The 69,753-nt window shown below is 46.5% G+C and overlaps 8 protein-coding genes across 9 annotated transcripts; 7 read left to right on the forward strand and 1 right to left on the reverse strand.

Annotated features, from left to right (window-relative positions):
* Window positions 1-6,590: 6,590 nt before the first annotated feature.
* Window positions 6,591-8,305, forward strand: LOC101761684 (alpha-amylase isozyme 3C). Its single transcript, XM_004956960.1, has 3 exons — window positions 6,591-6,721; window positions 6,840-7,778; window positions 7,868-8,305. The coding sequence occupies exons 1-3, from the start codon at window positions 6,629-6,631 to the stop codon at window positions 8,147-8,149; spliced, it is 1,314 nt and encodes a 437-aa protein (XP_004957017.1). The 5' UTR covers window positions 6,591-6,628; the 3' UTR covers window positions 8,150-8,305.
* Window positions 8,306-17,831: 9,526 nt separating this feature from the next.
* LOC101762100 (ethylene-responsive transcription factor ERF109) lies at window positions 17,832-18,917 on the forward strand. The gene has a single exon (XM_004956961.2). It carries the CDS (start codon window positions 17,901-17,903, stop codon window positions 18,681-18,683), a length of 783 nt encoding a protein of 260 aa, XP_004957018.1. The 5' UTR covers window positions 17,832-17,900; the 3' UTR covers window positions 18,684-18,917.
* Window positions 18,918-24,075: 5,158 nt separating this feature from the next.
* LOC101762513 (protein WEAK CHLOROPLAST MOVEMENT UNDER BLUE LIGHT 1) lies at window positions 24,076-26,472 on the forward strand. The gene is made up of 2 exons (XM_004956962.1): window positions 24,076-24,567; window positions 24,673-26,472. Exons 1-2 carry the CDS (start codon window positions 24,076-24,078, stop codon window positions 26,470-26,472), a joined length of 2,292 nt encoding a protein of 763 aa, XP_004957019.1.
* Window positions 26,473-26,896: 424 nt separating this feature from the next.
* On the reverse strand, window positions 26,897-28,781 carry LOC101768349 (galactoside 2-alpha-L-fucosyltransferase). Its single transcript, XM_004959450.2, has 2 exons — window positions 28,537-28,781; window positions 26,897-28,444 (listed from the first exon to the last, which is right to left on the reverse strand). Exons 1-2 carry the CDS (start codon window positions 28,709-28,711, stop codon window positions 26,964-26,966), a joined length of 1,656 nt encoding a protein of 551 aa, XP_004959507.1. The 5' UTR covers window positions 28,712-28,781; the 3' UTR covers window positions 26,897-26,963.
* A 955-nt stretch (window positions 28,782-29,736) lies between these two features.
* On the forward strand, window positions 29,737-32,674 carry LOC101762916 (putative leucine-rich repeat receptor-like serine/threonine-protein kinase At2g14440). 2 transcript variants are annotated; one of them, XR_214692.4, is made up of 10 exons: window positions 29,737-30,120; window positions 30,232-30,784; window positions 30,871-31,337; window positions 31,434-31,569; window positions 31,689-31,760; window positions 31,845-31,913; window positions 32,042-32,113; window positions 32,232-32,315; window positions 32,396-32,498; window positions 32,614-32,674. XR_214692.4 is itself a non-coding variant. In XM_004956963.2 (9 exons), the coding sequence occupies exons 1-9, from the start codon at window positions 30,051-30,053 to the stop codon at window positions 32,421-32,423; spliced, it is 1,551 nt and encodes a 516-aa protein (XP_004957020.1). In that variant the 5' UTR covers window positions 29,737-30,050; the 3' UTR covers window positions 32,424-32,674. The 2 variants fall into 2 exon arrangements, 1 of the variants encoding a protein (XP_004957020.1); XM_004956963.2 differs by having other exon boundaries at window positions 32,396-32,674.
* A 331-nt stretch (window positions 32,675-33,005) lies between these two features.
* On the forward strand, window positions 33,006-36,391 carry LOC101763455 (protein disulfide-isomerase SCO2). The gene is made up of 3 exons (XM_004956964.2): window positions 33,006-33,554; window positions 33,651-33,777; window positions 36,056-36,391. Exons 1-3 carry the CDS (start codon window positions 33,147-33,149, stop codon window positions 36,127-36,129), a joined length of 609 nt encoding a protein of 202 aa, XP_004957021.1. The 5' UTR covers window positions 33,006-33,146; the 3' UTR covers window positions 36,130-36,391.
* An 11-nt stretch (window positions 36,392-36,402) lies between these two features.
* LOC101763862 (calmodulin-like protein 1) lies at window positions 36,403-37,422 on the forward strand. The gene has a single exon (XM_004956965.3). It carries the CDS (start codon window positions 36,413-36,415, stop codon window positions 37,223-37,225), a length of 813 nt encoding a protein of 270 aa, XP_004957022.2. The 5' UTR covers window positions 36,403-36,412; the 3' UTR covers window positions 37,226-37,422.
* A 6,797-nt stretch (window positions 37,423-44,219) lies between these two features.
* Window positions 44,220-44,979, forward strand: LOC101764260 (polcalcin Phl p 7). The gene has a single exon (XM_004956966.3). It carries the CDS (start codon window positions 44,354-44,356, stop codon window positions 44,642-44,644), a length of 291 nt encoding a protein of 96 aa, XP_004957023.1. The 5' UTR covers window positions 44,220-44,353; the 3' UTR covers window positions 44,645-44,979.
* Window positions 44,980-69,753: the final 24,774 nt, after the last annotated feature.

Consider the following 69,753-nt stretch of genomic DNA (forward strand, 5'->3'; position numbering starts at 1 on the left):
AACCTCTCCAATCCAGAGGGTAGCAGTAGTGACCGCACGACGGGCGGCTACCGCAACAGCTCAATTCACCCACAAGAAACTACAATCGGAGCAGCAACACAGGAAATCAAGTCCACGACAACGGCATGGACGGAAGATCAAAGGATTAACCCGCTCTTGATACCATATTGAAGATTAAAGGGTGGATGTAGTAGAGATTTGGGATTGTGGAAGAAGAGGAGACTCAGCCATGAACAGGAAGATGGGGAAAAGTTCTGGATCAATCTGTCTCTCGATCTTTCTCTGTCTCTATTTATTTACTCTTGGTATTTTACACCTTAGTCCTTGTATTACATCTATTTTTCAAATACACACACCAACAACTATTCGTAATGTTTGAGGCCTCTTTATTGGGCTACGCAAAGTTTGTTCCTTCTTCATTGTAATGAACCTTTCCAGCCCTGATGACTTGGCACAAGTTGTCAGTGTAATGCAAAGTTTGTTCCTTCTTCATTGTAATGATGGAAAAATGGCCCATGGAGAGGCCCATTTAATGCAATCCCAATGTAAGAGTGCAGTGGCATTCAATAGTCCCATACTGCTAGTTTGAATTGGTGGAAGCCAACTTAAATAGGACAACACTCTCACTTCTCTGAATACGTAATTGAATGAGAGAATGGGGATTAGGTTATATAACGCGCGCGCGTATTCGCGTTCCTTTTCACGCAACCAACCGCGTGACTTGTGACCTGCGACGCAGCGAGCGTCCAAGCCAAGTTGGTGTAACCTTTTTACCGTTTGTGTGTAATCTTTTGACAACAGTCATTAGAGGTGATAAAAACATAGTCAAGTTAACTGGGCAATTACTACTACCAATTAGTGGGGCAATTTTATAATAGAAACGGTTAGCAGTGGGCGGTCGTATTCTCTATAAAAGAGTCCTGGAGATGTCCACGAAGATACAAGCAAGACACCCACGAACTCCCTCTCTTCTCTCCTTTTCCATCTAGTGATTCGTGCTGTGACACTGAGCTGCTGAATCTTGTAGGCTCTTCTCCTTGGTGTGTACCGAGGAGGAGGGTGAGCGGTATCTCCGAGCCGTTGCCATCGGGAAGCCTGCACGAGGTGCGGCAATAAGGTTTCTAGGTAGCGCAACTGCGCGATCGCTCAAGTCGATCAACTACATTATGCGTTGCCTCATCTTCGATCTGCATTGCATCATGTAACCCTGCAGTGAGTCTACACGAGGACGGAGCGCTGATATGTAAGTCCCCAGATTGGTTTCTTATAGAGTTGTAGATTACACAAGATTTAGAGTGGTTATACACCTTTCATGGGTTACATGATGTTTTGTATTGTTACGTCTACTTTGCATATGCTTTTTTTACATACCAATTACATGCATATGTTAATGATTACGAATCTAGAATTGGGTTACATAGTAGTAGCAATGAGTTACGTATTATGCCTAATGTTTATATCTGGTAGAATTAAATGCATATTTCCAACAATCCAGAAACCTTACCTATGTGTTTACTCTAATTCAGCAATGGCTGGTGCTTCGGATGCAATGAAACCTGAGAGGTTTGCTGGTGGTAACTTCCGTAGATGGTAGACTAGAGTCAAATTTTGGCTCATGTCTATGGGACTGTGGTGGGTGATCCATCCAGTGATGCCATTCACGGTTGAACATACCATAGCTTTCCCAGGTGCAAGTGACACTGCACTCGTATGTTAATGGCAACGATTGTCTGTTTGAAACTAGAATTGGGTTACATAGCAGTAGCAATGAGTTACGTAATATGCCTCATGTTTATATCTGGTAGAATTAAACGCATATTTCTAGCACCTCTCACCTTGACAACCACCTCATGGTGAGCAAATAAATCCAAGCAATGGTGTTGTTGGCATCATCAACATAAAGTGAGTAGGCACATTGACTAGCCCGGATTGCTGGTGTTTTTGTTCTTGATTGGATCGAGAGGAAAGCCTAGGCATAATTGAGGAGCTGGACGATGCCGACCCATTGGTTCGAGTTGGCTTGCATCAAGCCAGCTAGAGTCGCATAGCTGATCTGGACAATAAACTCGATGGGTGCGTCATCGTGAGTGAGGCACTTGAAGAACAAGATGTGGAGTTGGGCCAGCGGCCAATTGATGCGGTGGGGCAATATATGCTCGAGACTGGAGACTCCAGGTCCACGCACAATTAGGAGAGCAGTAGGCTTCAACCGAACAAGGCGAGCATGCTATAGACGACGACCAGCTGTCCACGAATGGAGGGGTAACGTGGAGGCGCCGGTGATCGGGAATGGTGACGCTAGCCTTTTGGGTTCGGCAGCACTAAAGAATCTTGGTGGCCCGTGGTGTTACTTTCGTGGTGGCAGAGTCCACTGAATTTTGGCCATGTATATTTTCCAACAAACGTGTTAGGAATTTTTTTCGCTCATCGCAAGCCAGAACTCATGGCCTTTCCCCTCCGACAAGGTCATGCAAGGCTACGCCTACATCCTCACACACCCTGAACTCCGTGCATCGCAAGTCCTCAGCTGCATCACCGGTTCACCACAATAAGCTCGATCCGGTAAACTACCACTGTGTCACTCACTCTTCTGTATGTATTCAGTTCTACGACCATGTTTTCGATTGGAACCTCAAGCAGGAGATCAGCACCCTGTCTACGGTGAGGTCAAGAAACGGGATCCATGTCGGAAGCAAGCTGGACATCCTTGCCGCTGATGGGGATCTCTACGTTGCCAAGATCGACGACAAGGTTATCGTGAAGATCGGATCAGGGTACGATATTGGGAACCTGATCCCTCGGACTTCCACCCCGTTGCCCATGGCAACAACTATTGGGAGAAGAGTGGTCTGAGAGTTCCAACGGGGCGACACCACAAGACCCATCGGAATCCCTGAATATATTCATTTTTTCAGATCCATTTCAGCCTGGAAAAAGAATTTAATTGAGATTAAATAACCTGAATATGATTGTACTATGCTTCTTTCAACTATTTATTTATTAAATGAAGATTATAATGTTTGGATGTATTACGATGATTGGGGAATTTTTGTAACCTCTTTAAACACGGAAACAGAGATGATTATGACGAAGCAACTATTGAATATTTAAGGCTGGATCTAGTAGAGATTTGGGATCGGGAAGAAGAGGAGACTCAGCCATGAACAGGAAGACGGGAAGAAGTTCTGAATCGATCTGTCTCTCGATCCTTCTCTGCCTCTATTTACTCTTGGTATTTTACACCTTAGTCCTTGTATTACATCTATTTTTCAAATACACACACCAACACTCCCACTCAAGATGGGGTGAATATATCATATAGACCCATCTTGCTACAAAACGCAGAAAATATCTTTTGAGGTAATTCTTTGATCAAAATGTCTGCCACTTGACTAGCTGATTTTACATAAGGCAAGCAAATTATTCCTGCATCCAACTTCTGCTTAATAAAGTGGCGATTGATCTTGATATGCATAGTTCTATCATGATGAACCAGATTGTTGGCAATATCAATAGCTACTTTGTTGTCACAGTATAGCATCAAGGGCTTGCACTTAAATAATTTCAACAGTGTAAAGTTGGCAGCGTTTCTTTTCGTGCAACCAACCGTGTGACTTGTGACCTGTGACGCAGTGAGCGGCCAAGCCAAGTTGGCATAACCATTTTGCCGTTTGCGTGTAATCCTTTGACAACAGTCATTAGAGGTGATAAACACACAGTCAATGCCTTGATCCCGAGTTAACTGGGCAATTACTACTTCCAATTAATGGGGAAATTTTATAACAAAAATGGTCAGTAGTGGGCGGCCGTATTCTCCATAAAAGAGTCTTGGAGATGTCCACGAAGATACAAGCGAGACACCCACGAACTCCCTCTCTTCTCTCCTTTTCCATCTAGTGATTCGTGTTGTGACACTGAGCTGCTGAATCTTGCCGGCTCTTCTCCTTGGCGTGTACCAAGGAGGAGGAGGGTGAGTGGTATCTCCGAGCCGTTGCCATCGGGAAGCCTGCACGAGGTGCGGCAGTAAGGTTTCTAGGCAACGCAACTGCGCGATCGCTCGAGTCGATCAACTACGTTATGCGTTGCCTCATCTTCGATCTGCATTGCATCATGTAACCCTGCAGTGAGTCTACACGAGGACGGAGCGCTGATATGTAAGTCCCCAGATTGGTTTCTTATAGAGTTGTAGGTTACACAAGATTTAGAGTGGTTATACACCTTTCATGGGTTACATGATGTTTTGTCTTGTTACGTCTGCTTTGCATATGCTTTTTTTACATACCAATTACATGCATATGTTAATGGTTACGAATCTAGAATTGGGTTACATAGTAGTAGCAATGAGTTACGTATTATGCCTAATGTTTATATCTGGTAGAATTAAATGCATATTTCCAACAATCCGGAAACCTTACCTATGTGTTTACTCTAATTCAGCAATGGCTGGTGCTTCGGATGCAATGAAACCTGAGAGGTTTGCTGGTGGTAACTTCCGTAGATGGTAGACTAGAGTCAAATTTTGGCTCATGTCTATGGGACTGTGGTGGGTGATCCATCCAGTGATGCCATTCACGGTTGAACATACCATAGCTTTCCCAGGTGCAAGTGACACTGCACTCGTATGTTAATGGCTACGATTATCTGTTTGAATTTAGAATTGGGTTACCTAGCAGTAGCAATGAGTTACGTAATATGCCTCATCTTTATATCTGGTAGAATTAAACGCATATTTTCCAGCATCTCTCACCTTTACAGCCACCTCATGGTGAGCAAATAAATCCAAGCAATGGTGTTGTTGGCATCATCAACATAAAGTGAGTAGGCACACTGACTAGCTCGGATTGCTGGTGTTTTGGTTCTTGATTGGATCGAGAGGAAAGCCTAGGCATAATTGAGGAGCTGGACGATGCCGAGCCATTGGTTCGAGTTGGCTTGCATCAAGCCAGCTAGAGTCGCATAGTTGATCTGGACCAAAAACTCGATGGGTGCGTCATCGTGAGTGAGGCACTTGAAGAACAAGATGTGGAGTTGGGCCAGCGGCCAATTGATGCGGTGGGGCAATATATGCCCGAGACTGGAGACTCAGGGCCACGCACAATTAGGAGAGCAGTAGGCTTCAATCGAACAAGGCGAGCATGCTATAGACGACGACCAGCTGTCCACGAGTGGAGGGGTAACGGGGAGGCGCCGGTGATCGGGAATGGTGATGCTAGCCTTTTGGGTTCGGCAGCACTAAAGAATCTTGGTGGCCCGTGGTGTTACTTTCATGGTGGCAGAGTCAACTGAATTTTGGCCATGTATATTTTCCAACAAACGTGTCAGGAATTTTTTTCCCTCATCGCAAGGCACATGCACATTTGATAGTAAAATATGAAATGTGGTGTCCCATGGGCATTCCTATTATTTTTTCCAAACAATTTTAGAAGTAAAAGATTTTGTAAAAGTATAAAAATAATAGATGAATTAAATTATGAATTAAGAAAAAATCAAAGATCCTAGTGAGCTAAGCAAACAACAGAATTAAATTACCAGTTTAGCTCATTTGGCTTCAACATTGAATTAACTGAATAAGAGTATGTGCCAAATGGATATAAACAAATATGTATACTTTTAGTAGAAACAAGCTAAGCATATATGCAGTTGATTTCAAGGTATTGTACCGAAAATGACCTAAATAAATTACGCATGTAAAATCTAAATCATAATAGCCAAATTTATATTTAGAAAAATAAGAGTCTATATGGAATGCAATATGGAAACAAACCTAAGTGACGCCAGCAATGAAAGGAGGGATCTGTAGTAGTACAAATTGAAGTAAAATATAACCTTCACTTTCCCTTTTTTTTGCTATTATTTCCTTCCCCTTTTTGCTATTATTTCCAGTATTTGCACAAACTGAGGGACACTAAAAATAATTAATTTGCAGATAGTACGTGGAAGCCTAATCATGGAAAGAAGATATATGCAGCCGTGTTCGATCAATTTGTTAACGAAAAATATAAATTATGTATTGACCAATTTTAATCTGTAGTATCTTGGATAGGGAATTCTAAAAAGGTTAAAACAACACTAGCCGTGCTATTTGCACGAGCAATGCTTGTTAACATCATTGGAATGAAAGTGGTTTCAAATGAAGAACCAACGACACTAAAGTTCTGTTCCACAACATACAAATTCTTAGGTTAAAACCTGATCAAAGGTACGAAGTTTGAGAAACAAAACCTGTGCTCGCCTTATAAAAAAGATGGACCAATCATTTATAGAATTTAAAAATCAAGCAAGCAATTGCTGTTGGCAGAAAGAATTTCTACTCGTTCGCCGCGTCCCTGCACTAAACGCGACCCAAGCATGTGTGTGTGTATACGACTCATAACTCACGGCTCACGCAGTCACGAACCTTTTTATCCCGTTTTTAATGTGCCACGGCAGCATTTGCACTTTTCCCATCAACGATATGCAGTTGCTCTCGTTTGAAGCAACAGAGCTTATCCGTTACACAATTTGACGATCCACTGGGCCAAACGGCCGCCGGATCCATCCTATAAATTCCCATGCACGGCCATGGTGCTCCACACACAGCCAGGTAAGTATACAAGTCTCAGTCTCACAGGCACTCGAGCGAGCAGAGATGGCGAAGCACTCGGCTGCCATGTGCAGCCTCCTCATGCTCGTGTTGCTCGGCTTGGGCTCCCAGCTAGCCCAATCCCAGGTCCTCTTCCAGGTGTGCGTCCTCCCTTTCTCCCAGCTACTCTTCTGCGTACTGGCACTACGCGCCATCTTGAGCTTCGAGCAGAGCTCTGAACTTGAATAATGATGTTGCTGGCTTGGTGCATATGCAGGGGTTCAACTGGGAGTCGTGGAAGAAGCAAGGCGGATGGTACAACTTCCTCCGGGGCCGGGTGGACGACATCGCCGCGACGGGGGCCACGCACGTCTGGCTCCCGCCGCCGTCGCACTCGGTGGCGCCGCAGGGGTACATGCCGGGCCGGCTCTACGACCTGGACGCGTCCAAGTACGGCACCCACGCCGAGCTCAAGTCGCTCATCGCGGCGTTCCACGCCAAGGGCATCCAGTGCGTCGCCGACATCGTCATCAATCACCGCTGCGCCGACTACAAGGACAGCCGCGGCATCTACTGCGTCTTCGAGGGCGGCACGCCGGACAGCCGCCTTGACTGGGGCCCTGACATGATCTGCAGCGACGACACTCAGTACTCCAACGGCCGCGGCCACCGCGACACCGGGGCTGACTTCGGCGCTGCACCCGACATCGACCACCTCAACCCGCGCGTCCAACAGGAGCTCTCCGACTGGCTCAACTGGCTCAAGACCGATCTGGGCTTCGACGGCTGGCGCCTCGACTTCGCCAAGGGCTACTCCGCCGCCGTCGCCAAGGTGTACGTCGACAACACCGCCCCAACCTTCGTCGTCGCCGAGATATGGAGCTCCCTGCAGTACGACGGCAACGGCGAGCCGTCCAGCATCCAGGACAAAGACCGGCAGGAGCTGGTGAACTGGGCGCAGGCTGTGGGCGGCCCTGCCGCGGCGTTCGATTTCACCACCAAGGGCGTGCTGCAGGCGGCCGTCCAGGGCGAGCTGTGGCGGATGAAGGACGGCAATGGCAAGGCCCCCGGGATGATCGGTTGGTTGCCGGAGAAGGCGGTCACCTTCGTCGACAATCACGACACAGGCTCCACCCAGAACTCATGGCCTTTCCCCTCCGACAAGGTCATGCAAGGCTACGCCTACATCCTCACACACCCTGGAACTCCCTGCATCGTAAGTCCTCAGCTGCATCACCGGTTCACCACAATAAGCTCGATCCGGCAAACTACCACTGTGTCACTCACTTTTCTGTATGTATTCAGTTCTACGACCATGTTTTCGATTGGAACCTCAAGCAGGAGATCAGCACCCTGTCTACGGTGAGGTCAAGAAACGGGATCCATGCCGGAAGCAAGCTGGACATCCTTGCCGCTGATGGGGATCTCTACGTTGCCAAGATCGACGACAAGGTTATCGTGAAGATCGGATCACGGTACGATGTTGGGAACCTGATCCCCTCGGACTTCCACCCCATTGCCCATGGCAACAACTACTGCGTTTGGGAGAAGACTGGTCTGAGAGTTCCAACAGGGCGGCACCACTAGACCCATCGGAATCGGAATCCCTGAATGTATTCATTTTTTCAGGTCCATTTGAGCCCGAAAAAGGAATTTAATTGACATTAAATAACCTGAATACGATTGTACTATGCTTCTTGCAACTATTTATTTATTAAAAGAAGATTATAATGTTTGGATTCATTACGTGAACCTGGGAATTTCTGTAACCTCTTTAAGCACGGCAACAAAGATGATTATGATGAAGCAACTATTGAAGATTAAAGTGTGGATCTAGTAGTCCGACTACCCGCGACTACTCCGACTACATCGCGACGCTCACCGACGACTACTTCGACTACTCGTCTTGGCTACCTGCTAGTCAAGGACGACTACCTCGACAGGTGACTCGCCGACGACTGCTCCGACTACGTCGCAACGCTCACCGACTACTTCGACTCCTCGTGTCGACTAGAAAATTAGTTAGGACGAACTTCATACGGCTGACACCTAGTCGGAATCGACTACGACCAGTCGGCTTCATCCACAATTGTTGCGGCTTCATCGACGATCGCCACGGCTTCATCAACAATCGTTCACAAATCAAGCTAAGTTGCTTTTCTAATTATTTTCCAACTTATTTTTCACATGCGCGCAACACGCGCTCTACTCGCTGGAGGGTAGCAAACTCTCACGCACAACACGCGCTCTACTCGCCGGAGGGTAGCAAACTCTCGCGCACAACACGCGCTCTACTCGCCGGAGGACAGCAAACTCCTTAGTGCAATCACGCTCTCTTTTTGTTGCAATGACAACTGCTCACTTTTGTTTTCTCTTAAGGTTACTACTCTTCTCGAGTAGAACACGCCTTAACTCGTGAAAGCCTCAGGCGCATCTGTCACATCTAAGCCCATATGCGTATACGAGATAACGATCTCACACACGCAGTAGCAATGGCTACCCGAAGACTGAGAGCCTAAACATAACAGGCTAACTACTCGGGAAGAGTATGACTGAAACAAGAGCATGACACACAATATTTATATTGATCACTGAATAAATTTCAGTAGTTTCAATATTCTACAAAAATACTACATAATGTATGCATCTTTTCTTTCAGATCAAACTTTGATGACAACACTCTAGTACGCTCAGTGTACGTCCAAAGGCACAAACTAGTTCCCAAACTCGGGGGCTAAGGGCCAATCAGTATTCGAAAATACTTCCAGTGGCTCAGCTGGCTTCCAAGCACAGGGGCTAAGTGCCAAACACTACTCGACATGGCTCCTACGGCTCACCTAGCACATAAGCTCGGGGGCTGGATGCCGCAAGACTACTCGGATGATGACTGGAGTGAAGACTTAAGATCCTTGAGTTGATTATTCAATCAATTCAAGGCTCGAGGGCTGATAAGCTACACCCAATAATTTTTCAAGCTGAAAGAAGAAGATTCAAGATTTTTTGACCCTCAGCCTAATTCTACGATTCAACCTAAGGCTCGGGGGCTCCTGCATATGGAGTGTGACTTTCGCCGCCCTCCATACATGAAGACTACAATATCAAGTTGATCGAGGCTTTGAGCACACTATAGCCTCATGGAAGCTTTGAGAAGCTTTAAAGATTCCGCTAGATAAAGTACTCGAGGAGCACCAAGACTACTCAGCAAAAATCTTAAGATTACTCGAAGACTGCTGCATTCAACTATGAAGCGCTCGGGGGCTTGTCGGGGATAGATCCCCAGTACCCACAAGGAAGGAAGAGGTCGAACTCCTACTAGGATTCCCCTATACTCCTACTAGGACTAGTCCCGTGTACTCCTACTAGGACTCCTCCTTATAATCCGACTAGTACTCTTGCCCCCTGAAGTATATAAAGGAGGGCAAGGGTATCTAGATCGGCAGGCACAACATGAGGGCAAATCCTCATACCTCAACACCCAAGCACAGGGCGCAATATACAACACCCAAACAGGATATAGGGACACTACTCTAGCGGCCTGAACTTGTATAAATCCGTGTCTTGTGTCCTCGCTTTTACCTTCGAGTTTCAGATCTGGCGATCCCCCATCGACAAATAGACTACCTCGGGTACCCCCTTGGTAGGCTGCCGGTATAAAACACCGACACTAAGCTTCTTTCAGCTATTTATTTATTGAAACAAGATTAGGCTAATTCCTTTATTTTGAAGGAATTGGAATCTATTTAATGGAATAGGCTATTTGTCTTAGAATGTGGCATTCCACAATTTTCCAAAGTTTAGATACAAACCTATCTTAAATTCATGGGGTGGGAGATGGAAATTTATTCTATAGATCCTCATGCTATATTTCTAATGTGCAACTTATAGCACGCTCTTCAACTCGCTTCCCTATAGCAGAAGTGCAGTGCATAAGTATCTCTCTCGTATGGTGAACAATAATATATAAATATATTCCACATACAACTATATTAACTTAATTAGTTTGTGTCTAAAATGATTATTAGAATGGAATTCAATTCCAAGGATCCAAACGGGGCTTATAGTATTTGGATGTACTATGTTGATCTAGGAATTTTGTAACCTCTTGAAACGAAGAAACAAAGCTGATTCTTGTTAAGCTGAAACTTCCTGTGATGTTAGTGTCTATTTGGTTTTTGTCCAGCCGCCACCAATGGGATGGCCAAAAGTTTGTGAAGTGTATAATGTTTTGCTTCCTACCATGACAAATGATCAGAAAGATGAAAAAAGAACTTTTGTTTGTAAGTTAACATGTGAGTCCTACGTGTTCCTAAAAAATTGAACGATAAAACATGAGCAATTTGGACCTTAATATATTGATTAAATTGCAATGAATGAATAGTTTAAACAAGTCCAAAAAATTCTAACTTAAAAGATATACTACCTAGCTCAAAATAAGAAACTATGCGGGGTCTACGATGTGATATTAAAGTATGGCACTTCAGTTAAAGATAAATAAGTATTATAAAAACTCCATGATGAATATCTTATGTTGCCACTCTACAAGATAATTCTATATTGATGATAAAAACTAAAAAAGGATTTTTTTTATAATGATGTTTAAATACTATATATTTTGAATATATTTAAAGTTTAAAATCAAACAATTAATACTCTCAATAGGAAAATTCTCCTTCTGTCGTCAAAGCGGCATGTGATTTTGTTTAAAGAAAGGAGCTCTGTGGACTCATTTAAGAAGGAACAAGTCGAGGTTACAATGATGTTGTGATTATATAAAATCATTATCCCTCTCATCAGCACAAATATACTTTCAACTAATAATGTCAAAAACTTGATTAGGTTGGAGACACTTGGACTAAAAAACTTGAACACTGTGCTATTTCCAAATGTTCTTGTGGTTGGGGGCATGGAATTTCAATACCAATTGGCTACCAACTATGTGCATAAAATAGCCTCGGTCTTGTGAAGAGAATGGCATGCTTAGACAAATTTAACCTTCAACCAAACAATACTCTGATTTTTGAGAAATGTTCAATTTATGCTTGGCCATTGGAGCATTCAACTAAATATCCGAAGTACTTTCATCCTTTGGGGGTTCTTCTTTTTTTATTATATAAATTCCCCCAACAGAAATTATAGCGATCCTTGAGTGCCATCGATTCCACCATTATTTCAAATTCATGTTTTCATGGATGCCATTTTTGTCAATGTGTCTTACAAAGACATTTTACCCCCCTCAATGCAATGAAATGAATTTTGAACCCTCCCTTACACAAGTCAGATAAAACAAATTAGGATATGTGGTAAAATCTGAATAACCATGAACATGTTTAAACACACAGTGTACAAATGTTCACGACAAATCTAATTATTAGCACATTGATCATCACATATATTAGATACCACTGAGAGGTCATAGAGAGATGACTATCAACTTGTATCATCACAAACGGCTCCTAGAACCGAACCGTTTCTAGCATAATATGTGTGAACTTTCTACACGGCGACGAGTTTCCATTTGCAGGCCGAAGAGTTAGACCTCAACGTTGGCTATGCACACCTCTGTCCAGAACAAAAGCGGACCTCGACGAGGCCCATGTCGTAGTAGCTCTTGCTCTCGGCCAAACCCTTGTGCTGAGCACCAAGATGAACAAGAACTATCATGAGAACATCACCTGCTCGGATACAATCACATTAGCAACTTTTGATTTAAAGGTGAAAAAATTCTTTATCATGATTGTATTTGATACATTTGATGAATTGATGGTGCATCATGATGTGTGTTCATTGTCATTTTCAGAAATACATACGTGGATCAAAAAGAGTGTTAAACACACATGGAAGGCATGGAGGACCAAAGAAGTTGATTAGAGGTCAAGTCCAAGTATTCCCAACATCCTCCACCAGACCACCACATCACTTTTAGTCCAAGGAAAGAAAGAGATCAAATCCAACACGTTTGGGGCTGGATTCGGACTGCAGCACTGTGCCAAATTGCGACGGCTGCCACGACCTCATCCGGACTCCGTTTTGGGCGTTCAAGTACTCCTTGGAATCCTTATGAAGTCTATTTTCATATGGATCTAGACTCATATACATATCTATTCTAAAGCGGCCTCAATGATCAAATTACTCTCGAGAGATTTTTCTATCCAAGGTGCTGCGTCGCCTTATTTTGGCCCAATGGGTCTTGTATCAAGTCGGGTCCAATAAAGGCATGTCCTAGGATTGGAGCATGACACCAGGACCCCTGGCCGTCCTCCAGGTATTAATAAGAATTCGATCCGTCGTAAACAGATCGGATTTTGTTTAGATGTAAGTTTAGCCAATGCTACTTCCTTGTAGACACGTGTGTCGACTAGACCATCCGTTCTACTCAATTCAGAACCCCAACTTTGTGATTTCAAATTAGTTTTCATCTCCATATTTGCAATTGAGTTGCTTGTTCTACTTGTTCTTGCTTATTCCTCGATTGCTTGCAGGAATTACCCTAATGGTTTGGTTGATCGTGCTTCACAAGATCGCGACGACCATTGGAGGTGGTGTATTGGTTGCTAAGGCGTATCCTTGGATGGTTGTAGTCGAGCCATGAACGTCATCTCCATCCCCAAATCGAGTTATCCCCCTCTCTCATTGAAAGATCAGGATTCAACCCTAACGGGTTCATATCAGTTGGTAATCAGAGAAAGGTTTATCAGTGAGAGACTTCCAATCCTTTGCTATTTTAATTTCCTATAGTCCAGAAAAGCCAAAAAAATAGTAGATTAGTTTACACGCAATCCTATAAACCCTTTGAGCCTTTGCTAGCACTGCTTAGATAGGGCATATTGAGTTTTTGGTTGCATCGGTTGTGTCGAGTTGCTGGTCTTAGTGTCTATTCCTTTAGAGTTTTGAGTTCTACCATGTTTTGGTCACCGAGATCCACCATCACCATATACATCTTTGTTGTATTTTTGCCACCACGGATCCATATGATGTCCAATTTGGGAGTTTAAATACAATCTAGAAAGTTGAAATTGTCTTCTTTCCAACGGATCTGACCTTGCAGCAAAATTCATTCCGAGCGCTCCACAATCTTCCTAGAGATTTCCGCATTTGCTGTATTAACAAGAGTTGTTAAATCTGAATTCGAAGGGGTTGTGTGCAATAGCCTTATTGTTTGGGTTGTCATAGTACCAAACAAAAGATTTAGGCTCCTAAAAAATAAAAAGAAAGAAGAAGAAAGGAAAAGAAAAAAAAAGACAAGAGAAGGAGAAGAAAGAAGGGGTTGAATCTGTGAATCTGTTATTTTTCTTCGTGCTGTGCTAGTTGCTATTTATTAGTGACTACCTTTGTGCCTAAGCTCACGTCTCTAGCATGGTTTAGCCTAGGACCAGCACAGCACCACCGTTGAATGATTACTCAGCTTGCTTTTGTGACTAACGTGGTACTAGTATTTTTTCCTTGCTTAAGCCCACCTACAGGTCCACATATTCGACTACAGCTTAATAGGATTTTGTTGTTGCGGCACCGATACATTTCGCTCCACAGTTGCAGACTTGTTGGTTGCCATCACCTCCTATTTGGCTTGGTAAGAACTTGTAAGGGCTTGTTTTAAACAAGTTTGAGAGAATTATAACTGAGTTGACAGGAGGATACATATTATTTTTGGATTTCTTATTTTCTTCTAATCATGGCAGGTGATACGGAAATTTTTGAGCTGTTGAAACTAAACCCTCATATTTAGGATGTCATTCAACACTTGTCATTATATGATGGTAAGTTTGATCCTAAAGCTTACTTTGATTGGGAGCTAAAAGTAGATAATGAATTTGATGAGCATGACCTGCCCGAGAAATAAAAGATTTATATTGTATCTAATGTTTTGACTGAATATGCTTTGCTAGAATAGAACCACATTTGTAGACATAACAAAGTTCCGGAATCTCGGGAAGACTTCAAATTTCTTTTTAGAGATGCATTCATTCCTGCATATTATGCTAATTATTTGCTTGCAAAATTAGACAACTTGAAGCAAGGTAGTAGGACTGTGAAAGAATACTTCCATGATTTTAAAATTTGTATCATGTATGGTGGATTAGATGAATGCATGGAAGATGTTATGAGTAGGTTCATGAGAGGGCTCAATTCTGAAATTCAAACCTTGTTAATTAGCAAATCATATATATATATATATATATATAAAATATATATATTGGTCAATTGTTTTATCTTGTTCTCAATGCTGAAAAGAAGATTCTATTATCTATGAATACTTGTAAGAATGATGTGACCCATAAATGTCCAAAATTTATCCACTCTGCATGCTAATGAAGAGCAACAAATAGTGAAACCCATTGCTGATTTTCTTTTATCACAAAATGAATTACTTGTTGTTCCTTGTGATAAAGATGATTTGTATGCTGATGTTTCTTTTACTCCTATGCCACAAGTAGCGAATAAGTGTAATACTTTTGGTTTGAAACCATACAAATATGCTAAAGATAAACTTTTTCATCCTATTACCTATGCACAAGATGAACTGAATTTGATGTTCTCTTTAAATACTTTGGGTTATATTGAATTTGATATTCTATGTAATCTAAATTGTCTTAAAGAGAAATTTAATTTTAATTCTGGTTTGCCAAGTTTTAATCACTGTTCGTTTCATGCAATTGGCAAATACAACAGCAAAGGAGAATATTTGGTGCATAAAGTTTATATTTGCTCTAATCTAAAATATTCTTTTGGGCTACAATATCATGATCAAATAGGAGGCTGCACTAACACTAATAATGTCTTGCAAAGTTCTTCTAGTTTTTCCCATATGCAACAAGGTAAGCACGAAGAAGGGGAGCATTGCTGGTTATGACCGTGCAGCATAGCTGTCGCTCCGTACTCCAACATCAAAGCAAGCACCTTTGAATACCATTGGAGCAAGTCGAGGACGACTCGCAGCCAAGAATGGGAGAATGATGAGAACATAACCTGCTCAGATACAACCACATTAGCAACTTTTGATTCAAATGTGAAACAATTTTTATCATAATTGTATTTGATACATTTGATGAATTGATGATGCACCATGATGTGTGTTCATTGTCATTTTCAGAAATACATACGTGGATCAAAAAGAGTGTTTGGAGGATCAAAGAAGTTGATTGGGGGCCAAGTCCAAGTATTTCCAACGTCCTCCACCAGGCCACCACGTCACTTTTAGCCTAAGGAAAGAAAGAGATCAAATCCAACACGTTTTGAGGCTGGATTCGGACTGTAGCACTGCGCCAACTTGCGACGGCCGCCACGACCTCATCCAGACTCCGTTTTGAACGTTCAAGTACTCCTTGGAATTCTTATGAAGTCTATTTGCATATGGATCTATACTCATGTCCATATCTATTCTGAAGCGACTGCAATGGTCAAATTACTACCGAGAGATTTTTTTTGTCCAAGGTGCTGCTCGCCTTATTTTGGCTCGATGGGTCTTGTATCAAGTCAGGTCCAATAAAGACATGTTCTAGGGTTGGAGCACAACACCAGAACCCCTGGTCGTCCTTCTAGGTATTAATAAGGATTAGAGCCACCACAAACAAATCGGATTTTGTTTAGATGTAAGTTTAGCCATTGCTACTTCCTTGTAGACGCGTGTGTCGACTAGATCATCCGATCTACTCGATTCAGAACCCAACTTTGTTATTTAAGGTTAGTTTTCATCTCCATATTTGTAATTGAGTTGCTTGTTCTACTTGTTCTTACTTGTTCCTCGATTGCTTGCAGGCATTATCCTAGTGGTTTGGTTGATCGTGCTCCACAAGATCGCGACGATCATTGGAGGTGGTGTATCAGTTGTTAAGGCGCAGCATCCTTGGATGGTCGTAGTCGGGCCGTGAACGTCATCTTCATTCCCAAATCGAGTTATCCTCCTCTCTCATCGAAAGATCGAAATTTAAACCCACATATCCATATCAAACTATCTCCAAGGCATTGAGGTGGTCCTTGTGGATCCCGTCGCCTCGTCGGTTTGAAGTTCAGGGACACCCTTCCCTCCCTGGAGAGAGCCAGAGAGGTACGTATGCGTGTTGTGCTCGTCCAGGTCATTTCCTCCTCCATGCACTTACATGATGTCAATCAAGGGAAAGGTAAATTTGAGATAGAGGGATGTTAAGAATTTCGATGGGGCTATAATTTTTTATCGAGATTGAGAGAATTTACTGCTACTTTTTAAAGTCCAAGTATGTTGGGCCCTCAGGGTTGAACGGTTTTAAGCACAAAGCTTTTTAGCCGTGCCCGTAACGGTTAGATCTTCAACCAAGTTAAGGTCACAAGAGATGATCACAAATGTTCAGAGAAAGAGTGTGTCGTGTTTGTCCATTGTGCAAAGATCAGCTATTCTGTTCTCCACACATATGTAATTGGCCTTTACCTTTTACCTTAATTTTGTCCGTTAGTAAAATATATATGTATCTAAATTGCTGATATAACTGTATTCTAGCGTGACAAAAACCCTATACTATTTGGTTGAAAATAGCAGTGAACCATGTTCTTGGAACCGGAAACAACTTGCTAGTGCCGAGCCACGTCACCAAACTCCTCTGTCTGCTTTGACTTTTTCTCGGTGGACGATTCCACCCTCGAATTGCTGTGCCTGTGCATCACTCAGTCCCGCTCACTGAGGTCAGCATGCTCTCCATACGCCAATTCTCCCTCCATCTCATATCAAGTGCATTTCTAGAATTTTTCGTGAAAACCAAAGCAGCTGTTAAGAATTTCGTTGACTGAAAGGGGCCGCACCCACATGTGCTGCAGCTTCATGCGGAGGTGGAAAGATTTCTGGAAGCATTATCTATATTTTTTTAACACAGGTTGATGACGGACGAGAGGTTGAGAAGCGTCCAAAGTCCGAAGGGATGTTACACAAGTCAATCCGCTGGTCCATTGGTACATTGGATCTCGTACCTATATATGTAAATATTTTAGGATAAATTTTAAATTGCGGAGGTGCAAATATTTAGGGACGAGGGGAGTACGTCAGCAGGAGGGGCACTCGCAGCGCGCGCTAACCGACGGGCCGTGCTCGAACCGGGTGTTTCCCACTTTTGCCCTTCTAGATCTTTTAAGACTGCGGAGCTTCTCACATCCACACGTTTTCCACATCCACAGAGCTTCTAGCCGGAAGTGGAATACACCGGTCCCCTTCCAAGCTCCCACCTGGCGCCGCTCTGTAACTGCGCACCGTGTCGCCGTGTGCCTCTCGACGGCCGCGTACGCTATATAAGCGCCTCCACCGCGCCACTTCCCGCTCCAATTCTAAAGTTCAAACACACTCTCCAAGCTCGACTAACTAAGCAGGAAGCTCGGACACATGACCAAGAAGCTCACCTCCGCCATGGCCGGGAAGCAGGATTTTATTCGCAAGGCGCAATTCGACGATCAGCGTGGAGGCGGCGAGAGCGCGGCGGCGGGGTTCGGGGGCAGGTTGGTCTCCCACGAGCAGGAGGACGCCATCATCGTCGCGGCGCTGCGGCACGTGGTGTCCGGGTACAGCACGCCGCCGCCGGAGGTCGTCACGGTGGCGGGCGGCGAGGCGTGCGGGGTCTGCAGCATCGACGGGTGCCTCGGGTGCGACTTCTTCGCGGCGCCGGAGCTGGCACAGGGAGCGAGCCGTGGCACGGCAGGGCAGATGGCGGCGGAGGCGGGAGGGGAGCGGCAGATGAGGCCACGGCGGCGGCGAAAGAAGAACATGTACCGCGGCGTGCGGCAGCGGCCGTGGGGCAAGTGGGCGGCGGAGATCCGCGACCCGCGTCGCGCGGCGCGCGTGTGGCTGGGCACGTTCGACACCGCCGAGGAGGCCGCCAGGGCCTACGACTGCGCGGCGCTCGAGTTCCGCGGCCCGCGCGCCAGGCTCAACTTCCCGGGCCATGGCGACGCCGCCACCGCGGCGGCGGGGACCGCGACGAGGACGCCGTCGCCGTGCAGCGCGGACGCTGCGGAGACGACGGCGGCGACGCCGGGGGAGTGGCGGATGGGCGGCGCGGACGGAGCGGGAGACGAGCTGGTGTGGGACGGCCTGCAGGACCTGATGAACATGGACGAGGCGGACCTGTGGTTCGCGCCATTTGCTGGCACTGCTGCGTCCAGTTTCTGAGAGCTCATCCTGTACTGTCAGTTGTGTACACAAAAGTAGTGCGGTTGTTACTACTACTGATTAGGTCTCAGGTAGGCTAACTGGGAGTGGCATTCTTTCGTTGTGCATTGAACATAGCTAGCCGGTCCGTCAAAATTGGATTGATTTGTAGATTGACATTCTTGAATTGTGTATATTGATTGGTGGATGGAGAATTCTTTTTCAATGGATTTCTGAGGAAACTGTTTGATAGAATGAGCATTTCTACTGTTGGCTCTGGTTGGTGACTGACGACTCGATGTCGATGAGTACACTGTTGGTCGATCGTACTCGATCAGTGTGCGGCCAAAGAAAACATATTTGAAAAAAAAAATCGTTGACTGAGCCATACATAACTAGTCAGAGAGCCAAACGTCTCAGTTCAAACATGGTAAAGAAAAAAAATACCGCAGTCAATGTCAATTCAAAAAACAGATTTAGTGGTGTTTGGAAGGAGGGGGCTAAATTTTAGTCCCCGTCACATCGAATGTTTGGACACTAATTAGGAGTATTAAACCTAGACTAATTACAAAACTAATTACACAACCTCTAGGCTAAATCACGAGACGAATCTATTAAGCCTAATTAGTTCATGATTTGACAATGCAGTGCTACAGTAACCATTCACTAATGATGGATTAATTAGGCTTAATAGATTCGTCTCGTGATTTAGTCTAGGGGTTCTGCAATTAGTTTTATAATTAGCTTATGTTTAGTCTTCCTAATTAATATCCGAACATTCGATATAACAGGGCTAAAGTTTAGCCCTGGTATCATTTATGGCCCTGTTTGGGACTGCGTTTCTCGCGGCGGCGGTAGCACGGAGAATCCCGCTGAACGCTTCGCGGCAGTCCCAGGTCCCACAAAATCGCAAGCGGCTCGCGGTGGGTTTTGCACTGCAAAACGTGAGAATCGAACGCAGGCCAACGCGGGTTTCTCCGTGAAGCGATTCTGGCGGCCGTGCTGCGGAGAGACTCCGTCCCAAACAGGCTTATAACTCTCCCCTTCATTCATCTGACGTCCTATTACGCTTATATTCGTTACTTCGTCCCAGGAAATATTACTAGTACTAGATGCCACCTGACACTCGTTTAAGCAATCTCTTACGTATACTCTTGCGTTGCGCCCTGGAAATCATCATGTGAGGAATTGGTGTGGATAGGCTCTTGATTCTGGATAGAAGAAGAAAAGGCTGCGGTATAGGGAGAAAACGACGGTCCAACCGCCGAGAGCGACGGGTGCAAGTGCAGTGGCGCGCACAGCCGGGCAGCGGGCAGCGGGCAGCTACCCCCTGCCACTCGTCAAGACGTCAACTCGTTTCCAATGACCGGGAGCACGGAAGGAAGCGAGCGCTTACTCGTCAACCGTCACCGCCAACGCCACTGACGTGCCGGCGCAGGGCACGTGCCCGCCTGCCGGCTGCCGCTGCGCGCCACCACAGACGTCAAACAGGCGGGGGCGGGGTGGAGTCCGCGGCTGCGGCGCGCACGGGGGGGCGCGGCGTTTCGCTTTCGGCCGCGGATTCTGGATAGGCGCCAGCGGCGCTACCCGCGCGCCGCCCGCGGCTCCAGCTGCGCGGTCGCTGGGTTGGGTCCGATTCGTCAGCCGGATGCCCGGATCGGGGAGGGAGAGCCTGCCTGGACGTTGCGCAACGGCCACGAGCCCACGAGGCCACATGCCCGTTAAGTTGTTGACTAGTCTGCAGATTTCAGCCATGCGCTAGCGCTGCACAAACTGCTTCAGCCTTCTGGATAGATACGTTTCTCAGCAGCGCACCTGTGACTGGAGCTGGGACTTGGCCGTGCTATCTGTGGGCCGTCCGAAACCGAGCACGGCATAATAAATTTTAGGTCGGCATGACTACGAGGGTCATGCCTCAGCACGACAGATGGCACGGCATGGCACGTATTTTGAATCGTGCTTGGACTGGCACGGCACAGAAATGGCCCATTAGCACATTTATAAACTACCGTCAATGTATTGGTTCTATGTGTCATATAGCCTAACATAACTATTGCCATGAAGAAAATCACAAAATCTACCTTAATCGTGATAACGATTGTTCATAACATAACAATGTTGCATTCTCATATCACCACAGACAGTCATAACCTTCACCTATAGCATCTATATAATAATGTTTGTTTCCTCTATTAATTTTAAATTTTTTCCTACGTATGAGAGCAAAATATGTGCAAGCAAAATGAGCACCAATAAAAGACAAGTACATGTATTGCGAGGGCTGTGCTTAGGCTGGCACGGCATGAAATCGTGCCGGCGTGCCACGGACCATGCTTGGGTCTAGTAAAAGACTTGTCCACGGCACGCACATGCCTAACGTGCCTAGAAGTTCAGACACTATGCGGCATGAGAGCTCTACCTGTGACTTTTATCCGCTCAATCTTTCAAAAAAAAACTTGTATCCACTCGAATAGTGGGGAGCGATGGTCGTGCAGACTTTATGCCCATGCAAAATCTACCACAGTTCATGACTAATTCGTTCGCGAAAAAAGAAAATTAGTTCCAAAGATTCTGATGCAGTCTTTTGTTAAATAATTTCTCTGAACTTCTATTTAAAAACTCAACCACAAAAAATCGGACCAAACTTTTAGCTAAGACCCTATATTCAAAGTGTTTGCTCGTTTTCTCATGAAATGTTAGGGTACCTAAAACGGAGGCAAATTTTATGAACGATTAACTCTGTTTCTTGGTTCTTCCAAAAGTCAGTTTTGGAACTTCAGACTGGTTTTTGGTCCAATATCTTTCCTTCAAGAAAAAGGAGAGATTTGCATGCGACAAGAAGCCAAGACTAAAAATGAAATAAACTCATACTATGATATCATTCATAAAATAGAAATTATCGGTTGTTGTCATCCAGATCGTACATGAATACTATATGCACGCGTGCTGAACATCACAATCCCTATTTTATGTTAGGTCATATCATGATTCTCTACATAGTTTTTGAGATAGGACTTGGCTAAGCATATTTAGACCAAAGTTACCCTTCCCTTTTTTTCAAAACGCCCTACAGACGGAGACACTAACCAATGTGCATGTATGTTTACCTCTATATAAATACACGCATAATCCCACCGTAGATATAGTGTCATTAAATCTTAAAATAAATTCAGGAAAATGTAAGTGCACATGTTGAACTGAGGACTCAAACCCATAAATAAGTTAAGTTCCACCACAAACAACCTAACAAGATAGATATTTTTAGTTTGCAAAGTTGTTTTTTTACAGTAACGATTCCATTAATGTATTACTTATATAATATAAAGTAAACTACATAAGAAAGTATTTTTAATACAATCCAGCATCGTATCGGTATAATGAATATATATTGATGAAGTAATTATTTGTTAAACATATCTCAACGAAGAACAGAGGATTTCTAAGCTCGAATTTAAATAACACGTGCATAAACAGGAATACATGATGCATCGTAATGCCAGAGAGCACAAAGGTAGTGCATGACTAGCGCTATTTCATATTTAAAAAAGGAAGAGTATCCAATAATAATTTTAAATTGCATTTGTGCACTAATTCCCATAGAAAATAATAAGTTTGATGTTTTATTAGCACTATTAATTTATACCAATTTACTGACCGACAACTGCATTTAATTCTATTTTTTCAACTTAATTTAGCTTTCTGCGATGGCGCTTTATTTCTCATCCGATTTGCAAAATCACACGGCGGCAACCGGCGGCCGACGAGCAAAGGAGGTGGAGAAGCGACTAGGTAGCGATCGGAGGAGGAGGCAGCAGTGGGGCATACAATTCGGGGGAGGGGGATGGTGGATTACGATGGAAGCGGCGACGCTCGAAGAAGCCGCAACTGGCAGCGGCGGTGCTCGGGAGGCGTTTTGGCCAGCAGTGGGGACGGCCGAGGGGGCTTTGGCTAGCGGCAGTGAAGTTCTTGGAAACAGCGGATATACCTTGAGTTCTCCAAGGCAGTACGCGATTTTCTCTCCCTCTAGCTTCGATTTCGGAGTGCATTTTGTTCCTAGCGCTCCATCTTTCTCCCCTAATCTAGGATAAAAAATTGTGGAGCGGAGGCGGCACCGCATCCTGAAATAGCATAGATTTATCAATGGTTTGCTCGGGCTCTCCTCCATGCGGCAATTCATCACCACCACTGCCTTTCATTTTCTCCCCACCTGGAGGTCCAGCCAGAATTTTCCTTCCTCGTTCGGTCCTTCCATTGAGGAAATGCATGCCATGAAGGGAGAGAAATAAAATGTATTGAAATGAGGTATGTCACACTGCATATTTCTTACTCTGTTTCCCTGTTTGTTGGTTTAGTTTCTATAGGAGTATTATGTTGTTGTAGCATGATCTGGATTCAGGTTGGGCAAAAATTGTTTGCATCTATCTACCTGGATGCATCATGGGTGACTAGAAAAAAAAAGAACTTCCATGAGTGTTTTCTCTTCTGGAAAATGCAGAACTGTCTGTATCATGAGAAATTAACTCTTTGCTCACAATGCTAATGCCATGGAGGATTTCAAAGTATTGTGGCACTGCACATTAGTATAGACTCAATGAGCACATTGCAATTAGACAGTCAGATGTGCTATGCGCGGATAACGCAAGTTCGATTAAGACATGTTCCGTTCCTTGGTGAGCATTGGGTTTGGGAGCTTCATATTCAGAATGTCATGGCTTGAATCTGTGGAGATGTATAGGATGATCTAATCAACAATCAGATAAATTACCCTGCCAGCATGCAATTTTGATGAGTTGGTTTGTCAACATCGTATAATGCACAGAGAGTTTCACTATTTGTTTGTTACAGATGGTAAAATGCTCTCATCATACACAAAAGGTTACTTAATCAAGATGTGCAAATTGAACCAGGTATAGGTGTAGCTGGTGGAACTTGGAAGGTCATTCTTTATGATGGTTATCATGTACGAGAGGTTATGCTTCGCATACCCTATTTTAGAGGAATCTTAAAAGCAAATTAACTATCAGGGTGAGGCAAATCCGTACTAAACATAAATAAGTCAAAATATTTGCCTCTGCTTAATATGATATCTGCATATAATCTTTACTTCTTTAGTATGATTTAGTCTCACTTATGCTGTACAAATTTGTTATGCCTTGCTAGTTACTAGCTACCTAAGATTTGTATATTTCAATCCCGCCCCCCAAACAAAAAAAAAACCCCACCTTTTTCTGATTCTTGAGGTGATACTATGGACTATCTCATATAACATTGATAATTTCACAAAGTATGGATGTGAATTTATAAAAGCACTTTCTCCAGCTAACATGGTTATTACTTGCCAGGTACGGAGTGGCAACTCTATCTATGATAATTTTCTGAACTTATCATTCAGTAAGCTTCTGCATGCTGCGGAATGGATGAAGTGAGTGTGGAAAGGGTGCCACCGGTATCTGTTGTTCCTAAATCTGTCAACGTAGAAGGAGGTTTGACTGATTCAGAACCTCCTCCTTCCTTAGATTTTCCTGAAAGTGCTCCGGTTTTTCATATTAGACATTTAAGTGAAGATTTAAGTGCCCTTACAATTAATGATTTGCGCTTGAACAATGGAGAGCAGAATTGCAATGAGCAGATTGAAGGAAAGGGCATAAGTAGTCATGGTCACATTAGACATTTTGGTGCAGATTTAAGTTCCTTTGCAATTAATGAGGAGAATGACCATAAGCTGCTTGAAGGGAAGGCAGAAAGTCGCCCTAACTCATCTGAAAGAAACATTTACAAGGCAGCAGAGATTGCTGAACGCTTCATTCAATCTATAGATAACAGAGTGCTTGTTGACACTGGAGCACCAATAGAATCCGTTAAAGAGGCCGTAAGCAAATTTGGAGGCATTCTTGACTGGAAGGAGGTAATGCCTATTTTCTGAAATGTTCTTCATATGTCTCATCGCCTTTGTTTTCCATTTGGGTGTTAACAAATTGTCATGCATTCCCATTATGTTTATTTTGTGCAGAGGCGTAAAAATGTCCAAAATGCGCTTGACAAGGCACTGGAAGATACTCCTGATTACCAAAGAAAAGCGGAAGCTGCAGAAGTTGAGAAAAGCCAAGTTCTAATGGAATTGTGTGACACTAGGCGAACCGTAGAAGGGCTCAAGATTAACTTGGAGAAGGCACAAACTGAGGCAATACAAGCACAACAAGACTCAGAGCTTGCTAATATACGGTTCAAGGAGATACAACAGGGAATTGCTTGCAGAGAGAGTGCTGCAGCAAAGGCAGAGATTGAGCTCGCAAAATACCGCCATGCTAATGCCTTAGCAGAATTACAGTCAGTGAAAGATGAGCTAGAACAACTTCAGAAGGAGCACACATCTTTAAAAACTAAAAGGGACAATGCTGAGACAAAAGCATGTGAATCCAGTGTTGCATCACAAAAGGTTGAGAAGACCGTTGATGACCTCACCCTTGAGCTCATCGCGCTGAAACAATCGCTGACATCTTCTCAAGCTACTCATATCATAGCAGAGGAACAAAAATTAAATGTCGCTTTGTCATATCAACAAGAAAGGGCAAAATGGCAGGATGAGCTGAAGCAAGTTGATGAGGAGATTCGAAAGATACGTGATGCCGCATCAGTCAACAAAGATCTCAAGTCCAAGCTAGAAGATGACTCTGCACTGTTGTTGAAGTTGCAAGATGAGTTTTCTACTTATTTGAAATGGGATGAGTGGCCCCAAGAGGTTAGTCTAGATGGAGAGGCATGGAAGTCAATGGTTAGTACTCGGATGAAGCTGGCAAAGACTAGAAAGGAGCTGGAGGACATGAGGACAGACATTAAAAAAGCCAAGGATAAGGTCAGAATACTTTGGAATGCTGCTGCTACATTGCGAGCTGATATAGAGAGGAAGGAGGCAGATCTGGGGGCATTGAGACACAAAGAGCACCTCGCTTCTGTTTCTGTCTCATCACTCCAGGAAGAATTGAGCAACAAGACATCTGAGCTCAACATTGTCCATGAAAGAACAAAAGCAGCTGAAATGCCTGCAGAGCTACATCAGGCAACTAAAGTGATGGAACAAGCAAATTCAAAAGCTCAGATGGCCCGTCATGAGGTGGCAAAGGCTAGGGAAGAGGCAGACAAAGCCAAGGCACAAGCCAATGTTGTCAAGTTGAGGCTCGAAGCAGTGTCGAGGGAGATAGTTGCAGTGAACACATCTGAAGAAATTGCAACCGCCTCAGCAAATGCACTGCAAGATTACAAACATGAAACACAAATAGACCCTCAAGTTGACCGAATAAGCGACAACTATATGACGTTATCACTTGAAAAGTATGATGCGTTAAGCAAGAAAGCACAAGATGCTGAGGACCTTGCCAAGAAGCGAGTCATTAAGGCTGTTGAGAAGATCAAGCAAGCTAAGGATGCAGAGGTGAGGAGCTTGAATAAGCTAGAGCAGCTCTCCAAGCAAATCAATGGGAGGAAGTTGGAGCTGAGGGCCGCACAGGAGAAAGCCAATTCGGCACAATATGGCAAGCTGACCATGGAGAACGAGCTGAGGAAGCGTAGGGCCAATCATGAGCAGCAGAGGAATGCGGGTGAGTCGGACCATGCCATTGCTGATATCCCAAATTTGAAAAATACGTCATCGTCTTTTGATGCAGCATCATCAACCTCCAATCCTCAAATGGTTGGATCATTGTCTAGAGCTGACACTACGGCGGTAACTAGGGTGAAAGAACCGAAGCCACGGAAGTCGTTGTTTCCACGGTCCATAGTAGCTATATTCGTGTCTAGGAAGAAGACACATTGAGAGTAACATTCCTTTCCACTGATAATAGTATGCTAAGTTCTTTAGTATGATTCATTTGTACATGTACTCGTGTAGAATGTAGGTTACAGATTCGAAAACAGAATTGTAGAAGCGTTTCAGAAATTTAATTTGATTTGGGTTGTAGATTGTATCGAGCACTACTCTGCTAATATTGTTAGAAGCATACAGCTTGCCTTTTTGGCTGCTGTTGACATGAGAATTTGATGTTGTTTACTGAAGAACCAATTCAAGAAATTGCATAAGCTGTCTGTGAAGCACCCAGTTTGGAAATGATGGAGGTCAGATCGCTTATACGCTATTTCCTCCCAAAGAAAAAAAAATTCAGGCATGCAATTTGCTGTGGGTATGTACCTTTTTCTTATAATACATTTTATCAGACGAAATAAGTGTTTTGATTTTTCTTTTGAATCTCTACTTCTGGCAAAATTGATAATATTATTTGATCTGGTCTGATCAAACTGTATCAAAAATCAATCAAACAATTTAAGGCCACCGTCCACATCCTCGCAGTGTCTGAGATACCGGAGAACGGCACCGAGGTCCCCGTTCTTCTTCGCCCTGCAGTCATAGCTCGGCGGCGCGTGGAAGCACGGCTCCATCGACGTCGCCCGGACACAGGGCGGCCTGGCCACCGTCTTGTTCCCCGGCAGCGACAGCACCAGCCACGGCTTCACCCCGGCGAGGCCGTGGCCGACGTACCCCACCGTTGACCACCCGCTCGCCACCGACACGTTGCAGTAGCTCTGCAGGAACATCTCCACCAGCACCTCCTGGTTTCGCGGCTGCTTTCCGGCGGCGCCCGGCTGCTGTAGCACGCTGACGGACTCGCCGGTCACGGTGGCGTGCTCGTAGTACATGGACCTCAGCCTCTCGCCGCACTCCGGCGCCACCGAACCGACGAGCACCACCTTCGACGTCGCGGCCGCGTCGTAGTCGGTCGACGCGGCGTCGGGGTCCACCTCGGGCAGGATCTTCTCCTGGCTCGTGCACGCTGTGACCTGCTCGATGTACGCCTCGGCCGGCACGGGGTTCTTCCCGGCGAGGGTAGCGATCTGGATCCCGATCCTCTCGTCGAACCTGGCCATGTACGACGCGTAGTACCCCGCGATCACCTTCCAGACCTTGTTGGACGGGTGGAGGAGGTACCTCCCGACGTGGTGGAACACGGTGTCCGCCGCTGGGAACATCCACCGGAGCTCGTCCTCGAACTGCGGCACGAGGAACAGCCCCGGCGCGAAGTAGAGGTCGGATTGGAGCACCAGCCAGTTCACCTTCCCCAGCACGGTCTGGTCGGCGTCGCAGAAGAAGAGCTGGTCCGGCAGCTGGTAGTCGTGCGCCAGGTGAAGGTACGCGTACGACGGCAGCGACTCCGACCGCACGCCGGAGGGGTCCTGGTCGCTGACCTTCTTCGCGGCGATCAGGTTCCCGTAGCTGCGCTCGCTGCCACGGCGGAGCTGCCGCGTGAGGTTCCGCGCGGGGAAGCCGGCGGGAGGCAGCTCCCACGACGCGCCCGGGAAGGGTTCGCAGAAGAGGCCCACCATGTCCCTGCCCATGTCGACGAGGAAGACGCGGCGGGTGAGGAGCGCGTAGAGGAACGTCGACGCCATGGAGAGCACGCGGTCGCCGAGGTGGTCGCCGGCGGGCGCCCAAACGAGGTAGCTGCACTCGGCGAGGCCCATGCTGTGGTGGGCGGAGGCGAGCTGCCGCACGGACTTGTCGTACAGGGGCGTGCCGGGGCCGCACCTGCGGTGGAGCGCCTCGTACTTGCGCAGCCGCGAGACGAGGTACGGCGACGGCGAGTGCGGCGACGGAGAGCGGTACAGCGACGAGAGGTACCGGCTCCGGCAGGTGGCCTCGTCGATGTCCGGCGAGAGCAGCCCGCCCAGGAGGATGTCCCGCCGCGGGCTCTCCGGCGGGGAGTCTGAAGGCTCCGACGGCTTCGTCTCGTCGTCTGCGTGGATCGGGCAAAAGTGGGTAAACGAACACGAATTGCTGTGTGCAATGCATTGCGAATGCTGTGGAACACGAAGCACGAGCGCGTACCGTAGTGCACGGTCACTTTGATGCCCATCTGCTGCCACACGTCGAACAGGGTTGGCCGCCCGGGGGAGAGCGCGAGGAAGAGCGGCAGCGTGGTGAAGCAGAGCGCGACGAGCAGGCCAACGGGCCACGCGGCGCTTCTCGCCGCCGGCTGCGGTGGAACGCGAGGCGGCCGCATCGGCTTCCCGTCCGTTCCTTCGTCGATCGCCCCACCTTGTCTGCGCCACAAAGGGAAACGGGAAGCCGGCCTTGGCGCAGGACGGGAGCAGAGGACCTCTGATCTCCGATGCAGCCAGATGATACAGTCTGCAGAGACTTGGGGATACGAGGCGAGCGCGCACTTTTTCGCTGCTCGAAGTAAACGGCGCGGTGTGGTGTGAGATGCAAGCTTCCGTTTGTTTATGCATGAATCCAGTGGCGTGCCTCGTGCCAACTGCCAAGTGACCGGAACCGTGTCAAGTCTGAAGTCTGAACCCAACAACAATCATCTCAGCAGAAAATACAGGCCCGCACTTTTCCACCAACAGGCAGGCTGCCGAACAGCCTTATTGGGCCCATATCGCTCATGCGTGTGGTCAGCCATATAGCCCACCCCAACGGATTCGTCGTGGACCCGGCCAGGTTGACGACCTGGCCCGCGCTATGTTGAGGCCTACTACTTTCGGCCTCTGACCCACCCCAACTCATTTTTGGGATGGAACGTTCGTTTCAGAAAATAAATAATAACAAATAAAATAAAATCCCATGTTGAAGTTGAACCAATCACGTCGACCGTCGACAGCCTGAGTCACGTTGATACCGGCTTCGTGGCTCCGCAGCGAGGCAGCCGGCGACGACCACGCTCCGTTAAATGAAGTCCTATCCGCGTGGCGTGGAATGGGACAGCGACAGCGGCCGAGTCACTTCAGATTAGTTGTGCAGTTGATCCGAGCACGACGTCCTGCACGAAAGGATCAAACGCCAATCAGTTGAAGCCCCTGCAGGGGTCGGGGGGAGGAATACAGAGATGCAGTAGACCGGCGCAAGCAAGGAACCAAACGCCCACCACGTCCGCCGGAGAACGCGAGACGCAACGAATCATGGCATCCAGTATCATCGTGCTCGAGCGCCCGCAGTGCCAAATGCTTTCCATCCAAGCAAACCCCAAATGGCATTTCATCCCCCCGTTCCGCCAAATATCCTAGGAGCGCTGAGACGGTGGCCGAGATTAATCAATTAACCATTTTCCCTAACGAATCGCAGCTACGAGAATTAATTAACTATCCCGGCGTATGTGAGGAACATGTGGGCGCACCAACCGCTGCCAGAGTTTGAAGGACTCTCTCCTGAACAAGCTGCCGGCCGAGCAAACCAAAACAAAAGTCGCGAGCCGGCGGCAACCGCAGCTGCTGTCTGGTCGTTGCTTCCATCTCGTTGCCGTTGCGCACCCTCTCCTTCCAATCCAAATCCGCGTCTTTGTCGGGGGCTGCAGCGGCCATCATTGGATCGGAGGACCCACTTCCAGTCCAGCACCACCAATGATCCCCTTCTCCCTCCTCGCCGGCGCTCTCGTCCTCCTCGTCGGCGCCGCCGATGCTGCCCTGCCCGGTGAAGCTCTATCTTCGACGCTGCAACAAAGTGTCGTGCCCCCGTATATACTCTATTTCCAGATGACGAGTAGCTCAGCTCACCTGCACCCGTTGTCCCGTTCGCTCGCAGGGTACCAGATAAGCTGCGGCGCGACGTCGGCGAAGGTCGCCGGGAACGTGACGTGGGTCCCCGACGGCGCGTTCGTCCACACCGGCAAGGCCGCGGAGCTTGGCGACTCCCGGGGGTTGATGGCGCCGATGCTCTCGTCGCTCCGGTACTTCCCGGACGCGTCCGCCAGGAAGCACTGCTACGTGGTGCCCGCGGAGAGGCACGCTAGGTACCTGGTCCGCACGACCTACTACTACGGCGGGTTCGACGGCGGGCGGGCCCCGCCGGTGTTCGACCAGATCATCGACGGCACGCGGTGGAGCGCGGTGGACACGGCGGCGGATTACGCCGGGGGCCTCGCCACATACTACGAGGCCGTCGTGGATGCCGCGGGGAAGCAGGTCAGCGTCTGCCTCGCCAGGAGCGGCGCCACCGAGGCGGGACGGAGCCCCTTCATCTCCGCGCTCGAGGTGGTGCCGCTGGAGGGATCCGTGTACGGCGCCGTCAACTTCACCGCCTACGCGCTCAGCACCATCGCGCGCCACAGCTTCGGCCACGACAGCTCGACCATTGGGTAAGCCAGAACCAGGCGCCATTCATGGATGTCTCGGCGGCAAAGATACGGCGGCCTGACCGTGTCGTGCGAAATGTGCGTTCTAGATATCCAGGTGACCGTTTCAACCGGTACTGGGAGCCGTACAGCGGCGGGAACATCCCGGTGGTGGAGAGCCAGGCGAGCGTGGCGACGGAGGCATTCTGGAACAAGCCCCCGGAGGCCGTGTTCCGGCGAGGATTGACGGCGAGCCGGGGCAAGAGCCTGGACCTCCAGTGGCCACCGGCGCCGCTCCCCGCCGCGAGCTACTACCTGGCGCTCTACTTCCAGGACAACCGGGCGCCGAGCGCGCTCAGCTGGAGGGTCTTCGACGTTGCGGTCAACGGCCAGCCCTTCTTCGCCGGCCTGAACGTCTCCACGGCGGGCACCATGGTGTACGGCGCCGAGTGGCCGCTGTCCGGGCAGACGAGGATCAAGCTGACGCCGGCGCCGGACTCCCCGGTCGGGCCGGTGATCAATGCGGCCGAGCTCATGATGATCGTTCCCCTCGGAGGGAGGACGCATCCCAGAGACGGTAACCTGATCTGTGCACTTTTCATCGCCATGTCTGATTCACTGTTTCTTTGCTCACAAAACCTGATCAGCATATGAATTCATCTCCTTGCTGCAGTGATCGGCATGGAGGCGCTGGCCAGAGGATTCTGGAACCCGCCGTCAGACTGGAGAGGCGATCCCTGCTTGCCCAAGGGGAACTCGTGGACAGGTGTCACCTGCAACGAAGATCCTCTTGCAAGAGTAATCGCTATGTAAGTTGCTAGTAATTCAGCCAGAGAACAATTAGATCAGAAAATCATACTGTAGAAGGAAGTCTACAAAGTTTCTCTTGTCGATTTCTGAACAACTGACAATGGTCATTGTACTGCAGCAACCTCACAAATTCCAGAGTTGGAGGATCAATATCTGACCACATTGCCAACCTGACTGCAGTATCCAGCATGTAAGCTTCTTCAAACAAACTGATATGCATATACTAACTGCAAACAAACAAATGATTGCTAAACTGGAGCGATGATTGTTGCAGTTGGCTTGTGGGGAACAATCTAACTGGGCCTATTCCAGATATGAGCCCCCTGCATCATCTTGTCTCTTTGTAAGTACAGCAATGTGTAATTACCCAACTGCTAATTATCACTTCTGGATAATCTAACACTGAAGATATTGGAACATTGGATGCTTCGTTTACCTGATCTCGTTGCATTCCTGACTGGAAACTTGAAGGCACCTGGAGGACAACGGACTGACAGGCTCGCTCCCTGAATCGCTCGGAAACTTAACGAGACTTGAGGAACTGTGAGTGCCTGCTTCAATTAGTAGTCCACTACTACACTGTAGGACATAAATTCTCCATTATTGGTGACAATCCTGCATCCTTAACCTACTGATCACTCGAATAATTCTTAATTGACAGGTCTGTGCAGAACAATAACCTACAAGGGACAATCCCAAGCAGCATAAGGAACAGAGCGATGGTGGACATTAGCTTCAGGTTCAAGTAAGTGATTGCATAGTGAGTTTGTGATTATCCTGTATTGTCCTACAGTAGATGACTAATAACTTGTTGTGTATTGGTAGGTACACACCTGGGAACAATCTTAGCTAACAATAACACATGGAAGACAAAATCATTTGACTGCTGATCTTATATCACGGTGTTTCGTTTCTTACTCACTTTCTGGTACTTAAGACATTTTTGTTGTTTTTTTCTTCTTTGATTTATTTGTACATCTGTATGTATTGCCAAGATGTAACTTCATTTTTTTCCCAGTAAAGATGTAAATTTTTGTTCACAGGAAAACAAAAGAGTGGATTTTATTAAACGAGAAAAACGAGAAGGCTAGTTGGTTGGGCAAATTTATAAGAGCAGTGATATATATGCAACCCATTTGTACAGCTTCTTCATAACCAGATGGTCAAATCACTAGAATGGTTGCTCACTTATGAATCAAAATTTCAAAACCATTTGATTATAAGATTTTTAACACACTCAAACAAAATATTTTGAGGGAATCCAGTTGGTTACAGATGAGTTTTATACAAATGTGAAGCATTTCCCAATTCAGAAATGCTTCTGTGGCAGGCCGTGCAATCCAGCCCGGAATTATTCTATCAGCCCATGATCCGTAAGCCCACAGACCGTTACCCCGTACTGCCCCAAGAATCCCCAAGATATCTCCATTCTCCCTCGTGTCGTCGTGTCTGCTCGATTATCGCCTCATTCCTCGCGCTCATCGCCCACTTCACCCACCGTCGCTGGCACTCCCACTCCCGCCACGCCGCCGGCGATGACCGCCGCCCCCCAAACCCAAACACTCCCCGCGTCTCCATGACGACTCAAGCGAACCCCGCTCCGCTCCTCTCCTCCCGCCCCAACCCCTCCCTCCCGCTCCACCGCCGCCCTCGGCTCCCCCACCCTCCGGCCGCCGCCAACACCACCGGCGCCGCTCCGTCACCGGACTGGTTCCGCCCACGCCGCCCTCCGGACCCGGACCCGTCCACCTCAGCCGGCGGCCGCGTCGCCGCTCGCGACCCTGGCGTTCGCGTCAAGGCCAAGGAGGGCGCCGAGGAGGAGAAGGGTAAGAGGAGGAGGTGGTGGGAGCGGTGGTCCGGGGACAAGGAGAGCTACCTGGTCGACGACGTGGAGCCGCTCCCGATCCCCATGACCGTGCCAGGGACCGAGCCCATATCGCGGGAGGAGCTCGACCGCCGGCTCAGCTGCGACGTCGAGATCGAGGTGAGTGCTGCCGGCCGAGGTTGAAAGCTTCAATTTCTGTGTTCTATTTGGCGAGTTGGGGTTGTGCGAGGTGATGAGTTTGGCATGTGTGGCTAGGATTGCAAGACGGTTTCGTACGAGTGGACGGGCAAGTGCCGGAGCTGCCAGGGGACGGGGCTGGTCAGCTACTTCAGGAAGAAGGGCAAGGAGACCATCTGCAAGTGCGTGCCATGCGCTGGCATTGGTGAGATGGGATTTCTCGGACTCGATTTCCTTACATGGCACAATATTGTTGTTGTTAGGAGTAAAACATCTAAAGAGACAAGAGAGCAAGGCCAAGGGTAGCCAGATCTGCTTGCTGGTGGATTTACCATTGCTATTGCACAGCAGGTGGGATTTAAAATTAAGGCTTGAGCTTCATGATCAGATGAGAGGTTGTGATGAAATACTACTTGGACAGATAACATATTCATGCTGCAGAGCTGTTACTGATTGAGGCACAGTGCTCTTATAATTATAGAATGTCCAACACTAGGACGGTTTGAACTTTGAACCCCATGGTTAATTATCTGCTGCACTTTGAATTGCTAACAATGGCCATTAGGCATCGGTTTTTGTGAGAAGAACCCTAGCTTATCATAAATTAGACTGTCTGGTTAGGAATTTACAACTTATTGCCACTTGTACTAATTCCTAAGAGCTCCAGCATTCACTATTGTGGCCATAGGGTGTTTTTGATGCCATTTGCATTGTGGATTGGCTACTAATTGGTTAGGATACAACAAAAAGGTTTATATTGGAAAATTACTCCAGCATTAGGTTTGAGAGTATTCACTGAATTGCCTTGTAAAATATTGCTTACATGTGATAGTATGGTACAAAAATATCACTCATGTTTCTTTGCAAAATATGAGATCGTCTATTGGAGTTGTGTTGGTGTATTATTTCCCTGGTATTGTCTGAAGTAATACAGTTCATGGTTAGTTCCCTACAGCAAATTATGTATATGAGCACTGAGGCATGGGGATCTTCATATCAACGGTTATCTGTGTCATTCTAACCTACTTACTGTCTTTGGTTTATACAAGATACCATGAGTGCCAATCGCACAAGCAACAATAATGGACATGGTTGTAAGTGTTAGTTGGTACTTGGTAGGCATGATAACAAATTACCAATGTCACAGTAGTAAGTTTCTGCATAAATTGTATTAGTGCTCAAGACAATTGGATGGTGACAAAATATGAGATTTCTAGTTTATGCATAATGGACAGGATAGTCCCTCAACTCCCGTTCTCATGGATATACATACACAACATCTGAACTGAACTAAGCATGTTAATTGGCAGTATGCATGAATAAAGCATATGTTGATCTGAAGAAAGTAAATATGCAGCAGTTTTGGGGGGTGAGATCTGAGATGAGATAGTGATACTCTATAACTACAGAGTATAGACAACTCTTAGTTATGTATCTCTAGACATTTTGTGGACAAGCAATGGTAGATCTGGCACAACATTTACCCTAGAAATAGTTGCATTGCTAGACTATTAGGTTAATTATGTTCTCCTATAGTTTTCACTGTTTCAAATGTTCATTTTTTTTATATACTAGTCGGAAAAGGTTGTATCCTGTGCAACAGGTATTTAGGTGGAACCCAGCGGAAAGTTACCCATAAACCATTCAATTTTGACCAGCAGATGACATTGATCAATTGGTGACTTATTCACAGCGAACTTGACTGTACTTTCCCCAGGGCTTTGCCTTGTATAATGAACCCATCCCCAAGCTCCTGTCATCTCCATGGATTCACGATAATGATACCCATAGATATGCTTGTCTAATTAACTGCCCCCATTGGCTCACTGCATTCTTGCTTTGTTTGTACCACTGAACTACAAGCACGGTTCATGTCCTTCACGACACTGGTGGCTGCAGCCACATTCACCACGGAACTGAAGCTTAGCAAATCTTTTGTTCATGTCCTATACTCCTCTGTCCTTTTCTAGATTAGCCGCCACGCACATCACACTCGTAGACCTTACTTGAAATAATTTTTGGAGTGAAAGATCAACAGTTGATCCATTTGCTTGTTTGGTGGGGATTTCCTACCCGCAGGACCCGTTTAGTGATTTTCTTTTTTAACTTCTACAGAACATGTGGTACCATGGAACATAAACGTCCTGCAGGGGACATGAGAAATAAGGGAATGAAATGTAGTACCGAAGCACAAAGTTGTTAGTACTGCTACCTTACCTGATAGATTAGATCCCAGATGAGATTGGTAGTCCATTAGATGTGCAGTTGTAAGTGGTTACAATATGATTGTAATTTGTCTAGTGGGTCGTTCGGCACCAAGATGTTGGATCAATTAGATTGTCTTGTAGAGCTTTAGGGCTTATATTATGACAAAATGTTGGACCAATTAGATTGTCTTGTAGAGCTTTAGGGCTTATATTATGACAAAATGTTGGGTTTTCCTTTTACTGGCTTGCTGCTCTTACTGTCATTTGTTTTTGCAGGTTATGTAAGGAAAATTACACTTCGTGAAGAAATTCAAAAGATGGATGAGCTAGACAATGGCAAGCCACCATAATTTGAAGGGTTCCAAATTATTTGACTGCTGTAATTTGAAAACTGCTGCCGAATAGCTTGTGCTCGCAACCTTCAACAAGTTGACATATGATTCTTTCCACCGTACATTCTACCGTTCAGGCACGATACATGGATGGGTTGTTATTCTTTAAGCATTGTAAACTTATCAATGGTGCTTAATTTATTGTGCCCCTGTGGCCCTGTTACCCCTTCTTGTTCACTGATATCCCAAAAGAAAATAATAAATTCTTTGCTCGGCTGTACGAACTTTTGGCTGCTTGTACATGTACATTCCCAAGCAGCTTCACATTAGATTCTTACCTTGCACGTTGGCATGGTCCATCTGTTGCCCTCCTTTCTGGTTTAAGATCGCCTACGCTGCAAGCTCCAGAGGAATCCCACATTCTGAAACTTTCTGCAGCTGTCACAGCATATCTATTCTGGCAAACTTTGCTGATGGCAGGGGACGTACAAAGTCTATATACTTTGTTGAAGGGCATCCATCATCTGTAGCTAGCTGCAGCAGATCAATTGATCACAAAATGTCTCATCTGAGCATTCTCTCCTTCAAGTACAATCTTGCCAAGCTCCGGTCCAAGGCCGGCCGGCCAGTGGGGCGGCCCCTGTCGGCCAGGGACCGGCAGTTCTCCGACCTGAGCACCTACAAGCCCGACGACGAGGAGATGAAGAAGGTATTCAACATGATCGCTAGCCACCCCCACCGCGGGATCAACAAGAAGGACCTGCAGGTGCTCCTGGAGAGGCTCGGGAAGGCCGACGCCGCCGGCGAGGCGCGGCGGATGATGTGCGTCGCGGACCACAACAAGGACGGCTACATGGACCTGGAGGAGTTCATGGAGGTTCACAGCAACGGCGTGCAGCTGGGGGACATCCGGCGGGCGTTCTTCGTGTTCGACAGGAACGCGGACGGCAGGATCTGCGCCGAGGAGATCATGACGGTGCTGCGCAAGCTCGGGGAGAGCTGCAGCCTGGAGGATTGCCGGAAGATGGTGAGGGAGATCGACAGGAACGGAGATGGCTTCGTGGACATGGACGATTTCATGGCCATGATGACTCGCCCACGGCGGAAGCCGTGAGCTATGGAGCCGTGGAGCACTGAGGTTCCATGTACTTCCTGATGTAAATATGTAATGTATGCAAATGAGATCCAGAATAAGATGATCGGATTCAAACCGACACTAGTTTAGCTCATCTTCTCCCTCTGCTGCTGTTTGTTTCCATGGATGACCAGATGTTAATTGGATCGGTGAAAGAATTCTTGTTGTTCATAGTTTGACAATACTCTTCTAAGGCTATGTTTGGATCGATCGGTGCTAATAGTTAGCAGCTAAAATTAGCAGTTATGGATCTAAACATGCTTGCTAATGGAACTGTTAACTATTAGCAACCCGCCTTGCTAGCAATTAGTCCATTAGCTAGTTGGAGGCTGCTTGGATCTAACTTTCCCTAATAGTTAGCAGCTATAGGTTGGAGTAACTGTTAACACTAATGGAGTAATGGATCTAAACATGATCTAAGTATGTCTATCCCTGCTCTTTCCAACTTTTTAACAGTACTTAGAGCGACATGGCCCGCCATGTCCAGTCCCATCTCCAGCCTTTTTTTTTGTTTGGGTGGGGCTAGTGCCCTTGGCCGCTGAAGAGCCGAATGCATTTTGAGCACTAAAGACTCGTTTGGCAGTGGTACGGCTGTGGCTGAAACGGCTGCGGCTGTGGCTTCTTTGGTGAAGCAGCTTTTTTTGACTTCAGCTTATCTGGATGAAAAAATGTTTGGCAAAACGGCTTCTCCTAGCTGTGTAACGTAGATAAAAATGATGAAGTGTCTATAATGCCCTTATCCTTTTTTATTTTTTATTTTTCTCTTTTCTTTCCTTATTTTTATTTTTTATTTTTCTCTTTTCTTTCCTTATTTTTTTCTCCTCTCTTTAATTTCCCTTCTCTCCCTTATCCACTCCTCCACTGCCTCCTGCCCTCCTTTTCCCTATCGCTCAGCTCTCGCTCGATCCCCCGCCTCGTTGTCAATCTCTGCTTGCTCCCCCGCCTCACCTCCTTCCCTCACGCTGTCAGCGCCTTCCGGCCGCACCTCTTCCCCTACGCCGCTTCCACCTCGCTCCCAGCGTTGTCCGCCTCCACCCTGCGTCGCAGCGCTGGCCGCCTCCACCCCGCGCCGCCATACCCGCCATCACCCCCTGTCGATCGCCCATGCTGCGTCAAGCACACGGGACCTCACGCATGGCAACGAGGCTAGGCGGGGCCACACCAATGGCCGCGGTGTCCAGCCATCCAGGTGAGGCAGTGGCAATTTCCCTATAATTGCGTCCAACTTCAGAGGTATTTTAGTCTGCTGGGGATGCGGGTTGGGGAGGGAGCCATGGGAGCTAAGTTTTTCGGCTCCTCCTCCCTCAAATGGCTCCAGAGAGAGGATTTCGAGGGCCTTCTTCCTCGAAGCCATTTTGCAGATGGCCCTTTGGCAGGACTTCGGCTTCTGCTGGTGGAGAAGCTGCAGCCGAAGCTATGCCAAAGGGGCCCTAAGGTTGATGGAATCGATCAAGTGCTACCGAAGGCTCGCGGGACCCTTGGCATTGGGTATGATGCAAGCTGCCGAACCTCCATGGTCGCCGTGGTGAGGTCTGGCCACGTGCTTCGAGTTTGGCTTTTTTTGGAAAAATTAATATTTAGTGGGATATGTAGTTATAAGTATTCAAAAGTCTATAGTTCATCCATAGATGTACTTTGTATATAATTATCATGGTGAGGTATTGCTAGGCACGCAAAAAAAAGTCAATAGCACAAAAAAAGCACACTTCATAGCTATAAGTATTTGCCATACTTATAAGTATGCATAATTTCATAGTTATTAGTATTCAAAAGTCCATAGTTCATCCATATTTATAAGTATGCATCCATAGCTTTTCCATAGATGCAATTTGTATCAAAACCTGGGATCCAAACTCAATCCAGAAAAAATCATATGATAACGATAAATTGTATGGAATTTTGCCTTGCACAAGCACTTAAATTTGTTATTTTCATATAAATATTTACAAAACAACTTTGCATCCCAACTTCTATTACAAAATACATCTATGATAATGCATCACTTTTTAAAAATAATTAATACTTTTAAGTGTGCATTTTAGGGGGTTTTACATATCCACCAAGAAGGTGGTTTCCACCAAATATTTTTTTTTGAGAAACTCCAAGAGATGTGACGGTTAATTGTGATTAGGGTATTTACAATGGAGGCCCAACTTTTTTAGGAAGCCCTAAGAATTTGCAGTATGTTTTTAACATAAGATCCTCTAAGGTGCATGAAATCGTTGATTGAATTTTTCTCCCACAATCGCGCCCCCTGGTTTCTTTTTTTTGGCAATAATTCTTAACACTTGCATTGTGATTATTCATTGTGATCCACAATTTTGCACAAAATGTTATTAAATGAATTTGATTATTTTAAATGGGTATAAAATTCATTTAGTACTCACCAAACAATAATAACCTGATTTTAAAAACACTTTGATAATTTTTCGTGCATATTGTTTATGATTTTCATATTGTAAGGGTTGATGTAACGTACAAAATGCTCCTCATCAATCAAAAGAATCACAAAAAAATTCTTAAATATTTTATGACAGTTGGTATAACATCAACTATCAACCCCACAAAATTCGAACCCAAACAAAATTGTTACATAGAGAAACAAAAAGAATAATTTTAGTAAGCAGTTATTTGATCCATTTTGAATAGTTTGGGGAGTGAATCGAATCAATACTTTATTTGAGGAGCTTAAATGAACAAACTAAATTGTTGGAGTAGTAAAGTATAGTTTGTACTTTAAAAATGTAATCCTGTTTGTCTACCAATGTATCATCCACGCTTGCTCACTAATCTCCCACCTCTGTCGTACCTCTTTCTTATGAGTCATCAAGGGCTTGGAGAGTTAGGTTTTAATCAACACCTCGGTGGAGGAGATATATGTGTTGGGTGAGAGCTCCACAATGTGTTTTAAGCATGAGTTGTTCTTAAGATAATTAAAGCCTATTTGTCAATGACCAAACATTATGAACTTTGTGGTATACAAAGGTAGAAACTTTGTTGATTTTTCTCTATGTTGGATAGTGAGACAAGGTGCCTTACTGTTAATAAACAAGATCATGACACCTAACTCTATTTGTTTAAGTTGTGGTTAGTTTTACATTTGAACTCCTCTAAAATGACCTCATTGACTCATTGTTATTGAACCATTATAGTGCTTCTTGAATTGGAGATGTAATGTTGTAACAGAAGCTGAGTATGAGATATATGTCACCAATCACTAATCAAGATGTACATTTGATCCACTTAAAAATTTAGAATCCATGGTAAGGCAAGAGACCATTGGAGTGTGCAACTATATCCTAATATTAATAAATAGTACTTATAATTGGAATGCTACTAGTGATTCCTATCGATGTTTATGCTAATCATGGTGTTACACCTGTGCCATAGCAACTTTCTGCCAAATACTAAGTTATACACTTGAAGTTTGACCCATTTATCACATAGCTACTACTGAGAGAGCATAACTTTATAAGATCAAATACACTCTATGCTATTTGTTTTCTAACTTTTGGGAAATCCTAACAACTATGAAGCCGTAATAATTTTGCTAGCAATGACTTAACAACCTTGAGTGATGAGTAAACTCTTAAGGTGCATCAAACAAATTTCCATAAATGTCTTTTTATTATTTATCAATAGTAAGTAGATTAAGTTCCCAGTTATTAGTGAGATGGTAGTAAGATGGTATCTTTGGTATTTTGAAGTGGCAAGGGTGCTGTGGTTAGTGTGTATTGATGCAAAAAAAAATCAATTGTTAAAGTTGTACAGAACTTTTTTTGGTCACATTCGCTACCATTATTGAATTTGATTTATTTTAAGAAAGAATTTATTAATGATGGGTATATGAAAATTTAGGATGTGTGTCTTCTCCAATCATTCATTGTAGATTCACATGAAAGATCATCTCACAGGAAGAAAAGTATGTTTAATTAACATGTGTATTTGCAGGATGAGATAACACTTATATATTTAAGCATAGACCAAGAAGAGTGGCTTCATTGTAAAATGCAACTAAGGGAGGAAAAAAGGAGGGGCACAGAGGCCTCTGCCCTTAACGGTCATGTTTGTCCAGATAAACTTCCCTGTTCACAATAGATGAGGTGATATGCACAATAGTATATGACTTTTATGATTTCTCATCCCAATAAGCTCAACCAAACTAGGGTTTCTCATTTTTGCCTATAGCATCGAAAAGGTAGCAAATGAGAGCCATATTGGTAGACTACTTAGCTCGTTGAGCATCTCAATCCATTCATGTTCGTATCTTTTGTATTGCATTGGCATTCTTTTTACTATAAATCGTGGGAAAAACTCTCCCAATGTGATTGATTTTGTATATATAGGGGAAAAAGCTAAAAGAGTTTTATTTACAACCAATAACTAAAAGAGCTAGAAAAATGGATATGAGTTTAAGCTATATCTCATCAAGACATGAAAGAATAGAAGAGTGAAGTATGATATTTTGGATAAATGTAGGATGACTTCTTGTTTGAAAACCTCCTTCCATACTACTATGTTTGGATTTTTATCATCAAATATTAAATCATACATTCTGCTTTCATATACACCAGACACCGATAAATAAGATATACATGAAAAAATGAGTATGACAATCCTACTCTATCCTCCTGAATCATGTGAAAAGATTGAGATCGTTGTTCCACTAAATTCCAGTTACAAGTGGTGATATTAGTCTAGTAGTTGATTACTTTGACTTTGTCGTCCAACTACCATGCTTGTTCTCCATTTCTAATGACCTACAGATTGTCTATATACTCGAACTAACATGTTTGTTCTTTATTCTTAGTGCCCTGCAGCTAGACCAATCATTACTAGAACTCAATATGAAGTCATGATGGTACAATACTCCATTCCCTCCTAATGATCCATATAACCTTTAGTTAGATTGAATAGATAAGTTTTAGACTTTTAGTTGTGCTAACGATGTCATGAATAACCTAATTAAGTTTTCAAGCTTTAGAAGTTTAGTTATTATTTTATGCATATGATATTTGTGCTACAAATAAGCCTGAATTAGCTGCGAAGAAATTTATTTAGTAACTTCTATGAATCTTATTTTGTTATCTATGTTAGTTGGAACAAATTAACATGAACCCTTTTGTCTTAGTGCCAAAAAAGTGTCTCTGTGCTTACCTATCTTGTATTGGATTATGCAAATATTAATATGTTTTTATATATTTCTCATGAATCGTTGTTTCATGATAATGCTCCTATGGCCTTTTAGTGCACAACTAGAAATTTGAGTGATAACACTCACCACCTAGTCGTCAATTAGATAGGCCTATACATAATAATACGGTAGGTGGATTAGTATCAGGTGGCGCTTAGTCCGCCCCTAAAGTGCAACTATTACAAGGTGGTGTGCCTACTGTGATGTTGAATTATGTACTTGATTTAAGACCAACATAACATAAATTCATGGCATGACTTGCCATTTTTTGTCATTTTGATGTGAAAGGCAAGTTGATTTTATGAGTAATAACATGTACGCACAATGATTGAAAGACCATCGTATACATGAAACAAATTATATAACCAAACAAAACTTTTGGGGGGTAGGGGGGAGACGGGGGATCTGAGCCTCCTAGGGATACAAACGTCCAGCTAAGAATTTCTTCAGGATCATAACGTGGCTCAGTAATATGATATTAAAATGACACAAAATGCTATTTTCCCCCACAACACTAGAAATGTGATATATACGATTGGTGAGCTTTCTACTAACTCTACAATAATATGGGCCTAATAATATTGGAGTCCTATTCCATCCTTGATACATTTATCTGTTCAGTCAAAGTTCTCCTTGCAGATTACCCCGATATGTGCTGGTTTTGTTCAGCTTTGTATGATTCTGCTCAATACGTACCACCTATCCAATTGCATCTATTACTTGGCCCCTCAGTTTTAGGTCAAAATATTTGGGGGGGGGGGGGGGGGGGGGGGGCAAGCAAATGACTATCTTAAGAAAACAGCTGCCCAAATTTGTAACGACGCCATTTTCGCCAGGTTATGCTGAACGGTGAACACAACAAACTGAAATTCTTTTTTTCTGTTTTTGAACCAACTTTACCGGAATTCCTATTCCAGTTGGAGAACATCTTCATCGGGAATCACACAAGATGATTGCACTAACGTGCAGAGTGTCTGACGTAGAGAGATGAGCCAAAGGCAATACAGGCACGAATAAAGGTGCACGTACGTGAAGGCCGTCTTCAATATTGATCATGACACATGTGGTCAGAACAAATGTTTGTCATGATATACGTATTAGCAAGGGTAAATCTGACCAAAATCTTGAAGTCAAATGCAAGCTCTGTAGTACATATCAAGTTGAAATAATCTACTAATATATGATAAGTATTCCCTTGGCACAGCACCATGACAAGAAAACCGTAGACTGTGTTACATGGTTTCACATGCGAGAGCAATAATGCAGGCCTAATCTTGGCATCCTATTCCGTGTGCATCTTTTGAAAAACGTATATATAAACACATCATATCTATGATTTTTTTTCTCTCTTTGCGGATTCCCCACATTGTAAGGCTCCCCGTGGTTACCTCCTGCAGCTTACGTTCTTTACACGATTCTATTCCGCCACGCTATCAATCAATTAGATGATGAATGCCCAAATGCATCTACAACTTTCTGTTCTTTTGAGCCACTTGCGCAGATTCTTGCTCCATTCAACCAGCAGCAGTGCGCGTCGACCTAGACAGCCCAATCTTACCGGCGATAGATGCTATACTCTTGGACATGGCGTTGAGCTATTCGTCGACAACGACCAAATCTAGACTAGCTACAGCGCGTGCAGAATAAGCTAACCTGCAGAAGGCACAAGGTAGGGGTAGATGGCAATAACCGTGATAAACGTAAGCAAAGCTGACTGTGTTGTGTTGCACGCAATACGCAACAGCCCTGTGCCTTGCCAAGTTGCCTTTGCTTATATAAGAGCAATAGAGCTCACAACAAGTTGCTGCACACAGGAACAGAGGTGTAGGGGGTAGCTCGTTTATTGCAGAGCGGGTTCTTGGGTGGTGGTGTTGTTGTGTGAGCTGCTGCTGCTGCTCCCGGTCATCGTATCGATGGCGATCCGGAACATGACGGTGGCGACGCGGTCGCTGGACGCGGACATGACGGTGGACGAGTTCAAGGAGTGGCTGCGGCGGTTCGACACGGACCGCGACGGTCGCATCAGCCGCGAGGAGCTTCGGCGCGCCATGCGCGCCATCCGCGCGCGGTTCACGGGATGGCGGAGCAGGCAGGGCATCAGCTACGCCGACGCCGACGGCGACGGCTACATCGACGACAGCGAGGTGGACGGCCTCATCGAGTTCGCGCAGAAGAACCTCGGCCTCAAGATCGTCGCCTACTGATCATGCATCTCGCCGCCGGGGGGCGGATCCCTTCGCCGGGCGCGCTTTGTCGGCATGAGCTAGCGAAATGACTCGCCAACCTTCTCCAGCATCCCCCCGCTAAAATAAGAACTGTTTGATCGATCGACCGCTTGTTGCTTAAAGCTTGCTTTCTTGTACGTACTCAAATCAATTCCTGCACTCTGTATCTCTGTGTGTGTGATCTATATGTAAGGTGTGCATGGTGCCCATGCGCCGATGCGCGCCTGCCTCGGCTTGCCTGCTAGGTCGGGCCGTGCCATGGGTGCTGCGGATGTTAATTTGCTCTAGTGAAATTGACAGTGTATCCTTGACCATCCCGTGTCTCGCTTGAATCTCCCTATTTTGAGGATTTCTTCGAGTTCCTTGAAGGTTTATGTGCTACCTCTTCCGGCCGATGCTCCTTGTCCGCCACCGGCACCTCGTAGCTATTCACGCGCGACAGTCGACGCCCCGGCAAACGGGGGCTATATACCCGGTGGATGATGGTTAAGGGGTTCAACTATAAAGCTCATTAAGGTCTAGATCGTATCTAGGATGATGGCTCATTCAAAATTTTTACTAAAAAAATGTGGATAAAAATGTTGAACTAACATTTTTTTAAAAATGTTGAAGAAAAAATATTGGATCCAACGAGAAAAAGTTGCGTATTCTAATCTTATAAAAAAGTTGACCAACACTTTCGTGAAAAATGTTCAATCATGAAAAAAATGTTGGAACATTTTTTTTGAAAAAAAGTTGAAACTCAACATTTGATAAAAAAAAGTTGACTTCCGACGCCGGCGAGCCCTCGCGGCCGACACGCGCGGCGGCCAGCGGCGGCGCGGCAAGCCCGCACAGCTGTGGGGGAGGCACGCGGTGGCGGCCGGCGAGCCAGCGCGGGTGCCAGGGTCGCTGCGCGTTGAGGTGGCGGCGGCGTGGCGGCCAGGCACACGCGTGGGGGCTGGCGGCAGTGCAGCAGCCGGGCCGGGGGCTGGCAGCCGAGGCTCCACGCGGGAGGCGGCGGCGGTACAGGCATGAGCGGGTGGGTGCGGTTGAAGATATTTACACGAATCTTAAATATTGGAAGGTGATGAACAAAGTTTCTTTCGGAAGATGGATAGGATTCCCGCCAGCGAACTGTGTCTTACTAGGCCGCTTCTGGGCTCTGTCCGCCCGGCACACTCCCACCACCACCAAAGGCCCGAGGCCGAAGATTGTTCAGTAGTGAGGGCCCACACGACGCTCCTTTCTCTCTCTTGGGCTACGCGAGACCACCTTACACTTGAGCCCAATAAGGCCCATATTCCTTGCTAGTCCACTTGGGAGAGCCCATAAGCAGGCAGCCCAACCTGCTTTCATAAAGATCACATCCACTCCAAAAAAAAAAAACAGAGAAAGAAAATCAAATGGTGACGGGTCAAAGCCGGTTTAGAAGGGGGCATCGATCTAATACTCAAATGATCATCCACCAATTACAAAGCAAGCCAGAGAAAGGTAGGTATGGTATGGATCTCCACGCAAAACAAATCACCCTTACACTAATAATATAGGCAGCCAAGCCAGCTTTTGCAAGTAGTAATCAACCTCGGGTTAGCTGCATCTACTACACAATTGACTATTGGAGGATTGACCACACCATCTGGTGACCCGTGCACGCGTGGCCCTACTGCACCTCTTTCTCTTTTCCATCTGCTACCCAACAAGACATGCGTGCTTTTGCATGTGATCCTGCACATCTCCAGCCTCATATGCATCACCCAGAACAGGACCAAACTCTCTTGAGCTTTCGGAGAACATCACACTCAGGCCTCCCCTAAAGCTCCAAAACCATGGCCAGTAAACTAAGCGAGGTCGGCCTAATGACACACACATTCCCAAAGGGAGAGGGCGACGCGTTGCTCAACCGAGCGCACAGTGCTTTTCGCGCTTTGCCCCCGAGATCGGAGACCGGACAGGCTCAGCGTTGGCGTGAAAAGAGGGGCATGGTATCATGGGGCAATCATGACCTGTGACCATATTTTACTTGGAGCCAGGCAGCTGATATATGGGCAGTACTATAGCTAGCTACACTTTGTGTGTTCGCTTTGACCGTTGGTTGGGGCATTTCTAGGAGCTGACATGGCATCTTCCTTTACACGACAGCTGCGTGAGGGTGAGGCCAGTGAACCAATGATTGGATATATATTAGTATCAAATTTTAAAATGTACTCCATCCGTTCCAAATTGTAGATCGTTTTGCCTTTTCTAAGTTCATAGATATTATTATGTATCTAGACATACATTATATCTAAATGTATAATAATATCTATGAATCTAGAAAAACTAAAACGACATACAATTTAGAATGGAGGGAGTACTATATGCAGCGGGGCTAGATGTGAATAATTTGTATATAGCTTTTACTATGCTATACTATCTTGGGAACCAAAGGTGGTCAGTCAAAAGCTCAAGTTAGTAGTAGTAGTAGTTTGTAGTCTTTGAATGTGGGAACTTTGGAGAAACTTTAAAGGAAATGCTTTATATGTTCGGATTTTAGGATCTAGGAGTCCATGTAGAAAGCACATGATTTTTTCCAAACTGCTTGAAGGCATTGGTTCTTTCGGAGTGAAATGCACAAGTAGTTCTTAAACTTGTAATAGAGTGTCATTCAAGTCCATCAACTTTAACAATACATATTTGAATCCTTAAACTTTAAATGTCTCATCAAGTCCAAAGTACCCAAAAATACTCCTACAGTTGTTGACGTGGCATGTCCATGTGGAGACCTCATATTGACAAGTCGGAAATCATATGGGTGCTTCAAGCACTTTAAGGATCTCACTGAGACAATTCAACAAGCTTATAAATGACCCTTATACTCAGTTCACACAATGACGACATTTTTCTTCTTGGAGGTCTCATTTGCATTCAAACACTTGTTTTGTTACCAAGGCCCAACCCCTAACCCCATATGTCCAGTGTTCTTGAGACTGTACTGCTGCAATGCAATGCCAGCCAATTTGCCATTGCCAATGGGGCGGCTGGCCTTGCCTTATCTCGTGTACGTCGTATACTCCTGCAATGGGTTTCCATTGGACGGTCAAACTGCACCCCGACTGGGGGCTGGGCGGTGCAGCTCCGACCCAGCCGGCCTTCTCTCAGCAATTCAAGGGAGGAGCCCTGCCCACGCATCCTTGCAGTTGCAGGTTTGCAGCAACTTTTGGCTGGAGCGAAAGCCGGGAGAGCGAGCGAGCTCCAGCCCAGTCCAACCGCTTCCTTTCAAGGAGTACCAGTCAAATAATCCTACCCCCTCCAGCCTAGCCCTGCACTGTTGCCCATGCGCGCGCGCGCGCGCGCACACCCCTCTCACAAAAAGCTTGGCAGCCGCAGCAGCACCTTAAAGCTGGGCACAGAAAAGAGAGCACTTTGATCGACGTACTACTCGACTAGTACGTACATCCATCTGATCCTGAGCCGGTACGCAGCGCAGCAGCTGCCGCTGGCTGGCCGGTGGCTGCTGTATGCAGCTGCATCTCGCTCGCTCCCACTGGCCAGTGGGCGCAGCGCAAGGCTGTGTGCTATCCCTGCCGTGCGTAGACGTCAGTAGCATCTCATCGATCGGCGGGGATTGAATTCTCAATCATCCAGGCTTCATTTACTCGCCAGGCAACGCAGAAACAGCCTAGAGGCCCGGGCGTTCTGGAACGCGGCGTTCCCGATGCGCGTGCAATGCAACGCAACCAAAATCCCAACTTTGACATTATGCAAAAAGAAGATTCCCCATCACATCAAACTTGCGATACATGCATGGAGTACTAAATGTAGATGAAATCAAAAACTAATTGCACAGTTTTGTTGTACTTTGCGAATCTTTTGAGCTAATTAGTCAATTTTTGGACAATAATTCACAAATACAAACGAAATACTACAGTTGCGTATTTATGACAAACTCCCAACTTTGGCACTCCCAAATTGGGAACTAAACAAGGCCCTGGTGTCCTAGTCGCCGAGCGGGCGGCTTCATTGCACTGCGCCCCGGTTCGCCGGTCGCCCGCCGAGACGAGCGGCCCATGCATGCATAAATGCCGGGCGCCTGGTCAGGACGCCGGCGCGAGGACCCAGAAGCGACCGGGGCCGCTTCAGGCTTGGGGTTTGAACGCGAGGCTGGCTGCTAGCTTAGCTTACCGTTATTTACGTGGAAAGACGCGCGCGCCGGTGCAGAAAGCCGGGGTCGTCGCGTGCCGGAACGGTTGATTCCAACCGACTGCCGTGTATATCCACAGGTCTTGATCGTGTCTCGTACTCTCGTTTGGCCTGCCACTGCAAGGAGGTGGTGGTGGTGGCTGGTGGGGTTCGCAGTTGTTGGCCTGCCTGGTGGGGGCTGCTACTACGTACACATGCATGCACTACACATACTACCTTGCACGGCAGGCTAAGTATTTACTTGTTGTGTGCGTGCTAGGCTGCTAGCACCGGGTACGGTAGATAGAGCAAAACTGCATGCAAGCAAGGCCCTGCCCTGCCACTCCGGCGGCACTCCGGTTTACCCTGGAGACCATTAGTCTGAGCCCTTCACATGGCGGAACAGTAGTAGGCGGGAGAGGGCCGTGCTGCTGCGCATCCCGGGCCTCTTGTAACACTCACGCACAGAGAGAGATGGCCCCGGCTAGCCCTATGACACCTTTCATTTCATCACCAGTGAGGGAGGAGCTGAGGAGGCACTGGCTGACCAGGCCGGGTGCGGTCTGCCCCAGCTAGATGCTACCCCGGATCTGCAACGACGACTGCAACCTATACTACGTTCTGGCATGCAGGATCACGGCATCCCATATCCTGGACTATGTGCTTGGTTGGACGCTAGCTTCGCGGCAGGAGATCTCGCATTGGTATACACGTACGGACGGACGTACGGTGACCAACCTAGCCAGTAGCATGCCTACTACTACACCACACCTACACCACCGTCCACCGTGAAAGAACGAGATACCTGCATGCTATGGTGGCCAATACGGGAAGCGTCCTAGACGCCGGCACATGTCGCATGCCTCTCGAGGGCCGAGGCCTAGCTACTCCAGCTACGCACCCCCTATTTCGAAGCACGTTACGTGTAGGTTTCAGGCTTTCAGCTCACCATGATGAGGTGGCTAGCTTCGCTGTAGGTAGAACCTGCCAAGGGGAAGAGGGTGCCACGATCGGCAACAACGACGACGACAGGGCAAGGTTTGGGGGTGTGGGTGGCTACTCCGATTCGAGGGCAGTGTGAACATGCATGTCTACTGCTACACGAGGGCCCCGCCGGCGTGTCAATCATTCCCGGCCGGGGTCGCCGTCGACGTGCGTCTAGTCTAGGGACGCGTCGCTATCGGTGCCTTCAATTCGCGATCGCGCGCATGCACGCATGCAGCCCGCAAGGACGGCAGCCGGCCCCTCGCGGCGGGGCAAGCGTGCGATGCGTGCACGATCGACCGGTGGCGCCGCGGCCCGCCCGGGACACGCACAGTGCCACCCTTTCCTTGGCATGCATGCGTGCATGGGGCCGGGCTCGCGCTTCCGTCGGCGTCGGGCCAGCTGCATGCCTGCACGCATGCATGCGCACTATACCAGCTCGCACGTATCGATGCTCCTGCACGTCGGCCGATTCGCCACAGCTGCTTTGACGACGACGTAGGGCCTGCCGGACTGGGAGATCGATCGACGAGGCAGGGCAGGATTCAAAAAACGAAGACGGGCCGGGTATCATTACGCCGCTACTGTTCATGGCACAGTAGGCTTTGTCTTCACCTTATGTGCGCGTATACTACAGTGGCCATTTATTCTCCCAGTTTTGGGACAGAGGGACCAACAAAGGATTAAAAGCAGCATGTATCATGTATGCACTGTACGATACGTAACTGGTAGTCTGGTACTGCTGTAGTTGGAGTACGTCATGGACTCCAGATCATGCATATCGATCGATTGGGTTTGGAGAGGCGGAGGTCGGCCCAGCCAGGAGTGTGTCGTTTAGGGTTTACTGACCAGAACGGGCCGGCGTCGTCATAAAATAATGTTACCGCATAGGATGATATCCATCTGACGGTCTCTTATAACTGCTACACGATCTGCAGTGCAGGTGGTGGTGCAGTTACTCCACTCAAAATCTGCCGCTCTCCTAGCTAGTCGACAGTGTGGCTAAGGACGTACGGCGCGAAAGGTTTGCGCGCGAACAATAATAGTTGCAGCAGTGATTGTCCGGAACGGCGACAAACAAGTTCACTATAGCCACGTTGCTCGCGTCCACACTGCGGGCTCGGCTGCAAAGTCACGTGAGACCGTGATGAGGGAGATACCCCATAGCTAATCAGTACTAATGTCTTATCCACGCCGTAATAACCAGATGATCGATGCCGCTAACATCGAAAGCTACCTGATGACGCCACAGACAAACTACCACCAAATACTCCACATGATGCTTGCTTTTGGATGGACCGAGCATATACACAGCACTGGTAGGGTCTCCATATTTTTGAATTGAAGCACTTGGATCGGTCGTCGAGCGTACGAGAGTGGCACGTACACTGCAAGCACAAGTACGTACTGTGTACTGAGATATGGATAGCCCGCCAAAAAGACCACAGGACAAAAGACCAAATCAGAGCAAGGTCAATATCAATAGTTGAGACAAGCACTTGGCTATTAGCCGGTATACATCATTTATAGAGACTAATAACTCATACAATAGCTTAGCCCTTCACGTGCAATATTTTACTGCTCTAGCCTCAGCTATCAGAGGTTGTATCGACGGACGCAGCGACAAGCTTGCAATTCTCTCTCCTCCACCTCGTTCAGGAAGCTGACATGGCGGTCGATTGTACTGTTATTGTACCTGCTCATGGACGGGCATTCTCACCCTCATCTGCATAATTCGATTGATGGAACCGTATTGGCATCTTTGCATACGATCGATCGCACCGCACTGGCCGTCCTTGTTGCAAAGTTTCAGTGCTGAATTGAGCAGCAGCTATAGCTGCAGCAAGCGTACGTCCGTAGCAGAAGGCTGCAGTACTGCACACAAGTGGCCTGTGGCCGTCCGTCTTTGCCACGCGATGGACGTATGGATGGGATGGGAAGACCGCGCAGCGGGAGTGGAGGATCTCGCTCCGGATCACGTGGTCTTTTCGACCTGTCCACGTCGCCAGCTTATCCCCTGCATGCATGCGCCCAGTCAAACCCCAGTCAACCCTCTCCCTCTCTCTCTCTCCCCGCCGCCTAGAGATTCTATTAGGTCCTCCCACCGTAAATATACTCTGTACTGGTAGCAGTGCAACACTGTACAGTACATCTACAGTAGCGTTTTTAACCATTCTTGGGGGGCAAAACGATAAATGCAAGCATGAAGCAGCTAGCAGCATACTCCGTATATGCAGAGATGGAGCACTCATAGTGTCGCGACTCGCGACGTAGTAGGAGGATGCCCACCCCTTTTGGGTCACTGCTCATCATGTAGCTACAACGTGATTTAGTACAGCTGCTTTGCTTTAACAATGCGGTCTGGCCATAAAATACTGCAACGAAAGCTTGGTATGCCAGCCATAGTTACGGCATTATCAGGCGGACGGGGACAGGCGCATAGATAAACCGGCCGAAAGGCGGTCATGACCCTGCTAGCTGCAGGGGAATGTGTCCGGCCGGGAGCATTAGGTGGAGCACACCCACTTGCCCAAAGGAAACGAGCATGTGCTGCCATCGTCTTGTCCGGGCTCGCTCCAGCCGTAGTGATCGATCAAAGCCACTAACCCCTCTCTGAATCTCATTATCGGGGTGCTAGATTGCTGCTCAGGATCTCTTCGACAACTTGGCAGTGTGCTGTGCTCTCTGCTCGCGTCGAGACAAGCAAAACGAAATCATATGCGACTTGCTGGGATCATTTAGGAAGGACGAGTAGTACGACGACATGAATGACAATAAGCGCTTGGTTTCAGCGAAGAAGTTGTTAGGGTAAATGCAGACATGTTGGTCAGTCCTCAGTCTCAGTAACCACGGGTTGGATTTGTTATATGAAAACGACACGGCAGGCTTTTAGCTGATGGAATCCCACCAGCCTCTACATCGTATCATGAATGTGTGGCCAGTATTTATTACAATAGCCGCGCATCCCCAGCGGAAAGCTTCAAAATAGTCCTCGAAGAACAAAGTTGCCAAGTAACATAATTAGTTTCGCCTTCAGCGTAATCTGTTTCGTTCTTCTTCTTCTTGTTTTTTTTTTTGCTAAACCTCCATAATTGGCGGATATCTCCGTTGCTGTGGATAGTGGCCCACCGCCCACGCGTACGGTCCTGATCCTTCTATACTTTTGGAACAAAAGCCCGAAACCTTGTCCAATAATGTATAGTCCTGAGACAATGGGAGTGCTAATAATTTTATTAGTAGTAAAAAAGTTTCGAACAATAGTATGCATTGTAGACCATTCCAACATAAACAGCAACAAGCTGTAAACATTAAACAAGAACACAGGATGAAAAAATAAGTAGGGATAATAGCTCATTTGGTCCCTCAAGTTTCCCTGGTGCTCAATGTGATCCCTGGACGTTAACATGGTTCATCCTTGTCCTCATTCTGTCTCAAATGGTCGAAATAGTCCCTGTGATGAGGTGGAGCTCCATACATACATACACACACATTAGGCACCCTACTCACCTTCTGTCTTCTCGAGTAGATCGAGAATATGATTGGTGTGATGTATTTTGCTCCCACGCACCCCATCAAAGACCTTATTATTATGTGTTTCCAATGGGCAGAGATCAACTTGAGTAAGGAAGAACACCAGTATCGATAGCATCGGCATGCGATAGATGGCTAAACTGCTATCCTCAATGCATGGTGGAGGTGCTTCACACCCAATGTGTAGCTCCATGGTTTAGTTAAGAAAATGTGTAGCTCCATGTTATTTAGCATAAAAGAAAATTCCTTATTTGACACCAAAAGATATCCCAATTAATTTTTTTTTTAGCTCTAAAAATTTTTCTATCCCTTATATGACACCGAATTCTAACTTTCATTCCTTATTTGATATTTTCATCACTTCTTTCAGTTAAGTCGGACCAAATAACCACCAAATCACCTCTAAAATTCATGAAACATGTTTTGGTCATAGAACAAAAGGAGATGAAATCATTTTGCTTAAAAATGCACATGCACCTTTGCAGATTTCAAATTAAAATTATGCAAATTTGTCTACTTTTGAAATATATTTGAACTTTTGTGGCACCAAATACTTTCCAAAAATTATGGGAACCAACTAGTATTCCTCACATGAGATGTAGTAATTTATTAAATTATTTCTCATCATAAGTTACATAGAGAACTATGAGGTTCTTCTAAATTTCCCATTCTTCATTGTTCTCTATGTAACGAATATAAGTTATTTTCGCATAATTTCTTAAAAGTGTTTTGGTGCTATAAAAATTCAGATAATTTTTAAAATTAGTTTCATCTGGTGAATTTGAATTTTTAAAATGGCAAAGGTACATGTGTGTTTTTTGAATAAAAACATGTTCATCTTCATTTTTTATCACTACAAAAACAAGTTTCATAAATTTTGGAGGTGATTTGAAGGCTGTTTTGCCTGACTTAACTTACATAAGTGACGAAAATATCAAATAAATAACGAAAGTCAGAACGTGATGTTATATTATGAAGGGAATTTTTTTGAACCAAGGAAGAAATTGAGTTATCTTCCGATTAGTAATTTCCTCTTAGCATAAAGGATAGACTAAAGGAGAAAAGTTGGGGATCCAAACTAATCATTTGAAAGGTCATGGACCAAATTGAGTATCCAATGATGCTTTGATTACTAATGAGACCATCTAAAGGACATCAACGCATACTCTCAACATTGACAATTCATACAAGGTGAAAGCTATACTTGACTCTAAATTTTAATGTTTTCCTTTAGTAAGACTATTGCTCCCTCCATAGAGACTAATGATGCTTTTCAACTTTGACTGCGAATAGAGAAATAATCATAGAGACTAATAGCATAAAGATAATATTAGTACATTTATCATGAAACTAACTATTATAATATGTAACTTTTTTAGTTGAAATAAATTATTTTTAGAGGTATCGTTGGTTAAAGTTAAAAAGATTTAACTTTTGAAAAAGCTAAACATAGCTATATTTTGGGACAGAGGGGGTACTTGGCTTGTATGATTACAGATTGAGACGCCTTCCTATATTTCAAGAGATTGATACAAACTACAACACCAAAGTTTCAGTTCAGCTACAATGACTATTTCAAGATGATGGCTACTATACACCATAAAATGTAAACCAAGTCATTGACCCAGTAAATCGATGACCAATTACATGAAGTTGTGCCAAGAAGCTACAACAAGAGATGAATTCTCTCCTTGCTTTAAGTTACACTACATGAATGAGAATGGTTTACTCCCCCTGTATAACTCAGGAGTACATGCATATTTTTCTACTCCTGCTAATATGTTCTAAATTTTTTTGGATGCCTTGTATTCCAAGACAGATGGAGTATATACTGATTTAGCACGAATGGTTTGAAGAAGAGTTTATGTAGTGGATCAACTAAAGAAACTACAACAGTACACACACCACCAGCTAACAGCTAACACCTTTCTGCCTGCCTAGCTGGGGCAACTATACAATACACTACTAGAGAATGGACCTTTCGTCCATTGCATTAGTGCCGGTTGCAATTGCGCCTGGTACTAATGCTCACATTAGTACCAGACCTATCAGCTAGTCCCTCAGGGCCGCCCCGTGACCCCCTTTAGTACTAGTTTGGGGCACCAACCAGTACTAAAGGGTGCACATTAGTACCGGTTGGCGCCTCCATCCGGTAGTAATGTGCCACCAGACCTTTAGTACCGGGTGGAATCTCCACCCGATACTAATGCGCACCCTTTAGTACCAGTTGATGCCCCCAACCGGTACTAAATTCCCTCCTATAAATCCGCCTTCTTCTTCCTCCTGCCCGAGCCATTCACCACGGCTCGAGCTTCATCCTATCCATGGCGCCATAGGGGAGGTGCTGCCAGATTGAAGATCATTTCGTGGGGATTTCACTCATTCAAGTGTTCTAAAGGTTAGAAAATTCATCTTCCCTTGATACATGGTTAGTATACTAAGTTTTATGCTTGAGAGCTAGAGTAATTTGTGATTTTTAGAATAAGGTACAATGGAGAAAATTTTCATTTATATGCATGTGTTATTTAGAGCTCATATTTGTGATTTTTAGAATAATCTATAATTTTTGGATGCTATGTTTCGAATTAGTCAAAGAAATTGATATGAGGTTAGAGGAATAATTTCATAGTTTAGTACTTTTCAAATATGAGCTAAATAAATTATGGCAAATATGAGCGAGATAAATTGTGGTACATAGAGATAATAAGATGAAATAGAGGTACATAATTAGTCATTTTTAGAATAAGCTACAATGGAGAAATTTTTCATTTATATGTTATGTTTGAGCTAAGTAAATTGTGGGGATAATATGTAATTTGTTTATAGTTTAGTCATTTGTAAATATGAGCTAAATAAATTGTGGTGTATAGAGATGGCTTCTGCTGCTGGAGGTAGTGGTGTTGGTGGGGGCGATCGTCGTTTCTCTCGCGGCAAGGGGAAAACCATAGTTGACCCTCATGATAAGCTGAAGAAAATGAGCACGTGGGAGAAAACAATGCTTCGTTATTTGCAAAGATGTCATGAAGATGCTGTTGCGGTGGGTCAGGACCCTCCTTTTGGTGGTCGTTATGCTCCACCGCCAGTCCAAGTGTTTCAGGTCCACTTAGTACTACCATTGCAGGAGGGACAAATAAACCACAGGATGAGTTCGTCTTCGCCGCCCAAGGATGCTTAAAGTTCTCCTAGATAGTACTCAGTGGTTGGTTTGTCGTAGTGTATCATGTTGTTTGGGTCCGAAATTTAAATTATATTTCTATCTAAGCTTTCAGCAACATTTGAGTTTGTCGTAGTGTATCATGTTGTTTGGGTCTGAATTTAAATTTATATATTTCTATCTAAATTTTCAGCAACATTTGAGTTTAATGGTATTTGTATCATATTTGTTATGTTTGATGTATAATTGTATGGATGATCAGAATATCTTTAGTTCGGTAATACTTTGTAGATGAATTAGCAATTGATGTACAATGCAGACAAATGCTCCATAGAGTACATTAATGGCTTGTGTGGTTTTCTCAATCCGGCAGAATCCAACAAACCGTTGTCTGGTTTCATTTGTTGTCCATGCAGAAATTGCAAGAATGAGAAGGATTACTCATCCAGAAAGACTATTCATACCCACATATACAGTTCTGGATTCATGTCTAACTATTTTGTTTGGACCAAGCATGGGGAAAGAGGAGTTATGATGGAAGATGAAGAAGAATAAGAAGATGATAACATTCCTGATTGGCTTTAAGGAGGTGCCTTTGCGGATGCTCCAATGGGCAAGGCTGAAGAAGAGATGGGTGAGGCAGAAGGTCCTATCAATGATCTAGGTCAGGTGTTGCGATATGCAAAGGAAGACTGCGAGAACGTGAAGGAGTAAAAAAAGTTCGAGCGTATGTTAGATGATCATAAGAAATTGTTGTACCCAGATTACAAATAGGGGCACAAAAAGTTGGGTACCACATTGGAAATTCTGCAATGGAAGGTAAAAAATGGAGTTTCTGATAAGGGTTTTGATGAGTTAATGAAAATAATAAAGAACATGCTTCCCGAGGGGAAAGAATTGCCATCCTCAACGTACGAAGCAAAAAGGGTTGTTTGCCCTCTCGGTTTGGAGGTACAAAAGATACATGCATATCCTAATGACTATATCCTCTATTGCGGTGAGGAATATGATAAATTGGAGGCTTATCCGGTGATGTTGAGGGGCAGGCCAGTAAGAAGAAAGTTTCTGTGAAGATAATGTGGTATTTCCCTGTAGTACCACGGTTGAAGCGTTTGTTCAGAAACAAGGCACATGCAAAGTTGATACGTTGGCACAAAGAAGAACGTAAGCAAGATAAAATGATCAAACACCCCGCTGATGGGTCCCAGTGGAGAACAGTTGATAGAGAATTTCCCGAGTTTGAAAAGGATGCAAGGAACATATGGTTTGGTTTAAGTATATATGGATTCAATCCATTCGGTGAGTTCAATAGTGGTCATAGCACTTGGCTTGTGACCTTATGTATGTTCAACCATCCGCCCTAGGTATGAATGAAGTGGAAGTTCATTATGATACCGGTAATTATCCAAGGCCCAAAACAACTTGGCAACGACATTGATGTTTACCTAAGACCGTTGGTTGATGAACTTTTACTGTTATAGAAGGAAGAAGGTATACATGTATGGATGAGGACAAAAAGGAGACTTTTAATCTATGAACATTGTTGTTAGTAACCATCAATGATTGGCTGGCACTTGGTAATCTGTCCGGACAGTCAAACAAGGGATATCGAGCCTGCACGTATTGTTTAGATGATACTTGCAACATGTATTTGAAACACTATAGGAAGGTCGTGTATACGGGCCATCGTTGATTTCTTCGTGGTAAGCACCCGTTAAGAAAGAAAGGGAAGATTTTGAAGGGGTGGAAGAAAAACGTACTAAGCCCATTCACCGTAATGGTAAACGTGTATTTTCTATTGTAAAGGATGTGAGGGTAGTCTTTGGCAAGGGCTCTGGTAGCCAACATGTTTCGAACGATGAGGATGGACATGCACCCATGTGGAAAAAGAAGTCTATATTTTGGGAGCTACCTTATTGGGAAGTCCTTGAGGTCCGTAATGCAATCGATGTGATGCACCTATTGAAAAATCTTTGTGTGAACGTGCTTAGCTTCCTGGGTACATATGGAAAGGCAAAGGATATAATTGAAACACGTCGGGACCGAAAATGTATGAAACAACAAGATGGCCTATATCCAAAAAAGAGAGATGACGAACATTACTTGCATCTTGCCAGTTACACTCTCAACAAGGAAGAGAAGGAAAGCATGTTTGAATGCTTGAATAGTATCAAGGTCCCATCAGGTTACTCCTCGAATATACAGGCAATAATAAATTTTAAAGAGAAGAAATTCATAAATCTAAAGGCCCATGACTGCCACGTCCTGATGACACAATTGCTGCCTGTTGCACTGAGGGGTATTCTATAAGAGAATGTGAGAATGACAATCGTGAAGCTATGTGCATTTCTCAGCATGATTTCTCAGAAGGCAATCCATCCAAACAATCTACTAAAGCTGCAGAATGACATGGTGCAATACCTTGTTAGCTTTGAGATGGTCTTTCCACCTTCCTTCTTTTATATCATGATCCACCTTCTAGTCCATCTTGTTGAAGAGATTTTTGTTCTCGATCCTGTATTTCTACACAATATGTTCCCTTTCGAGAGGTTTATGGCAGTTCTAAAAAAGTATATTCGTAATCGTGCCCATCCAGAAGGAAGCATCGCAAAGCGATATGGAACAGAGGAGGTCATTGAGTTTTGTGTTGACTTTATTGATGACTTGAGTTGAATTGGATTCCCTGTATCACTCCATGAGGGTAGACTGAAGGGAAAGAGCACACTAGGGAGGAAAGCTCGGATGGACATCGATGAGGATACATTTCATAAAGCACACTTCATGATCCTGCAACAATCATCCCTGGTCACTCCATATATGGAGGAGCACAAGGCTATTTTACGGTCCTCAAACTGAGGGAAGACTGAGGCCTAGATTACACATCATCAGATTGACACTTTTGCCTCTTGGTTGCGGCGATGACTGATGGGTGATGACACGATTGAAGAACAACTAGCATGGTTGGCTAGGGGTCTATCTATCTCAGTATCGACATTCCAAGGATACAAGATAAATAGGTACACATTTTACACGAGAGCCCAAGACCAAAAGAGCACAAACCAAAATAGTGATGTCCGTATAGATGCAATAGACAACAATGGAAACAAAGAAAGATACTGTGGTGTCATTATTGAGATATGGGAACTGGACTATGGATCTTTGAAAATCCCTCTATTTCGGTGCCAATGGGTGAAACTTACTGGAGGAGGTGTAACGACAGACAACTATGGGATGACAATAGTGGACCTGATACAGAAACGAACCATTCGTCCTAGCCAATGATATGACTCAAGTTTTCTACTTGAAGGACATGTCAAGTAAACCAATAAGGAAGCGTGCTAATAAGTCAAATGACCAACCAAAGCACCACATAGTTCTTCCAGGGAAAAGAAAAATCATTGGAGTTAAGGACAAGACTGACATTTTAGAAAATTATGATCAGTTTGATGATATTCCTCCATTTTCAGTTGAGGTTGACTCAAGCATCCTGTTAGCCAAAGAGGACATTCCATACTTACGCCACGATCACAACCAAGGGACGTTCGTGAAGAGGAAGGTTATTAATGTTCCATTAGATTACACCGTGTAATGTATTAGAATAAATTAATGTAATAACACATTGTAATGATATGTCATGTATTAGATTACGCCGCTGACGCCATCTTCGCCGTTGACATCATCTTTTTTTCATTTTTTATTTCTGCAATATTAGAAAATAGCTAGAAATTGTAGGAAAATTTGTTTAATTAGCTAGAAAATATAGAAAAATTCTTGAAGTATCTAGAAATTATAGAAAATCCTGTTAATTCATAGAAATGTATAAAAATAAGTGAAACTTACTTTGATACTTTTAGAGATTACCAAGAAATTTATGACGTTGTCATTTAATGTAACAAAATTCAATCACTTATAGAAATATGCAATTCACTGTAAATATTTTTGTAGTTAATAATTGTATAAATGTTTCATTCTTTTTTGTTGTCATTTTCTAGCAATTCACTGTAAATATTGTTGGTTGTCATTTATTCTAACAAAATTGTATAAGTTTTAGTCATACTTAGAATAAATCCTACTATTTAGAATATTCCTTTTATATTATATTAGTCATTTATATTGTAACAAATTGTAGTCATTTATTGTTACAAAATATGTAAATATTAGCAACTGTGTAAGTGTTTCGTTTATTGTTTGAAAACTGTATAAGTTCTAGTCATTCTTAGTTGAAATCCTAGTATTTCTTAGAATAATCCTTTTATATTATACTAGTTAAAATGGTACGATCAGAGGACGAGCAGGCCCGATTGGACTAGGAATATCTAATGAAGTTGAATGCTGAATGTGGCACGAACGATCAACCAAACGAAGAGGTCGATCACAACCAGACTGACATCTACCTCAACATGTCTGGTGATGGCAATAAGGAGCAACCAATTGCCGAGGAAGGCAATGATAGGCAACAAGGCGAGGTATAACAATTATTAACTGTAAGCATGACAAGACAAAGACCCGGGGTCCCCAATAGGACTACTTTCCCGCGACACTTAGCCGAATAAAGGGCACAACAACAACATGTACCTGGGCCGGCCCAGCTACGCACAGCCGGGCTGAGACCACGATTCGGTCACCAACCGGCTCCTCCGACCAGGAGGCCTGGTCAGCATCCCGATCAGAGGGAGCCAGCTGGGGGTGGGACCACAATCTGACCCCAACTGAGTACTACCAACCAAGCACTCCCTACTGAGTGCTCCCGACCTAATCCCCCGACCGGGGACTTGCCGTACCACTTGCTCTGACCTCCCCGACCAACTCGGTCAAGGCGGACTGGGACTCCCGACCGAGGACGCCCACCCGAAGTGGGCCCAGGGAGCAGGTGGGGCAGACAACAAGGCAACGCCCGGGTCAGAGGGCCGTACGCAGAGCTGTATCACGCCACGACCAGCGGACGTCTGCACAATGGCGCCAAAAACCTACCCGCTACGGCATAGTGGCCTGACGAGGAGAACAGGGACCGAGAATGGAGGCCATACTATATCCACCGACGTGGGATTCGACAATACTAGGCAGCGCCCGTACAGTCGCTCTCGTATCCTCCCCCGACCTGTAAGGACCGTCCCCTTGTACTATAAAAGAGGACCGACCCCCCGCTTCTACACTTACGTGCTCTCAGACTATTCAAACTCTTAGACACTCTCAGTCGGAAGATTTGAGACTCTGAAACAAACATTCTCACACACACCCATACACACTTAGCGCACGTCTGAGCTCCTACCACTCTCTTCCGCCGAGACGAGAACAACGCCAGGACTCAGGCATCCCCTCTCATCCACCTCTCGTTTGTACCCCTAATGCAAAACTTTGATCACCTGGGCTCTGGAATAAAGGCGACCGACTGATCCCGACTGGATGTAGGGCGCATTGCCCAAACCAATATCCATCCTGTGTCATTGTGTGCTAGACCATATCCGATCTAACGCACGACAAAACTACAAATATTTACTTGTCGGCCATATTTTGCACCGATAGTTGGCGCCATCCATGGGGAAGACGCCATTGCATTCGCGTTTTGCAGGTCATCGAATGGCCCTCCTCACCGCCACCTTTGGCATAGTAGGCTCGAGCGATACGATTCGCTTCGGCTCGCTGGAGTTTCCCGCTCCTACCCTCGGTGGGACGTGGGTTCCACCTATCTTCGCACCGTTCCAGGCCTTCCGCTTCGGAAGTCTGGACTTCATCGCCGATCAGCTCGGTGTACTCCGCCTCCACGAGGAGACGACTCCCCTGGCATCCCCAGGAAAGGTGGCTTGCATCATCTTTCGCGAGCCACTCGACGATCTCGATGTGGAGGCGCATGCGCTCCGCATCGAGTCCGTGTTGGGCACGAGCCCCACGATTAACAACGTGGATACTGTCATGTATTCACTGGCTAACATTTTTAGGCAGCTCTCCAGAGGTGCTCCCATGTCCCCGTCATGCTCACCGCACGCCTAGCTCCCCTTCAGTCTTGCGTCCTCGCGGACGCGTACACATAGGGGCTCTGGAGGGTCATGACGTTGTCTCTCCACCCGCGTGAGCTCGTAGGAATGGCGGACTACGCTCCCACCTCTTTCCATGACCTCTAGAATAAGGAGCTTGAGAGCGAAAGCTCCAGCATTAGCGACATGATGGTGCTCGACCATCCTCGACCCGGGAGTGCGCCATGACGGATGCCTCGGAGCAGCTTCCGGAGGTGGTAGAGTCTATCGAGACTCACACCCCAACGAACCACCGAGCGGGGCCCTGGCGCAAGTGCAGGCGCATGGCGATGAGCTACGACAATGGTAGCAGGACCAGCAGCCACCACTGCTGACGCGCCCGGCGCATCACTCCGCACCACACGCGTGCAACCCTGCAAGCGGCGCTCGAGGCCGTGCCCATCAGGTCCAACGTAACATCCTAGTAGGAGGGGACGACCTCCCGCAGTTCACTCAGGCCAGACAGAACATCGTCGCCGCAGTGATGCTTCTGCGCAGGCTCCTTGAGCCAGCTGACCCCCAGGAGCAGGCAATACACCAAAACCTCCGGGTGCTGGTGGAGACCGCCGCTGTACAGTAGGCGGAGAGCTCCGCGTCACGACAGCGACACGCAACCTCTTGCCCAACTGGCATGCTGGGGCCGCACCAGCCGAACCGCTCCGTCCGCTCGTCCCCATAGGCACGTCGGGTAGGGTGGAGCACTGTGGCAACTCCACAGTCCGACCCGGTGCCAGCGCCGCGGCGTCAGCCCGTGCGAGAGTTGATCGGGCTGAACCATGATGCGCGCAGTGTCATCCATGCACGACGTTTGGCGCGGCACGATGCTGACGTTGAACAGAGGGAAACAGGCTCAGCTACGCAATCCGCCTCCACTTCAAGGCCCCAAACAACGTCGCAGAGTACGAAGCATTCATCAACGGGCTGCGTATTGCCATTGAGCTCGGCGCAAAGCGGCTCTACATCCACGACGACTCGGAACTAGTGGTCAACTAAGTCATGAAGGAGTCCTCCTGCAAAAGTCCACTCATGGCAGCGTACTGCCAAGAGGTGCACAAGCTCGAGGGCAAGTTCTGAGGAATGGAGCTGCACCACGTCGCATGAAGGGACAACGACGTCGCCGACTCCCTAGCGAAGTTGGCAGCCAAGCGGGATCCGCCCCAAGATGGGGTCTTCGTGAACGACCTCCACGAGCCATCCCCCCGCATCTGGGTGAATCCGACCCAAGCGCAGCTCGGCCCTGACCAGGCAATTGAGGGCTCTAACACATCAATGTTGCCTGACCCTGACCAAGCGCTTGGGGGCTCCGACCCAGACACCATGGTGATGGTGCTTGACCCGACCGACAAGAGGGCGCCACTACTTGCCTAGATCCTCAAAGAAGTCCTACCGTCAGAGAGGACCAAAGCGCGATGAATCGCTCGGTGCGCCAAAACGTTCATTGCCATCAGCAATGAACTTTACAAATGAAGTCCGTCGGGGGTACTCATGAAGTGCATCCCGACCGACCAGGGGAAATAGCTTCTCCTCGAAGTCCACGTCGAAATCTGCGGACATCATGCGGCCCCGCGTTCGCTGGTTGGGAAAGCCTTCTGTCAAGGTTTGTACTAGCCCACAGCGCTACGCAATGCAGAGGAGGTGGTCCGTAGATGCGAGGGGTGCCAGTTCTACGCCTGGTAGACTCACCTGCCGGTGCAGGAACTCCAGACCATGCCCATCACTTGGCCATTCGTGGTCTGGGGCCTCGACATGGTTGGACCCCTCAAAAAGGCCCCAGGTGGTCACACCCACCTGCTCGTGGCGGTGGACAAGTTCACAAAGTGGATAGAGGCGAAGCCCATCACTAACATCCACTCACAAGAAGCGGTCGAGTTCTTCCTCGACACCATCTACCCCCAATATCTTCTTTAGGGGAAAAAAGAGAAAAAATGAACTCCAACAGTCCACCTAAAACTCCCCAAAAGATTGGTGACGCGAAAAAACGCCCCCTCGCCCCGCATATTTTCGTGACGCGCTGACTTCCCCAATCCCCCGAGCTCCGATTCCCCTGCGCACCAGATGCTTCCCATGCTCATTTTTTTTCCACGCGCGTGCATGCTCACCCAGTGCTGGCTGCTGATTTCCCCACGCCGGCTGCGCCGGTCGCCCCGTGCCGCTCGCCCCGACCTCTGCTTGAAGGAGCGATGGGGCCATGGCAGGGGCGGATGGCGAGGGGATGGGGATGGTGAGTACAATGATGGGCGAGGGGGCGGGAGGGGACGAGGTCGATGGCACGGGTGCGAACGCCGCAGGAGGGGGGAGCGTCGTTGGTGCGTGCACCGGTGGGGTGGAAAGGGGCGGCGGGGAGGACGTCGGGTGCGGGGGCAGGAGGGGACGAGGTCAACGGCGCGGGTGCAAATGCCAGGGGAACGCCCACCCACCGGCGCCGGCGCTCGCCGCCATCTCCTTCTCCCACGTGATTAAGTAGTAGAACACATCACCACTGTCAGGATCCATGGCGTCCAGCTCGTAGGTGCTGACGAGACCACCACGCAGCCACCGGCCGGTGTCCTCGAGTGTGGTGCGATTATGGATCACCAGTGGCTGGTTCATGCACCGGCTCGCACCTCCCGGGCAGGGGAACCAGGAATTCTGCGGGACGGGCAGATGGCCGCGGTGGTGTCGAGGTTTCCGTTCTTGAGCATGACCATCCAGAACTGCCACGGCACGGGGTTGTTAGGCACCGAGGTAGAGCTCCTTGGCTACCGCATAGCAGTCGACATCGGTGACGGTCGCGTTCGCCGGCACCCCTAGGAACGGGTTGCCCGTGCGGAGGTCGTTGTCGGCATTGGTTACCCGGTGCACCACCTCATACACCGACTGGCTATGCTCACCAGCGCTAGTCTTTGCAAAGATTTCACTAGCCTTGATGAATAATCGAAATTCAAATCTTGGAAAACCGCGGCGTGTGGAACTGGAAGAATGGAAGGGCAGGAGAAGATGAGAGAGAGCATCAACCGAGATCAAAGCTGTCGGCGCCGCAGGGGCTGCCCATGCTAGGGGCCTCCTGGCCGACCTCGTTGCAGAAGTTCCAGGCCTACAAGGCCACACAGAGGCCATCGCGCTGCATGCTCGGGTCAACGACCGCGGAGACATAGCCGCCGCCGCTGCTGCCACCGCCGTGCATCCTAATGGCCTGTACTACCTGTACAACGACAGAACGGCGACGAGGAGGGAGGCCAGCCACACGGCCATTTTGGGGGAAAGGGGGTTGGTTATGCGGCACCAGGTGCTGATGCGGAAGGCTGAGCTGAACTCCGTGAACCTGTGGCGAGGATGCCGAAGCGCACAGCCGCGCGGGGGCCAAAGCCATGGAGGCAGTGAGGATGGAGCGTAGTAGCACAGGGAGGCAAGGCAGGGCTGTCGGGGGGTCTAATCTGGAGGTAAGCCGAACTACGATGATGTGGCAAATATTGGGGAGTAGGTTTTTGGTGTTATGTTGTGGTCTGACATATTTTTGGGGGAAATTTTTTTTAGCATAGCCCCCAATACTCCATTTTGAGGAAGAATTTTTTGGGAAACTCTTGGAGTTGCTTTAAGGATGACCCCGAACTAGTCAACAGAGTTCACCCCTTCTTCCTGGTGTACGGTGCTGAGGTGGTATTTCCATTCAACCTCGACTACGGCGCTCCAAGGGTAAAGGCGTTCGACCCCGACTGAGCCGCAGAGGCTCAATAGGATGCGGTTGACCTGCTCGAGGAGGTGCATGAGACAGCGCTCATTCGCTCCGCTCGTTACCAACAGACCCTTCACACGTACCACAAGAAGAAGATTCGGGGAAGAACCCTTGAGGTCGGCGACCTTGTGCTCCAGAGGACCCAAACAACCAAGGACAAGCACAAGCTTTCTCCGCAATGGGAAGGACTGTACGCGGTGGCCGAGGTGATCCGACCAGGCGCCTACCGACTAAAGGATGATGATGGCAACATCCTCACCAACAATTGGAACATTGAGCAGTTACGTCGTTTCTTTCCTTAGCTCAGTTCATTACCAGTCCTTTTCCATTCAACACTTGCTCCTACAACACCCTGGCCCGAGCACTCTCGGGCCGAGTCACTCGAGGATTCCACGGAGGTGCCTGTAACACCCAAAAATTCTAAAATTTCAAACTCAATAAAATTCATCCAAATTAGGTTCACATTTAAATTTTTAGGCATTTAACGTATTTTTCCAAAATTAAGTTAAACCAGCATAGGTGTTCTTTGTGCATTCATGTTGCCGCATAACTTCTGTGTGCTTGGATTTGAATTGAAGTTTAAATTTCAAAATTTGAATTTACCTTTCTCTTTTTCTCCTTTTTCTCTCCTGGGCCGCATCTCCCTTTCTCCTTTTTCCATTGCAGCCCAACCGCACAGCAGCAAGTGGCCCGCTTTCTCGCCTCGGCCCAGCTCCGCACCAGCTCCCTTTGGCCCACTCTCATCGCGCCGGCCCAGCTAGCCAGCACGCCGCTCCCTCCCTTCTCTCTCTACCTTGCGAGGCCCGCCGGACAGACCCTCCTCTTTTCTTTCCTTTCTTCTTTCCCGCCTTCCTTTCTTCTTCGTACCTTCCGCATGCGCCTCTTTTCTTTCTGCGCGCTGCATCTCTGTTCCTGGATCGAGCTTGGGCCCACTCCGCCACATCGACCGGGCCAAGCCATTGTGCTCCACCCCAATATAAAGCGCCGCACCCTCCTGTTCCACAACACCCCCAAAACCCTAGCCCTAGCCCTCTGTGAGCCGTCACAAGCTTCAAGCGCCGTCGCAGGTTCGCCGCCACCAAGCACCACCTCACGGTGAGTCTCGACCGCCGTCAACCGCCAAAACGAGATCGCTAGGGTCTTCTCGTGCTTCTGGTGTGCCCCACATGTCAAACCGTGGTCGGGAGCTCGCTTTCGAGCAACTCCGGCGACTGGTCGGCGAAGCATCGCCGCGCACCGCCGCCAGCTGTCCGTTGCGACACCGGCCTGGATTTGATCTGACCAGGTCGTATTGGTCAATGCACGCCGCACCGCATCTCTTTTGCGGAAGAGCCCCTGCGTTATTCTCTAATCAACCTGCAGTCCACCTTAGTTTAAGGATCGTTTAAAAGAAGTCCTATTTTCTTCTGTTTTAAACCCTGCATTTTTGTAAAATTAACCTGCCATCCGTAGAGGTGTTTTTGCGAGTTAAACTTTCGGTTTATATGTGTAATTACATATAGGTCCTTAGTTTTCCGCAATTTAGCCCCTGGAAGTCTAGTTGTCTTGCACATAGGCCCTTGTAACTTGTTTTAAGTGTAACTTTTGCATCCTAGCTCCATTTTTAGCGGTCTTTACGTCCTCGTGTTCGTTTTAATGCGTAGAATAGTTTTCCAAGCTTGTTTTCTCTGTTTATTATGATTGGTGTACTGTTTTCTTATGTTATTGTTGACGCCAGATTTTGACATGTGTAAACTTGGTGTTAGGAGAAGAAAAGATCGGAAGATGCGGCGAGATACAAGGGCGACGATTGGAAATCGGCCGATTGCTGCTACAGTCAAGGATCGGCCATTTGGTGCTTCAGTCGAGGATCGGGCGATTGATCCTTGGAGTTCCGCCTCGCCCGACCCCTAAGGCTTGGGATCGGACGCGCCCGACCCTCTAAGGGAGGGTCTCCGCCTCGCCCGACCCCTAAGGCTTGGGATCGGACACGCCCGACCCTCCAGGGGAGGATCTCCGCCTCGCCCGACCCCTAAGGTTTGGGGTCGGACGCGCCCGATCCCTCCAAAGGAGGATCTCCGCCTCGCCCGACCCCTGAGGCTTGGGGCCGGACGCACCCGATCTGTTACCTCCTTGCTAAAGAGGTGATTGGGCCGATGTGGGCTTAAAAAGGATTATGAAGATGAAGAGGAGGTTAGCCCGTGAAGCGCGTGAAGATAGTACGAATCGTACTTGTAAATATTCGTTTTCTGTTTAGATTTGGGGATAGAGTTCTAGTCGGAGAAGAAGTTTTTCTGTTTAAAGTTAGAGATAGAGTTCTAGTCGGATAAGAAGTCGTTTGTACGGGGCTATAAATAGCCACCCTTATGGATCTGTAAAAGGCAATCAACTCAATACAACAAACTACTTTTTCCTCGTACTTACTTTCAAGCAGGCGACTTCGCCAACACTTTTTCTCCTTTTTCACGAGTTCGTACGGGTTGGCGGGGCTGCATCAACTTGACCTCCAGCTGATCTTGTAAGTTCCGTTTATCGAGTAACTTCTAAGCTTTAACTTCGGGCGCATCGCTGTCGTTTCGTTTAGATTTATTCACTAGTTATCGATATTCACTAGAATTCTAGGTTTTACCTGTTGTTCTAGTTTTATCACCATTTATCCAGCTTGGAATTAGAACCTTCGGCTTTATTATATCTTGCTACTTAATTTACCGCTTTTTCCACATAGCCGATCGGATCTGTTCCTAGTGTTGCTATCTTAACGTTGTTTAGATTGCTCTAGTAGTTTTCTCTACAAACGTTACATGATAATCGGTTGCTTCATAGCCGATTTCCTTCATTACTGCAAATCGGCCGATTCGCTGATAAGCTTTCCTAAGATCGGAACTTTAGCCGATCGCAACCCCTGGGAACTGACACGTCTATTTCCTTGCCAATCAACAGGTCAGATTGGCTGGCACGCCGCGCGAACCGCACCAGGGCGATCACCCGAACAGGAGCGAAGCAGATTCTCCCGGGTCGTGTGTCCGACGCTGGGAATACGATCAGTGATTTCTAGCGCCAACAGTTATGCATTTGTTTTCTTGTATGTTCTTGTGTGACGCGTGTAGACGGTCAGCAGTTCGAGAGATTTGAAGATCAAGCCTTTGAGGAGTATGAGCAGAAGGAGCAAGGCCAAGAAGACAAGTCGTGTCCTTGATCACTTCTTTAAGTCCTATTCACCTTTACTTTCATGTTCAATACAACAGTGCTATGCACTTAATAGCTTAAACATGATGGGTCCCAATTAAGGTTCGCCTAGATTTTATTTACCTATGCCTTGACCAACCAGGTTTACTTTTATGTTGGGTAGCTCATCCTTATTGCTTACTTGGGTTATGGTGGTTTAACTAAAATCAATGATTAAACTTGCATAACTTTTCTTATACCTTTTATTAATACAAGATCATGAATGTTTAATCGGAACATGGAGAACTACCCAGGAAAACAGTGCTACCACAAGACTAAATGGCTATGGTCTTAGCTAAATAATTAGAAACTCTAGTCTGGGGTAATCTTACCGAAAGGGCAAGAGGGGAGG

This window comes from Setaria italica, chromosome II, assembly GCF_000263155.2.
Source record: "Setaria italica strain Yugu1 chromosome II, Setaria_italica_v2.0, whole genome shotgun sequence".
Lineage (NCBI taxonomy): Eukaryota > Viridiplantae > Streptophyta > Magnoliopsida > Poales > Poaceae > Setaria > Setaria italica.

What these genes read in the sequence shown, in the direction of transcription:
- LOC101763862 (XM_004956965.3), top strand. Translation starts at nt 36,413, where the DNA reads ATGTACATTCCCAAGCAGCTTCACATTAGATTCTTACCTTGCACGTTG.
- LOC101762100 (XM_004956961.2), top strand. Translation starts at nt 17,901, where the DNA reads ATGACCAAGAAGCTCACCTCCGCCATGGCCGGGAAGCAGGATTTTATT.
- LOC101762916 (XM_004956963.2), top strand. Translation starts at nt 30,051, where the DNA reads ATGATCCCCTTCTCCCTCCTCGCCGGCGCTCTCGTCCTCCTCGTCGGC. An exon ending in CACGACAGCTCGACCATTGG is followed by an intron (nt 30,785 to 30,870) that starts GTAAGCCAGAAC and finishes TGTGCGTTCTAG; the next exon opens with ATATCCAGGTGACCGTTTCA. An exon ending in CTGACTGCAGTATCCAGCAT is followed by an intron (nt 31,761 to 31,844) that starts GTAAGCTTCTTC and finishes TGATTGTTGCAG; the next exon opens with TTGGCTTGTGGGGAACAATC.
- LOC101761684 (XM_004956960.1), top strand. Translation starts at nt 6,629, where the DNA reads ATGGCGAAGCACTCGGCTGCCATGTGCAGCCTCCTCATGCTCGTGTTG. An exon ending in AATCCCAGGTCCTCTTCCAG is followed by an intron (nt 6,722 to 6,839) that starts GTGTGCGTCCTC and finishes GTGCATATGCAG; the next exon opens with GGGTTCAACTGGGAGTCGTG. An exon ending in ACCCTGGAACTCCCTGCATC is followed by an intron (nt 7,779 to 7,867) that starts GTAAGTCCTCAG and finishes GTATGTATTCAG; the next exon opens with TTCTACGACCATGTTTTCGA.
- LOC101763455 (XM_004956964.2), top strand. Translation starts at nt 33,147, where the DNA reads ATGACGACTCAAGCGAACCCCGCTCCGCTCCTCTCCTCCCGCCCCAAC. An exon ending in GCTGCGACGTCGAGATCGAG is followed by an intron (nt 33,555 to 33,650) that starts GTGAGTGCTGCC and finishes ATGTGTGGCTAG; the next exon opens with GATTGCAAGACGGTTTCGTA. An exon ending in CGTGCCATGCGCTGGCATTG is followed by an intron (nt 33,778 to 36,055) that starts GTGAGATGGGAT and finishes TTGTTTTTGCAG; the next exon opens with GTTATGTAAGGAAAATTACA.
- LOC101768349 (XM_004959450.2), bottom strand. Translation starts at nt 28,711, where the DNA reads ATGCGGCCGCCTCGCGTTCCACCGCAGCCGGCGGCGAGAAGCGCCGCG. An exon ending in CAAAGTGACCGTGCACTACG is followed by an intron (nt 28,445 to 28,536) that starts GTACGCGCTCGT and finishes CGATCCACGCAG; the next exon opens with ACGACGAGACGAAGCCGTCG.
- LOC101764260 (XM_004956966.3), top strand. Translation starts at nt 44,354, where the DNA reads ATGGCGATCCGGAACATGACGGTGGCGACGCGGTCGCTGGACGCGGAC.
- LOC101762513 (XM_004956962.1), top strand. Translation starts at nt 24,076, where the DNA reads ATGGATGAAGTGAGTGTGGAAAGGGTGCCACCGGTATCTGTTGTTCCT. An exon ending in GCATTCTTGACTGGAAGGAG is followed by an intron (nt 24,568 to 24,672) that starts GTAATGCCTATT and finishes TATTTTGTGCAG; the next exon opens with AGGCGTAAAAATGTCCAAAA.